At 41.1% G+C, this 70,014-nt stretch overlaps 2 protein-coding genes across 2 annotated transcripts; one reads left to right on the forward strand and one right to left on the reverse strand.

The window, feature by feature from the left end:
• Nucleotides 1-15,456: 15,456 nt before the first annotated feature.
• On the forward strand, nt 15,457-29,011 carry COA1 (cytochrome c oxidase assembly factor 1; the record flags this gene model as incomplete). Its single annotated transcript, XM_079538466.1, is given in 8 exon segments — nt 15,457-15,462; nt 20,295-20,371; nt 20,373-20,395; nt 24,298-24,369; nt 24,372-24,391; nt 24,395-24,436; nt 26,392-26,468; nt 28,915-29,011. Coding segments are annotated over 8 exon segments (414 nt in total).
• An 8,364-nt stretch (nt 29,012-37,375) lies between these two features.
• On the reverse strand, nt 37,376-59,348 carry STK17A (serine/threonine kinase 17a; the record flags this gene model as incomplete). Its single annotated transcript, XM_079538499.1, has 7 exons — nt 37,376-37,709; nt 38,508-38,687; nt 38,803-38,851; nt 39,550-39,676; nt 44,613-44,757; nt 51,831-52,043; nt 59,176-59,348. 7 exons carry the CDS (start codon nt 59,346-59,348, stop codon nt 37,376-37,378), a joined length of 1,221 nt encoding a protein of 406 aa, XP_079394625.1.
• Between the last annotated feature and the right edge of the window lie 10,666 nt (nt 59,349-70,014).

Raw genomic sequence — 70,014 nt, forward strand, 5'->3', positions numbered from 1 at the left:
GAGCACAGTAGCTGTCCAGCAGTTACTGCAACTGTTGCCCACCTTATCATGCATCTAAACGATTTTTTCTCTCTCTTTTCTGTGTAGTTAAAGACTTTTACTGAATGTTTAGAAATGTACTTCAACACCTCCCCAAAAGCCCCAAAAACAAGGCAACTCTCTGTTAAGTTTCGAATTTAATGTTAAGAACAACAAATACTGCTGTTAGTCATTTGTACCAACCTGCAATTAAAACACTCAGCATTTGTTCTCATCTCTTTCCGAAATTACATTTTCCACTTCCTAGGCCCTGGCCTCAGGCTGTGGATTTTTGAAGCAATCATGCCTTGATAATTAATGTTCAAAGATGAATGTTTCAACTTTCAACACAGTGCGTCGCTAAGTAAACATCCAGCAATCCCTTGTAGCAAAAAAGGAGTATGAAAATGTGTATGGCTTTTACTGAAAGCTGTAGACTTTGCAGACATTATCCTCAGAGCTGCCAGCTGCAATATGTTTGATTACTGCTCCCCCTATGCTTGTGGATGTGATTAATGCCACACTTTAAAAAAAAAAAAAAAAAAAAAAGCAGAAGAAAATAAATACCACATTCAGTCTGTCAATTCTTTGTGCCACTGACTCATCACCCCAGGGGCTTGCTGGGAAGTATGAGCTCATACGAAGAGGGAGGAGTCAAGAAAGGATCAGTAGGCAGTAACGTGATCGGTGCTGCTTTGGCTTTTTACAAAAGAGCAAAAAGACAAGGGAGGAGAGAGAGAATAAGAAGGTTGGGCCTGTATGCTCAGTATGCTCAGAAATTCCTTTTCTATTTCATGTCATTTTGTTTTTCCCAAATCCACCTTTTCACCTTCCAGCCTCTTACTAATCCAGTTGGTATAACCTGTGATAGCAACCCTTCATTCAGTGAGGCTTTTGGATGTGACATATACTCCTCAGTGGCATTACCAAAGCAGTCCTTGTGGAATTTTTAGCACTTTAGAAATTAAGTAACTTTACGTCTTTTTACAACATAAATCTGTTTCAGCTGAAAACAAATAGGAAAACTTGCAATTTTGGCATTTAAAAAAAGGGAACGGGTGGCCTGGATTGACAACCTACTTACTTCAGGCATCTGAGTTGGGCATTGTGATCCTGATTTAGATCTTTTGGTAGACACACCTCATGCCTAACATTTCCCAATCAGTTGGCATGAGGCAGCTGTCTATTCGTCTAAGATTCCCATCGAAGTACTCACACGAACCCACAGGTGGTTTCAGTAAAAAAGGACAAGGCTGGGGGGGGGAATATCACTGTGTGACCATGGGATCAGGACATGCCAGGGACCTCTTATTGCATCAACTAGTTCTGATATGCTCCCTTCCAATCTGATCTCCACCTGTTCTCCTGTGACTGTTTTATGTACTCACTGAAGCCTTTCCTGGTCCAGCAGAAGTCAGTGATTAAATTCTGTACAATTTCTTGAAACAAATCAATTGGAACAGGAGCAGAATACTTTGAGCTGATTTGCCTCCCGCCTCCCCCTCTCTTTTTTTTTTTCCTTCTTTTCCTTTTTTTCTCTACATCCCAGAAAAGAGAAGGAAGTTCCCAACCCAACGCTCTACTGGCAGTTCAGCAAACCAAGTTCAGAGCTGGTGCTCAGGGCTTTAATATTCTTTGATGTTCTTTTTGGACAAAATAAATGAAAACCCAAATTGCTCCTGGAAGAGCTCCACATGTCTGATTCTGCAATTAAGGGTGAAAATGGAACCTCCCATTCTGCAGTGAAGTTTGGGCTCTAAGATTAGTAAGAGAAACATTCAGCACTAGTCATACTCCTTTGGGTAACAAACATGTTTCTGCCTGCACTCTCTTCTAAGTATTCATTGTGAGTGTGCGTTAGTGACTTCCTAAACAGAAATCCCAGATGAATAATAAATGAAATATTGCCCTCCGCTTTAATAATTTCCTATTCTTTTAGCATTCCTTATATACCATCAACTGGATATCCCGGATTGGCTATTTTATTATCCATTGCTTTAGCTATCTTCTCTGTTCAGTGACCCTACAGAGAGTTTATAGATTAGAAATTATGATAATACAGCTTCACTGCTGTAGTGCAGTGCTTTTTAATCTTTTTTTTTCTTTTTTTTTAAATTTACAACTCCCCCTCCCCATCACTTAGATGTCTTCCGGGAAAGTTGTAGGCCTATTTGTGCCAAATTTAAGCCTGCACAAAATAGCTTGCTTTTTTCATCTGTTTTTCACAGATCCCTTAACAAACAGAAACCCAGGGAACACTTCTGCGGGATGCAGGGTGCTTCAGTTACCCTTTTTGTTAAACATGACACAGATTGTTTAGCATTTTGCTGAGCTGAATTGTTATTGAGTCCCCTGGCATGGAAAATGCTTCAGGACTAAAAGCAATGCTTAATCCTAAGCAGATCATGCTAATAGTGTGTAATAGAGACTCCACTGCAGTTAATGAAAAGATTTTGTTTGACCTCAGTGGGCTCTCAGATAGGCCAAGAACATATGCTTGCCATTGGTAGTAGCACTTATTTGAGTTTCTCTTCCTAGGCTGTGAAGTAGTTTTCCTTCTCTTCTTTATACAGAAAGACTGGAACTACTGAAGGAAATCATGTGGAACCACTGTGTCTAGAATAGTGGAGCCACTTTTCAGTAGATGATATCTCCCAACTCTACATTCAGCCATTTAGCTTTAGACCAAATAAGCATCCTCAACAAGCTTCTCAGCTGATTCACCGTAACAGCCCACATCAGTCGATTGCTCACACTGCCCTGCTGGAATGAGGGCCTGTAAGAGAACCCGCATAAACAAACAGAAACAGCCAGCTCACATGCTGTCTGAACTTGTATATTAAGGCCTTCCAAGCATATACACCTAAGGTTGGAAGTGTCTATATATGGGTATTTTTTTTTTGTAGGCTGCATTTGCAGATTATTCCAAATCTTATCGCCAAACTTAATGTACTTCATTCTTAAATTGCCTGTAAACTGGAATCACGCAGACTCCCAGCAGCTTCAGTTGGCTCTGGTACATACTCTCCAGAGGACATTTAGGACAAATGCCTGTTGACTTACAAGGCCATTTCATAAGGACTGAACTTGTGAAGAAGAAAGCAAAGAGACAAAACAATTTGGCCAGGGGCACACTTGCCTAAAGACTGGGTATGAGGGCATAATTTAGGCATCTGCCTTTTTACTTGCTCCAGAGTATGTTGAATTTACTGTCCTTGTTTTGCTTTTTCTTTTATTCTTTTTCCTCCTTACGTCTTTACTTATTAGAATTAAAATGGCTAATGTAATTTATGCTCCAAATTCCTTTTCTTGTTCTGAAACCAGCAACAAAGGCTGTAGGTTTTTCTAAAGGACTTTTCTCCAAAGGTGCCTTGCAGTTTTCTCTCTAGGAGCATGGGATGAGGCACAAAAACTCTCCAGTAGTGACCTTTTTGCTGTGTAACCTTTCCTTAAAATGTCAGCAACTGTGCTTCCACGGAAAGGAACAACAAATATTGAAAGAGAAACGTGAAGGACATTATGAAAGACTAAGGCAAGAAAAAGGATCTGCTCAGACATGTTTCTCAGGGAAGGTGATGTAATATGCACCGTGGAAAATACAAGTAGTTGACATAACTCACTGTTTTTCTAAGCAGCTGTGACTTCCAGCAGGCGAGGAGAAACAAAACATACAGCTGGGAATACAGCTGATCAGATTTTTTTTCTGTCCAAAAGAAATACAGTAGATATAAAACTTGTTTTCAAAAGATGTCATTGAAGCTCAGTGCAATAGTGTCCTGTTAATAAAGACTAATGTCCAATGGATGGAAGTCCCACTTCTGTTGGAGCAATCTGTGGTGACAGTGTAACATTAAATTGTGCATACAGGGATTACTCAAGAAGGTGCTGTTGAGATGCCATAGAATACAACCCTGTTAAAAGCTCACAGTTAAGTTCAACTAAACTGATTCTCTGCTTAAGGCTGGTTTCTTAAAGAAGTGAGACTTGAAAGACTGCTCTTGGCGTGTGTGTTGTGTACGTGTACATATATATCATTTGGGAGCTTTCTTTCTTATTATAACCAGATCTGACAGAGAGGCACAGAGTCGCCAAGTGATTGAAGGAATTAAGAATTTTATGAGAGCAGGTGGCTGGATAATGAAGATAGTCTTGATCTGCTCCATAAAGGAGGGCCTTCAGGGAAACGTGGTCTCAGTTGGCTCTAAGGAATCTGAGGAGCCCAAATCTGGAAGACTCCTAGCTTTCTTGTTCCACTTCTCACAGAACTTACTAGTTTAAAGATCTTGACTACAGCATGAAATGTTTTATCTTTAAAAATGGTAGCTCTACTGTGTTCCTCCTGCTACATGTACAGAGCAAACATCCTGCATGCATTGGAGACTGGTAAATGTGAAGTGTCACTAGAAGAATTAATGTATCTTTCAGGCTACTTGAAAAAATTGGATGAACTGCCAAACAAGAGGTCATGGTACATGAGCTAAGATGGATTGTTCTTTGTTCCCACAGAAGAAGAGTTACACAGGAGAAGTGTCTATTATGAACACTATGATTGTAGAACTTAAATCCTTGGTGTATTACCTGCTTTTACAAGTACTGCTATCACTGTTCAGACAACCTATAGAGTAGTTGTGGTATCATGCACGTGTGATAACTTTCATGCTTTTTTGTGAATGAGGCTGGATAAAGCTGCAGGAGATCCCTCATGGGTTTGAGGAGACTAATTTCATCTCAAAACAACTTGTTTTACTGTAAATTGATTATAAGGAAAACACAGGCAGTTGGTCTGACAGTACTAGATCTCGCCTTAAGGTAAGAAGGCAAATGGATGCTAGATCTTAGGAACTGACTAAATATTCTTCCTGTTCCTTTATTAAATACCCAGTCACTTGCATTTTCCCTTTTCTTCTAGGTGGGGTCTGAATAAGAATCACCATGATAGGTTTTTAGCTGGATTGGGGCTGTAGGAGTGGCACTAAGAAGTAGTTGTTATGCAGAGCGTTGCACAGGTCAAAAAACACTCTGCTTCCTCAGCTGCCTGAAAATTTAGCTTTAAGGCATTGAGCTTCTATCTGAGTATGGCAAGTTAGGCCTCGGATATCTGCATCCAAAGCACAACCGAGCTTAAAATAATTAGTTATAGCCTATCATACAATTATTTTAGATAAAACCAGGGGAAAAATCTGTAGAACACAATGCTGTACAGCCAACACTTATATTGCCAGATCTCTCTCTGTTGCACTAAAAGTACAGTAAATGAGGTCTTCTTAGAGCATTCCAACATTGCACTGATGTTGGGTTGTATTTCAAGAACTCCCTTTGTTCCAGCAGTGCTGAGTCCAGAAAACCACCAGTGGATCACTAGAAAAGCCCTGCCCACAACCCAAAACTGTCTTGCTTCTTGGAGATGACAAAAAGTTTCTTTTAGCAACTTCAGTTTACTTCCTAAGCTAGAAAGTACAGAAACATCTATGTTGATCAGTTATTGCAATGAACAGTGAGTCTCTTGTTTTGACAAGGAAAGAAAAGGATCAGAAAGAGATACTAGATATCAAAGTGAAAATTCTCAGTCCCTGGAGATGTGGGAATGTTTCAAAAACTTCATCTGTAGTTTTCCTTGGAATTTACTAGACTTCCTGTAAGAGAAAGCTTCCCCCAACTAAAATCCTGGTGGCTGTAGTCTTAGGGGAGGAGGGGCAGTGAAAGTGACTGCTTCCATTTTGCAGGGAGATGAAAATCAGCTGGTTGTTCCAGTTGGCCTTTAGGCCAAGATTTGGTAAAACTTTTTTCCTTTGCTGTTCCCACCAAATCCTTTCTGGTGTCACACTTACATACATAGCCCTTTCCCACTCCTGCATAATCTCAGTGCATACTACTGCTTCTTTTTATGGAACTCCATTTGTGGCTTGAAAAGCCCATACCAGAAACAAAGCTGTTTAAAATCTCACATGATTTTCTAATGTTTCAACTTCTTTCAAGTTCTGAGTACAGAGTGCTAAAAATCTGACAATAGTTGCTGCTCTGATCTGAATTTCTTCCCCTCCTTGTTGGTAAGCCAGGTGACATTTTCAGGTTCAAACTTTGTAAGAGAAAGCACATTAACCATCACAGCTGAGAAAAAGTGTAAACTGTGGGAATGCTGTGTTACGAGCTGCAAACAACCCAACTCTTCATATTCAAAAACAACATTGTTTTTTGTTTGTTTTGTTTTGTTTAGGGCAGGATGAGTCCATCAAAAAGCTACATGAGAGCTATTTTCTGGGTGATGGAATGTATGCCTGCCTAGTTTGCTTCCTATTAGGTTATTAACACTTACTGCATCTGTAACTGCTGGTTGTTGAAGGAAGGGCTAAGCTTTCTTCCAGAACCCTGGGACTAATTAAAACATTGCTATTAATGTTTAATGAGCAAGTTGTTACTTTCACCAGTAAACTGCCTTAGACTCTCAGTCCTGTAAATCACGAATTGCACATAACTGAATTGTAGTTAACAAGCTGATTTGAGGAAGAAAGGCAGTCTGGAGCACAGCTTGCTGCAGATGTTAGAAATGATTGGTTGTTTTCTTCTTGCTTTCCCCACTAGGACTGGGTATTATATATGGCAAATAGTATTCATCTCTCAACAAGGTACCCAGACCTTGTAATGTCAGTTCTTTCTTTCAGTAAGACCTTTGCATCATAAAAAGACCCAGACAAAACATCCCCAGGGGAAAATCCTATGCTTATAGGAACTTCCAAGCCAGAATATAGCACCAATTGCTTGCCTAGCTGCTGGGTGGAGGAGAATGTCTTTTAGAAAGGAGTGCCCAACTCAAATGAAGAATAAATAAGACACTCGAGAATGTATCACAATGTAGGGAACACGAAGAGATGGCTTTTTTTCTCCTTTTCTGTGCCAGCCTAGGGCAGAGGAATGGATCTGGTAAGTTTTAGCTCTGTATAACTATCAGCCAATTTTGCTCTCTTATTGTTTGTGTATCCACAGAATAAGCAGTCCCATCCTATCTTCTCAGATAGCTATACCTCATTTAAAATGATTGGATGTATACTGGAGAAATGGAGTGTGGATCCTTGTTACTAAAGTTATAAGTGTTAAAAAATTGCATCAGGCTGTTTCACAAAGTCAGCAAAGTCATTGTGCTGTGTAAAACTCAAGAAAAGAGTGCATCTTGCTATCTCATTCAATTCCATACAAATACAGCAGTACATTTAAGAGCAGTGCAAAACCAGGGCAGAATGGTAAACCTGTGCCCTAAATTTGGTGTAGATTTTTTGAGCTAAATTTCCGTCTAAGTACCCTGAATACTGCAGCATTAAATCATCTTTTCCTGTGGTATAAGGTGTAGTCCAGGTTTGTATTTTTTATTCTGTTTTGTTCTGTTTTCCCAGAAATAATTTTATATATATGTGTATATATATATATAAACATATATATAAAGTATAACAGACCACATAAATATATAAACAGACCACATGAATCACATGGTTGACTTCTGAGAATAAAATTTCGATGGCCATATATTTTATATATATTAAAAAAAAAACAATCCACAAGCTTCAGTTTTGAAACTAAATTTTTAGGTCTATCAGCATTTTTTCTTCTTTACCATTTTTCTGCATAGTAGAAAACACGTGGCCTTAAGAGGTTAACATTAAAAACAAATTACCTGGGAAAATAATTTATTCCCTTATGAAAATTGCCTGTCCTATATTTGTGAAATGAGTTAGTCACATAACACACCTTTCACAATCTCAAAAGACTTGGATTATGAGCTATACTTTCCCATGTATAACAGGAGCTCCTCTGGATGTTCTTCTCAAGGGAAGACTATCCACTGTTCTTTGTACATGCACCACTATCACTCCACAGTTTCTGATTATGTTTTATTTGGATGTAATCATAAATCACTTGCAAACCAGTCCAAGGCATAAAACTAACCATACCAGTTCATATTTCTGAAGTGAGCTATTCTATTTGCATTACTCTCCAGATTAAAGCATTTCTTGTGATATGGAAAGATTCCAGGTATGTGGTGTTCAAAAGGGAAAGGTGACAGAATGGCATTTTAGGACATATGTGTGGGGAAGGGAGGAAAACCAGCAGGGAAAGAAACGTCCATTTGATTTTGACTCACTCCATAGAAGTAAGTCAGCTGAACAATAGCTACAAAATTCATCCTTGCTTTTAGCATTCTACTTTCTGGGACTGTTCAGCCTGGAGGGAAGAAGGCTCAGGAGAAAAATTAGAATCCTAGAATGGTTTGAAGGAACCTTTAAGATCATCTGGGTCCAACTCCCCTGCTATAAACAGGGTCACTTCCCTCTAGACCAGGGTGCTCAGAGCCCCATCCAGCCTGGCCTTGAATGCTTCCAGGGAGGGGGAATCCCCAACCTCACTGGCTAACCTATCAATCTATATACGTACCTGAAGGGAGGGTGTGAAAAAGATGGAGCCAGGCTGTTTTCAGTAGTGCCAAGTGCCGAGACAAGAGTTGGTGGTCACAAACCAGAACACAGAAGGTTCCCTCTGAACACCAGGCAGCACTTCTATGCAGTGTGGGTGATGAGCTCCTCCTTCCTGGACATGGGCCCAGGCACCCAGCTGTGGATGTCTCTGCTGGAACAGGGGTTGGAGCAGATGGACCCAGAGATCCCTGCCAATCTCAGCCATTCTTGGATTCTGCTTTGAGCTCTGTTTGTCACGAGAATGTGAGACACCTTCTCCCCTCAACAAGGAACAGAAAACTCTGAAAACTAGCTTGTCTTTGAAGGTTGGCTCTCTGATATGCTAAGAAATAGATAATGTGGACTTGGTGTAGTGGTGGGCAATAGCACAAGTGGGCAGTTTCTTTTTCTTCCTTAAGTGCATTTAGCGAAAGGACGGGATAGAGCTTTCATAAGCATGAAGTCTGTAATGCTAAGTAGAGGTCGAGCAAAGGTGCAGTGCTTTCTAACCATGCCTGGCACCTTAGGGCAATAATGATAAACAAGAAACAAAGGTGTAATTGCAGCTTTAATGTGAAGTGGCAAGTTTCTCTACATCATATTGAAAATACAATGTTTTGACAGGTTACATGCTTTCATATTCTGCAGTAGACAGTACTATGATGAAATAATAATGCCTTCACTTTTTTATGGTGCAGTTGAAAAAAAACTAAGAAGGAAGTCATTGCGCATCATGCTCTGTTCTGCCTCCACTTAGAATAATACGAAGTGCTTGCAGCTTGAACACTCACAGCTGGGTCTGGGTTTTGCTGACAGAGACCTCAGAGAAGCACTGTTGGGGTTAACATATTACTCTGCCCAAGAATATGCAAGTGTATTGCAGGAAGGCACTATGCAAATAATGTTCACAGAATTTATAATTTCCTGTTGGAACAGCACAGAAAATAAGGTCATTGATTTAAATCAGAGAACACAAATGTTTTCCTGCCCACAAAGCTGCCAAATGCTTGCAGTTATTGATTTTTTTTCTTCCCTGCTGCTAACCAAACACTCTGGTCCTGTCACGGGCATCATCAGTTTCTTGACTAAGTAAACATAATCCAGTAAGCTGAACATTTTAAGAATAATGGAAAATTATAATGGCTACAGAAACAAAACGTTTAGATTCTGAAATAAGAATAAAAACAAAAATAAAAAGGAAAAGAAAAACAATTTCTGAAATCAATTATCTTTTACGTAAATTCAAGTTTCTGGAATTTAACTTTGCATCCAAAAGAGAGAGAAAGCAGCAAACTGAAAAAACCAAACAAACAAAACAAAACAAAAAACCAAAACAACACTTTCCTTAAGGAGCCAGAAAGGGGAGAGTACAGGGAAGTATTTGAAAATTTGAAATCCTGATTTAAAAATGTAAATAAATTACAAAATAGACATGGAAATAGTAAAAAGATGTAGCAGCAGAATGGTAAAAGCATATGTTTGCTTACTTATTTATCTATTTACTTGTTAGTAGCAGGAGGTCTGTGCTGTTGTCTGAATATTTTTTTTCAAGCCAGAGCTGAACACAGCTGATGCTTGGCTTTGAAACAAGTCACTTTGAAGATGACGTGTTGGGTATTAATAAATGTGGAACAATACTTGCTGTCAAGTTGGTTTCAAGGCAGAAGTTCACCGGAGAGGGTCTGACAATGTCAAAAAGCATTAGACCAGAGCCAGCAAATGCTTTATATATGCTACAGCTGAACCCAAAAGATGAATTAATGTGATTTTAAGGCATCTGTCTGCTCTGCAGAGCATGTGCTTGTTGGAAGAAGCAAGGAAACAAGTTACTTTTCTCTTCTTCAACCATCTGCCTAAGCACAGAAGGCGAGGGGCAAGACAAGACAGAACAAATTGCTATGTGGTGTAAAAGCAGAGACGCCTTGCAGGCAAAATAATCTTGAAAAGGAGGAGAGCATGCTGGCAAGCTATCAGGGATGAAAGTAGTTGTCCCAGGGCAGGGTCATGGCCCCATCAGGGGCATCTCCTAGGTTGGGACACCAAGAGCAGGCTTTCAGTGCAGACACTTGCTGGCTTCTCTTCACAAAGGTCCTTACCATCCTTGACTGGAAAGCTGTGTGAAGCAGCAGTTAGAGAAGATCCAGTCAGAAGAGCCACCAGAAGGAAGTAAACAGGCAGATTACAAAGCGATGAAGAAGAAAGGTATCGGCCTTCCATGGTGACTTGGGAGAAGGTGTGACCCATTTCCTCCACCCCCTTACTCTCATGCCTGTTGACTGAAGAGTACTATTAAAGCAGGTAGTCACAGATTATTAATGACCTGTTAACAGCTTTTTAAATTTTACAATAAATGCCAGCTGTGGCTGCTATAATTATTCTGCTAGTCCTACAACACACCCTGCGCTAGGCTTCAAAATGCATTTTTTTTCTGGAGCACGTTGTCATGCTTCATCACATGTGTGTATTGCAGCTGGGGAATTTCATGCCTAAGTAACATTACATCTTAGGCCGTCAGAGCATTTTGCAGTCATTAAATGTCACTCTCTTCCAGTAAAGTAGGAAGCAGGAAGTATGAAGCCACTTATTTTTGCAAGTGTGAATTGAGACACCTGAAGCTTATGGTGTTTGCCACAGTGACACAGTGAGTCAGTTCCTGAGCAGCTTGTGCAACCTAGGAGTGCTGTCTTCTGCTTTGTCTGCACTGGTGTTGTATGAACTGCAAAATGCAGTAGTAAATACAGTCAGAGTCGCACCAAGTTGAGGCTTCCTCCGTCTAGGCAGAGATCTCTGGGAGCAACATATACAAGTGATGGCATCTCTTTATCTTTCCTCCTGATTTCCACAAAGGGAGAGCTGAGTAGCATGCAATGAGAACAGAAAACAAGAACAAACGGAAGCAATATTGTGTTGTGGTCAAAGACAAAGTCTTTCCTGTACAGCCTTCAATTTAGGAAGTCTGTGGGCATGGATTCCTGCCAGCTAGCTGATCCTGTTTTCCAATGGGTCACAGCACATCTAGGAGTTTCATGTATGCTGTATTTGTCAGATTTCAAAAATTAAAAAATAAAAAGTGTTTGAGCAATAGCAGTAAGCTTATCAGGAAATAATGAACGTTATCAGCAACCCTCTCTGAAAAGTACCACTGAGGGTGTGTCAGAGAGCAGCCTAATTTTCAAAGAGGAACCCAGCACTTGCAGGAAACAGTGGTCCTGTAAAGGTACCAGCTGTTGAGCATGGACAAGGCACTCTGTGTTGTGAAAAATCTCATCCATCAACAGTATGTAGCGGGGTAGTTTGTGCTTCTGTCCAACTCCCACACTGCGACACCTGCTCCATGTTGTAGCTCAGTAGGAACAGCTTGTCTCCATACACCTTAAGGTACTTTGGTGACAGGAAACAGTTCTGTGTGGAGTTTTGTCGGACCTGTTCAGCCTGGGGTATTTCAGTCTAAGAGAGAAGATGGTGCAGGCATCAGATAGACTGATAGAGGCTTCCTGTGAAGCCATTTCATGTTTTACTGCCACATTTCTGCAAAACTAAAAAGTCTTGCCTTTCCTAACAGGAGCTATAAGAGGACTGCCAATTTAACGAATAAAATAAAGACGTCATTTAAACCATTAAATAAAAGTGACATTTTTCCCTCAAACGTTGTCCCATGTGTTCAGAGGAGGAAAATATGGATTTCAGTCAGCTGTTATCTCAGGTTCCTCTTGCCTGGACTCACTGGAAGAGAAGCTGATTCACACTCAACTGATTTGTGAGCATCCAGCATGCCACGTGTGGATGGATTAATCAGAAACTCTTCTTTGATCACGTTAGAGATCTCACTGTAGATGCAGTATGTACAAAGTGCCAGACTCCACCGCTTTCTTTGTCACTTTGCTCTCTCCATCTTTATTCCACACAGCTCTGTGCACAAGTTAACTGAATTGACACCTTCAAGTGCATTAAGAGATTCTTTTTGCTCTTTTTTTTTTTTTAAACGGTTTCCATCATAACTTTTATTTTCTTCATCTCAGAACACAGTGTTTTTAGGTCAGAATCCCTGTTGGTCTTTTGCTGTTTCTGCTGTTCAACACTTATTAAAATGTCCTGAGTATTTGAAGCTATTTTTTCCCAGATAACTTTTCTAATGGGTTTGGCTGATACTGAACTAGTTCTACTCATAAACGTAAGGACCAACTTCTGGAAACAATCTAGTTGTCCAGGATGTTTGAAAACAATTCACTTTTTTTCCTCAAAGCTTTAGGCTTTAAACGTTGATCTGATGTATTTCAAAGGGACTTTCAGAAGAAGAGTAGGGCCCTTCTGGATGAGTGCTTGAAATAAACATACAACTTCTGAGAACCTAGGGGGATATAGGGTAGCATTTTTTTGTTGTTGTTGTTCTCAGTAGGAAATATAAATAAAAGCAAACTCTTTGTGATGTGCCAAAAATATGTATTGCTATAATACCATGTAATAAAAGACATTGTATCAGCAGTATGTCTGGCCTTAAGAATGAAGCAGTTGTTCAGATTCCTTATTCACTCTATTGACTGCTTTCACTTTCCGTGTTAATTTTTAAAGGCTTTGTAAATCAGGCTTCATGCTGGTCACAGCAGAGCTTGTTCACATCGTTTACCCCCTCCTTTCAGGAAGCAGGCACATTTCACTGGAGCAGACACCGTATGATTTACACCATGTTCCTGAGTGAAACATTTTTTTCCTCTGACAGCCTCCCTTGGCATCCAGTTCCTTTAGGTCACTATTTACTGCATGCATGTGGATCATATTGTTGAAGTTAGTAAGACTGCAGGTAACATAAGTCTTGTAAGGATGGCAGTTAGGGACTGCACATATCCAGTGACTAACGTCTAATGGAGCCGCGTGCGGTCCCTAGCCCAGTGACCATTGGAGTACTTCTAGGGACTTCTGTGACAATTTTATTTTCTTTTTACAAGGTGAAGTGTGACCTTTTTGCCAGGAAAGTTATTCCAAGCTCCTTGTATTTGAATGCTTTTTCCTGCCTCAGGATTTAGTAAGCTTAGTTACAGCTAGATAGGCTTTGGGAACTTGTCTGTCTTTGTCGTAATTAATGTACTGGGTGCAGAAAAATGGCTGTAGACTGGCATGAAAGTTAAGTAGCTGCCACTGCATGCAAGGCATTGCAAGCTCTTTGATCTTGCCATGAGAAATGCTACTCTCCACTGATCAGCTTGCAGGTTCAGTGAACATATTCTAGGAAATTAGGTACAGAAAACATACGTCACAATATGAAAAGCTCTCTGGCTTGAAAGTCCACTTCTGCTAAGCTTGTGCTAAGCATGCTGTTATTCCTGATACAGTCAATGGGATATATTTGCTGTTTCTTTGTGAGATTATTTTGTTTTATTGTGGCCATTTGGAAGCCAGGCTGTGACGCAGGCTGTAGGGATGTGCTGGTGCAGAGTGGAGCAGTTCTTTTGAACCTTGGATTGCTGCTCCGGTGACCTCACTCCCTGTGGCAGGGAAGCCAAGAAGCTGTCCTATAGTTTTCCCAGGTAAGGCACTCACTGTTGAAAGGGTAAACACCACCAATTTTCTTTTCCTGAACTTTGGGTGCAAGTTTTTCATTTACCCTACTTACGAGTTCTTACTCTGAAATCCGTGACAATTCACCTTGGAAATACAAAAGGTGAACATTCCTCCCCCCCATGATATCCAATTACAGAAACGTACAATTAGGGATGTTAATGACAGATTATTAGGCATTAACCTATAATGCCATGCTCTAAAAAAAAAAGAGAAAAAAAAAAAAAGGGTCACACTGTAGGATAATTATCTTGCTTTTCCAATAACATGCCCTAGTCATACCTCCGTGATATCTCTTGACTTTCAATGCAAAGCATAAGCAGCTGCAGTTGTCAGTCAGGATGGTCTAGTATGGGTCGTTTGAACTCACTAGCACATATGCCTACCCTTTGAAAGCTCTGAAGATACCAGGCTGTAGGGTCATTGCAACTTGGCAGGAAAACAAAAAGGTTCCAGGCATCTGCCTTCATTATTCACAGACAGGAAGACAGAAACATTTTACAGAGGGATAAACTGAAGGATGGCAAGAGAAGGCTCCGTGAACACTGGGAACAATGGTCCTGCTGTTTCTGCTTGAACAGCACTGAAGTAGTGCAATAGTCTGAAGAGGAAAAGGACAGGTGGAGGAGTGAAGGAAGGTAAACATAAAGAAATGTAGTACAAGTGACTGTAGCTTGAGAGCACATGGGGAAGTGGTCTGTGACAGAATATGTACAAAGATATATAAAGATACAAAACTGTGCGAATGAGAGCACCCGGGAGGAAAAAGGAAATGAAAATAAGCATCTACAGGCACCACCTTAGACTTTGTAATAACTGAACAGAGCCACCTGCATTGTAGTATGCGGCCCCAGGAGATGTGATACAGCTGAAAAAGTAAGGTGTTAGTTTTTTTAGTCACTCTGTTGACCACTTTTACTTTCCTTTTTAATTTGATAGCAGCAAAGGCAGAAATAAACTTGCCACAGACTTGTGGTTTGTCAGTAATCTTTCTCATACATGCAGTTGTCCTTACAAAGCATTTTAACCAGGGTAAGTTACACATTTCAAAGAGCCATCCCCACAAAGACCCCTCAAGGCAACATTTCAAAGCTGCCTGAAGAATAGTTTATTTCTTAAATATTATTATATCACTTTTCAGTGCAGCTGGAGAAAAACAACAGAGAAAAAAAAGCATTGCAGCTACTTTCAGTTTGACTCTGAAATAAGCAGACTTCCTTTCTACAAGTTCCTGAGCTTTTGGTGAAGGCAGATACTCCCTGGAAAGTTGTCAGTATTTCTGAACATGCTGGTAGGAGGCACAGCTTGTAATGTCATTTTTCAGAGATGTGATAAACAGTAGGTTGAGACTATTTTCTTGAAAAAGGAGGCAATAACATGCTGAAATGACAGTCTTGTTAAAATACTTCTACTTTATTGTCCTGTCTTTGGTAACGTTACCACGATGAAGGTATTTGCTAGACAGTGTCAAGAAGCTGTCTCTAAAATTATGTCCTGGTGGTTATTAATACAGAAATTGGCTCAAATTCAGATGCCTTATGTATCTTAGGAGATCAGTGGAGGGGTTGTATCTATCCACCTGAGCAAATCCCAAAGAGCAAGAATGCTCAGTACAAGTGCATGCTTGTGTGTGGTTTATCAGACATTTCCCTCAACTGCCAGGGTGGTTTTCTCAAGAGCTGAAGTTGGAGCCAACTCAAATCCTATAAGCCTGAGCTGCAGAAGGACTTCTGGGAGATCCCAAGGTAACAGATCCTTGAGTTTAGATGCTGAGGTCTAAGTTCAAATCGCATGATAAGTTTTACTTTAATTTATTTGTAGTCTTTTGCAGCACATATTTAACGTGTCAAGATGATAACTCAGGACTGCAGTGGTTTACAGTGGTTTCAAGGCTCCCAGGTGCCTGTGTTAGTGGCTATTGGTATATTGTCTTAGCCAGGTAAGCAATCAGTGGCCAAAATTGAGGTAACCAGCAGCGATCACACCAAGTGTGCATAGATCAAGTAGCTTCTCTCTGAATTCACAGCAATATTACTGTTTACTGTTCAGACTGTGATAGCAACTGGAAGCCAGACATGCTGGTGGAACTTGGTGGGGCCAGGAGGAGGAGGAGGAGGTGCCTTCCCCAGAGAACCTGTGTCCCAGCCTTCTTGCTTCAGCCAGAAACAAATAAAAAGAACAGCTATAGCTTTGTGAAATAGTGTTTAGTTTCACTGACCCCCTGCCTTTGGTGGAGGTGCCTGAGATCAACCTCTAACACGAGTGGAAATCGAATGACCTGCATGAATTGCAGAAACCAGAACAGAAGATATGAATTTGCTGAAAATAGGGAGAATCTCTTAAGTCCAGTCTATATTTAGAAGATCCTCCATGGAGAAAACAAAAGTCTAATTAAAAACAGACCTGATTGTTGCAATAACCCACCATTTCACGTGTGAGCCTGGAAGTCTTCCACCTCTCTGTGTTTGCTTTATCTCACTGTTAACTCTGAGTCCTTCTTACCTTCAGTGTCAGGCCTGAAGACTACCTACTCCACCAGATTTTACCATTTTCAAGGCATTAGATGAACATTGCCCTTATTAGGAAGTTCTACTCTTTAATACTTATTTTTAGACAACAGTACTTATAATGATTTAATACCTCTTTTGGTAACAGTGAGCTTGGTGTTTTTGTGTACACTAATCTCCACTTAATCTTTCTCACTGCTGTGAATAGCAAGAGGGAAGATATCTTTATGCAGAACACTATAACTTGGAAATTGTACTTTTTTTAATTAGCAGGTGAGAAGAAATCTGCTTTTCCACAAGTTGACTTACATACTTTTTAGTGGTATAACAGGTTCTGAGGAGAGATCTCTGTCACAGATAGCAATTTGAGCTTCCCTCATGATGAGGCAACTGCATATTGTATTCATTTATAAGATTCTCTAACTGCACTGTCGTACAATTGCTCCCATTGTGTTGAATGAACTCTAGATTTTTTCCTTCCCTTTAATACCCTAAGTGCTTTGCAAGCTCTAAATAATTTTTAGAAAGTCTCAGAACAAGAGGCATGGATCTCAGCATGTCTGCTTCCCTTCCCTTATGTGCCACCTCTGTGGCATTTCAGCAAAGCAGCTCATAGGAGCAACAAACAGTTGGCCAGAGATCTTAATGATGAATCCTTGCAGGCAACAATTCCATACTGAGTTCTGATCTTCCACAAGCTGGCTTTATTGGTATCTTCTGTGTCATCACTCCAAAGTCATCAGCAGCTGCATGCTGAGGGTTGTTCAAGGATGTGAATACAACATCTAGGCATCCATCCCACAAGTGACCAAGATGGCAGGGAAGGGGAATGGCTGCACCTGTGAGGGATCCTCTGCGTTCCAGGGACACCTTAGTCCTCGCTTTTGGAAGCTAACTGACAACTGCTGGATTAAAAAGAAGGTCTACAGTATCTCTGAAGACTTGTTAAAATGTGTAGCTCTTAACCTCTTTATGCAACATGCTGTCATAGCACTGGGCCAGAGAACAGCTGAGAAACAAGTGGGAGGAGAACAGAGGAGTCATCAAGGCCCAGCCTGAAAGGGGAGAGGTCTGAGCAGCTGGCTGCCTGTGTGACAGCAAGCAGACAGCGGGGATACTCTCCTTGCTGGGGCAGTGGGGAGCTTGGCAGAGCTGCAGCAGGCTAGGGGCCTAACGCCTGCAGGGTGCTGGGTGTCTCCTCAGATTTGCTTTGTCAGGGCTTATGACGGGCCATGGCTTTGAGGGAAGTGCAGCGCAGAGTAGCAGTACTTGCTGGTCTCCACATTTCTCAGCTGCCAAATTACATTCCTGGATGGCACCATCCTGACATACCATCGTCAGGGCGCCCGCAGCTCTTGGTTCTCTGCTCTGCCCCATTCACAAAGCCAGTTTGTGCTTCAGCAGGCTGTGACCTGGCAGACCAAGATGCACAGTGAGTAGAGACGGAAATGAGAACAGTCACGAGCACATGGTTGATTGTCAAGAAGTTCCTCTTATTTTCCATCTTGCTTGTTTGGGTGCAGTCAGACCATGAGACCAGCTGAACCTCAAACCTGCTGACAGCAGATTGCAGACCATTTCATTTTAGCCATTTGTTAGCGAGGTTCCTTCAGTCTCGGTCAAAACCTCCTTGCTGATGCAAGAGCTCCATGTCTTTCTACTTCTACTCATGCAAACAGTCAGCAGCGCCCCCCCAGGCCCAGACATTTGTATTCAATTACCTTGAATTTCATCATAAAAGGCAAATTTTGCCTGGCAGTTTCAGACTGCAACTTTGAAAGGGGCAAAACAAATGCCTTAAGTCACAGTCTGTTATATCTGATCAGCTCTCCAAATTTACAACCTTTTTTCTGTTATGTGGTGTTGGCATCAAGCACGTTCCTCACTTTATTCTGCATCCAGCAGAACAATCAGTGTGCCAGGCTCTGAGAACAACAGCTGGTCATGTCCTGCTCCTTGCAGGACAAATCTTAGAAGAAACATAGACATGAATCAGATTGTCCATTTGAGGAAAAAACTAATGTTCCAAACTGTGATTTAAGGACAGCAGAAAACACTAGCCAGCAAGCAAAAAGTTCTTGATGTCCTGTCCTTGTGAGCTGACTGTCACCATTTCTCTAACAAAACATAGTTACTTCCTCTGCTGCAACTTCTCACGCTGCTCAAGTTCCTCAAGGGAAGTGAAGAAAGCCCAGCAGAGGAGCAGATCAGTAGGGAGAGAGATGAGTGATTGTACAAATGTCACAACTTGGGGATTTGGGGCATAAGATTGTTATGGCATTAATATATTCTTGGTGGTTTTTTTGGGGGGGGGGAGGGGTTGCTACCAGTACTAGTTATCAACAAATGCTCAGTGAAAAAAGCTGTAAACATGAATATTAAGACCTCTTAAAACCAAATTAACTAGTTAACAAAGTAAGCCTTTGAATGAGTAATAACATGCTTTAAAACTGAATTCTAGAAACAACAAAAGTTATACCTAGGTTTTCCTTGGGCTGGAGCATGTACACATGTGGGCATCTCAGCAGAGAAGCGAGCTGAGGAAGTTTACCCTGAAGTTTGCCTCTCCACCCTCTTTAAACTGTGGTTGTCAGCTGTGTAATACCTGACTAATGCATACTTGAGGGATGCAAGAGGTGATTTTCACAACAGGACTCAAATGGCATTGCCTAGGTCATATTTCTGTAACTGGGTTTGTCCTTTGGTTTACTAAACAGCTCTCACTACATTCAGTGCTTGCATTTCACCATCCTGGCACAAGAATTTAGGTGTCAAATCTGGGTTTAGAAATCCCATACAACTTCCGTATGCATTCAGATGTCTATGCTTTTACATCAAAAGGATGTAGCAGCCCTTTATTAATTTTTCAATTCTTTTAATTGCTGTGAAGGCCATTCCTCCCTTTCCCCCAGCTGAGAAGAAAGAGCATAAGCTGGTACTCAGGTGCTTGGTCAGGTCCTGTGCTCCACAGGCAGGCCTGAAGCAACATGGTGCACTCCCACTGACAGCTCCTCTAGTTTCCTACCGACCTGCTGTGGGCAATAGCATTAGATCAAGGCTCCTTAGGCTGCACAGTCTCACTCTTACACAGAGAGATGGAAGAATGGATCAGCTTTCTTGGAGGTATTCCCTCTGCTGTGTCATTCAGTTGGGATGCCACAACCAGGACTCATGAAAAGGGCAAACTGTACGATGGTGGGAAGGGGCATACAGGAAGGAAGAAAAATAGGCTTGCAAGAAACTTCCTGTTTACCTCATGGCTCAGGGAAAAAAAGAAAAAAGAAAAGAAAAAAAAAACCACAACGCACACACACCCTGGCTACACTACATTTGCTGGCATAGCTGAACCAAACTCACCCCTGCTGCAAGTGTGTTTACTTTACAGGAGTTTACTCGAGAGAGAGATCTGGCCCCTGCAGTCTGAATGCTTTGCTGTGCTATGAGCGTGCACGGGAAGCGCCAGAACAGTGTGCTGGGCCCTGGCTCCATGCCTCACCCAGGAGGTCATTTTCTTCTCGGCAATCAGTGAAGTGGTGGCATCACTAAAAGGAGTGAATAAACACATTCAGCCCAGCTTGGTCCCCAGCTTGCTCTGTTCTCACCATGATGCCTTCTGGGTGTGCTGTGGGGCCCTGGTGAGATTGAGCCCAGCCACTGTGTGCTGTGCTTTTATTCAGGCCTGCTTGGCTGGGCAGTTGGAAAGGGCTTTTAGAAAAGAGGGGAAATGACCCTTTAGTTTTCTTCTTTCACAACAAATATCTGTCCTTCTTTTCAGGGAGGAAAGATGCCAGCTTTTCTAAGAGAACTGCAGCAAGTGGCTATTTTTATGGGACTGTTCAGCAGTGGGGGATGTGGTTATGTATAGTCTTATGCAAAGTAAGCCTTGGTGCTGTTAGCAACCTTATTTCACCTCTGGCCCTTCCATTTGCTTTTGTGTAGAGGGAAAAGCAGCAGCATGTAAGATCTGAAAAGCACATGAAGTTAAGGGAAGTGTGGCTGAAACTTCTGGGTTCTACCTCTGCTTCATTTAATGCCAGGGTTGATTCTAAAGCACTGCTGTACCCATTTCCGAAGGTGGGAGTTATGCAGACAGCAGGCTGCTGTGGTCACTAGGAAGGCTGGTTTCTGGGAGGCTTCTTGAGAGTTGGGATGAAATGAAAGGTTGGTCAGTAATGTTTCACTTATAACTGAGATTTTACATCTGGGCAGGAAAAAGAGAGCTACTTAAAGGAGGATTTGTGAGAATGTATATTTAAGTCTAGCAATTTTACTGGTAAATCTCTTTTTGGTGCTGTCCCATAAAGCACCACAAGCCTGTGAGATGCTAAAGATTTTATTAATTTCTCCTGAAGACCATGAAGGCAGTTAAAAGCGACCAGCACTGAGGAGAACTGGACAAGAAGAGAAAAGCTGGGCATTTAGCCATCACTGCTCACAGACCTAATTGCCACACGTCTTTTGTTGAGAATTCAAATGATTAGTCCAAGTGTATGTTGGGTTTTTTTTGTTCTCTTGCTTTGTTTTTATATTGTTTATTTAGCATCGAAACAGAAACAGGTTTTGCCTGTCTGAGGGGGTTCCATGGGCTTCTTGATCCTCTTCCTCTCCCTTGCTGCTTCTACCAAATGCTTTTCAGCTACTGCCTTATCATATAGCACTGTCAGAAAAGTGTAGCTAAGCCTGCTCCTCAAGCCCTCACACAAGTTGTGAAGCCTCCCCTTCATTTTACACATATTAATAACAAATCAGACAAGGCTGGAAAGCAGGCTTTAATTTTAGGCAATCATGCCCTTGAGCTCAGCGGTATATGATAGATATTCGATCCCCTGATGCTTTAAAATATTGAAGTTGGCTTTAATAAGGACATTAGCATTTATTTTTTAATTTCAGCTTCAGCACTGCTATTCAGAAATCTCAGAAAAAGTTTCTCCCTCTACTGAAAGTAACACAGCTCGTTCCCTGCATCACTGAGCCGTGTAATCGAATGGCTCAATGCAATGGCTACTTCTTGGTCTGCTACAATACTGAGAGATCCTGAATGTGCCTGATTACTCAGTGGCAAGCCAGCTGATCTTCTGAAATGAGACTTTCTGTACTGAGTGGTATGTCACTGTGTAGCCTCCACACCGGGAACCTGCCTCCCTTTGCCCACACTCAGGGCTGTTCCAGTTTCTTTTGTCTAGTGTACAGAATTAGCCTGTACTGGGATCTGTGAGGAGCAAGCAGTTTCCATAATGGAAGGAGGAGGGGGGAGAGGAGTACTTCCCCCCAGTTCCTTTAGGCTGAAATAGTTTGCATGCACGTGGTCTCTTTGAAAGCTTGTACAAACATTCAGGTGATCATATTTCTACTCTCTGTCTTCACGCCCACTCTCTCCCTAATGGGAGCAGTTTCCCAAGCCAACCCCAGCATGCTTTCAGCTTTTCTACAGAAAACATGCAGACAAACAGTAGCTGGGTATTTCACATTCAGTGCTCAAAGTGAGACACTGATGGGAGAAAATCAAACCACTTTTCCCTCCAAACTGGAGGATGAACACTATGTACATTTAACAGGGTATGAGTGGCTTCTTGCCATGGTCCACAGGCACTAAGGGCCAGTATGTTGAGGTCCCTTTTGCTGGAGCTCCCCAGGATAGCCCAGGGGGGCAAGAGAACCACTACAGCCTAACAGTGCTGTTTCTATGCCACCTGGATACTGTCTGCTCGTATGAGATGACTCTAATTAGGGAGAGCAGGCAACACCCCTCATTCTCATGCTCAGAGAGTGATATAGATGGGGAGGGACCAGGAAACAAATCATACACCTTATTTTAAACTCTTTGGAAGGTGAGAGCAAAGTTGCCAGAGCAGGATGTTAATGTGTGCACACTCTGAGCTTGAAACTACTCTTCTTGATGTCAGCAGAATGAAGTTGGGCTTGTGTGAAACATATCTAGAAATCTCATCTGGTAAGCCTTAAAACTGTCTTTAGCCAAATCACTTCTTCCATAAGGAAGGTTGGCATGTATCCAGCCTCACATTCTGCTTTACGCAGTGGTCATCAATGAACAGCACTTTCTAGCTATACGTAGCAGCCAGATATTGACAAATAGCAGCTTACCACAATTATTCTCCACATCCAGTCATCTGTGCAACTATTGTTGACCATTACGTTTAATGGCACCGCTTTGTGCCTTGCTTTTAATATAGCCTTTGGTAAAGCTGCAGTTTCTTGGCTGCCACTAGAAAAGCTGTATCAGAAGTATAGCAGGAGTTACGTAGCTGCAGCAGCTGTTGCTGCCCAACATCAATGTATGTGAAATAAATATTCCCTATCCCTGAACTATTTTCTGTACTCCATTAAAAAAACCCTGAATTACTTTCAGAGCACCTTCAAAAACTCATCCTTATGCCTTTTTTTCCTTCTTTTTTTCCATCTGTTACAAAATATACAAATATGACTAACAGGGACACTTGGTCATAAGCTGTACGTCAGCGCGGAACAGGCTATACTCACAGCTCTTCTCATTTAAATGTGCTGAGTAATGTTGCAGTCAGCATTGCTTCTCTGAAGAAGGATTCCTGTCTTCCTTTAGCTAGATTTCTCCTCATAAATAGTTCTGAACTATTTTTCAGGTGGATGGGTGTCTGAAGGAATTATCTTTTTCATAGAATCACAGAATGGCCTGGGTTGAAAAGGACCACAACGCTCATCCAGTTCCAACCCCTGCTGTGTGCAGGTCGCCAACCAGCAGCCCAGGCTGCCCAGAGCCACATCCAGCCTGGCCTTGAATGCCTGCAGGGATGGGGCATCCACAGCCTCCTTGGGCAACCTGTTCCAGTGCCTCACCACCCTCTCATGAAAAACTTCCTCCTCATATCCAACCTAAACCTCCCCTGTCTCACTGTAAAACCATTCCCCTTGTCCCATCACCATCCACCCTCACAAACCGCCATTCCCCCTCCTGTTTATCCACTCCCTCCAAGCACTGAAGGCCACCATGAGGTCTCCCTGCAGCCTTCTCTTCTCCAAGCTGAACAAGCCCAGTTCCCTCAACCTTTCCTCACAGCAGAGCTGCTCCAGCCCTCTGCTCATCTCAGTGCCTCCTCTGGACCCGCTCCCAGAGCTCCACGTCCTTCCTGTGCTGGGGGTCCCAGGCCTGGACGCAGCGCTGCAGATGGGGCCTCACAAGAGCCGAGCAGAGGGGGACGATCACCTCCCTCTCCTGCTGGCCGCCCCTTTTTCATGCAGCCCAGAACACAGCTGGCCTTCCGGGCTGCAGGCGCACACTGCTGCCTCATGGCCAGCTTCTTGTCCACCAGGACCCCAAGTCCTTCTGCGCAGGGCTGCTCTCAAGGAGATCTTCCCCCAGTCTGTATCAATACCTGGGATTGCCCCGGCCCAAGTGCAGCACCTTGCACTTGTCCTTATTGAAGCTCATTGGGTTCACACAGGCCCACTTCTCCAGCTTGTCCAGGTCCCTCTGGATGCTTCCCTTCCTTCCATTGTATCGACTGCACTGCTCAGCTTGGTGCCATCTGCAAACTTGCTGAGGCTGCACTCGATGCCATCATCTGTGTCATTGATGAAGATGCTGAAGAGCACCGGCCCCAAGACCGACCCCTGAGGGACACTGCTTGTGACCGGCCTGCACCCTGACATAGGACTGTTGATCCTATACAACCCTTTTGCTGTGACCAGTGAACCAGTTCTTAATCCATTGATTCATTTATTTATATTTTTGTTTATTTATTTAAAGTGGACAATCTCCTCTCTAGCCTATTTCTCCTGCGTAGAAAGTTTTGCCATAATGCAGTATTATCAGCAGGACTTGGAGCATCTGAACAACACTCCTGCTGCCCTGGAAACTCTCTGAAGGTGCACAACATCTAACAGACAGATAGGAAGAATCGTGTGGATACAGAAAGAGCACAACTAATGTTGGAGAGACTGTGTCACAGAATGGCTTCCCCAGTAGTTTGCCAACATGAAAAGAGATCAACACTGGGCTTTTCAGCAAGTCTCAAGTGATCCGGGAGCAAGAGTGCCACTGCAAAGCAATAGAGTGGGATGCCAGTTGATCTGGAGAAGGAATGGATTTCCAGGCTTAAATCTGTAGCTCTGATGAGAAGAACTAGAAAGAGCAAGAAAGGCGTCCTCATTTTGTGACGTATTGGGTACACTGCAGAATGCTAAGGGACCTTCCAAGTCAGCGAATCCTTCCCTTACTGTAATCATTTTCAGAAATGTATCAAGATCTATCTTTCAAATAGCAGTTGCCTCCCTTCCCCCCAGGTATGTTCCACGTTAGTTTTCAAAACTTTGTTCAGAGGAGTTTTATAGCTACTCACAAACTGCACAGTGGAGCCTACAGCACAAATGGCATGGCTTTTAAAGCTCCTGTAGGCCTCTGCAATGGGGGATATCAGCCTGACATGGGGCTGAGCACTCACATCACATAGGCACTGGAGAACGCTGTGCTGGGTGATGAAGTATTGCACAAGGCTGATTTGCATCATCCTGGGGCTGGGCTGAGACAAACCTCACAAATACAGATAACTTCCTCTCTGGGTTGCTGTCTGAGAAGAACTTTGCATCAGTGTGTTCACCCAGAAACTGAGGTCCTTTAGAAAAGGACCAGCTGTTCTTTCCTGGTTTTTCTAGAGACCCAGGACATCCTCAGAGACCTCTTCGGGCAACTCACTGAGGGATTGTGTCCCTTTCAAATCATTTTATTTGTTATGATTTTTCTGTTTTTGACTAAACAAAGGAGTAGGGAATGGACTAGATGCTGCAGGTGAAGGAGGAGGTTGTCGGGGCAAGAAAATTAACCTTTAATCAACTCACATAAAATTCCACTTTACATCTCACTCCAGCCAGTTTTTACCTACATGATACCCTGGGCAAAAACATTTCCCAGGTTTTAGAAATTTTACCAGGCACTTTATCTAAGGCCAAATACTCAGGGCAAGCACACAACCTCTTATGTTGATTGAAAAACAGAGAAGAACTTTAGAACTATTCTCACTAATATTTTTCTATGTCACCTTTTAAGAATGCTAGTCACTTGAGTGACTCAGGGTGAAATCAAAATCCAGCCTTCTACAGACCTCACCCAAGACATAAACCACCAACTTTCTTTCCCACTTTTTCATGCTTTCAATCTCGGTGAACATCCATGTTTTCTTGAAATAAACTAGTTAAGCATCTTCGATGATTGTATCACAGATCAGTCTACTGACTCCACAGCATTCCTAGCTCCTGCCTGCTGGTTCTGTTTCAGAACTCCTGGCATTTTCCATTTGTGATCCCAAGCATTATACATGAAACATTTTTGTTATTCAAATATCAGACTGAGTGCAGTTAGTTAAGATCTTCAGCTCTAAGCACAGCTTTGTTTATTAACTAACCTGAATAGCAGAATTTGCGGCACTGATAGAATAATTGAATGTCTTGTTACCTTGATGCGTCTTAATGGACCGAGTGATCTGTAGATAGACAACCTACATGCTTGTTATGGTTATGGGATGCTCTAACACAATACAGGTCACTTCTGGATCACCATGCATTCTGGTGAGGAAAGGTGTTTACTCATAAATATTTCAGTGACTGAGTGGTTTTCCCTGGGGGTTGCAGCTGTAACACCATATATTCTTTCAGCAGAGATTAATGTGTGCCAGAACAGGCATACTTGTATAACCATTTACACATCAGCCATTAGAAAAGCTTAATGAAATGCTTGAAATACATTAAAATAACGATGACGACAACAAAGTGAGCATTTAAGCTAAAGGAGAGATAGTTTTGTTGTGTTTTTGACTTCAGAAGGAATAAGTGTCCACTTCACTAACATGCTTCACTGAATCTCTAACATATTTTTACATCTGCAGATAAAGTTACCAGAATCTGGAACAAAGTCAATGGGGTACCTTTTAATTCACTCAGAAATTGATCACTTCTGTCAATGGTGTGTACTAGGGGAAGTACTGGAAGATATGCAGGGATAGAAGTGGAAGGAGAAAACGTTGGAGCAGGATGCGTGGTTTAGTCATCTGTGTTGCTGAGATCATCACACAAAGGAAGAGGAAATTCATGTCTGAAGATCTTGTGAAAGGTTATCATCATTATCATGACAGAAATTAGTTGAGAAACGTGTTGAATACGTCTCTATGAATACAAATTTAAGAAGAGTGTGAGCCTTTCATTTGTGTGAGATGTCTTCTGCAAACTGTAACACGTAGCTATTGTGAGCCAATGGAGCAGATTGTTCCCCTCACCTCTCCTCCAAAGGAATTGCTGAGGTGGTTGTGCAGCAAGCCCAACTTCAGTCTGGTGTTATGTGTTGAGGTAAGGGAGTTATCTTCCATGTTGTATCAGAGTGAATCAAGGTAAGCTAAATATCATGGTAGATAACAGTTATGTTACTCAAGTTGGTAGGATGCTCTGACTCCACGTCACACAATAGTGATTTTACATTCTTGTAGTACTGATGCCTTGATTTTCAAGGTGAAGTTGATTTCTGGAACTGAGCATTCAAACTCCATCTTCCACTGCAAAAGAGGAAATTATATTTGATGAAAATCTCCTTGCAGGTTTTTGAGAATTTCTGCTAGCTGTATTCACAAACACAGAGCTGCAACATTTTTGCTCAGTTTCCACCAGCCATATGATATTGTTTTCTTTTCATAATTAGATAAATGCAACTTGATGGATTTGTGTTTAGAACGGCGGTAGGAATCAAAGCTCAAACGTATGGGAAGAAGGCACAAAACTGGGACTTCAGAGATCCAGGGCCAGACCTGGCCTCCTTCCTAGTGACCAGAGGTACCCTTGAGGTCCGCAGACATTATTTAGGCACATCTGTGCTTCCCTGGGGATCTGTACCCTGGCACTCTCGCTCCTCACTATCCTTTCCTCACAGATGGAGGAGGAGGCTCCCTACTTCACAGAGTGAGCATGAGGATGACTGAAGATTGCAAGGTATTAAAATACAGTAGTAAGTGAAGTGTATCAGTTTTATTTTAAAAACAACTCTCCACACGTTTCCATCTGCAACCTGAAAAGAGAATGCATCTTCTGCAAAATGATTTGTGGCAGACAAATCTGTCAACTTAGTATGGGGCCCACATATAGATCAGCTTGGAGCTTGACAGCACTTAGTGTCCTTGCACCTGTCTGAGGAGCTAAAATCATTTCTTCTTGTTCGCTCCTGAAACCCCTGGGAGGAATAATAAATGGGTAAGTGGGCCATTCTGGTGTGGTCCCACACAGCACGCACACATGAGGCCCAAGAGGCAACAAGACACAGTTAAGTGACATGGGGAGAGAAGCTCCAAAGCAAGGCAGTCTGTCAATCAGATTTTTAAATTTAATTCTTTTTTAAAAGAGGCCAGCTGGAAAAAAAGGAAAATGTGGAGTGTGTGAGCCAGTTTGAAGCTGAGGAGGGGGTGTTTGCTCGCAGGCAGGGATGGGAGGCTGCAGGGTTTCCTGCCTGGAGCTGAGGGAGGCCCAGGGGCTGTGAGGAGAGGCAGGTGAGGCTCTGATCTTGACAAGGGACACCTGCATCCTTGGCCAAAGCGAGAAGAGAGCTGAGGCCCCAAGCCATGCCAAGGGAGCAGCGCTGTGCCTGCTGACTGCCAGCAGCAAGTGGTCAGATCGAGCCAGAGGGCTGGCTGGGATGAGCCCTGCTGTAGATTCATCACACAGAGGTGCAGCAGTCTCATTACCTAATTGTACGTACTTGGCATTGACTCCAGTAAAAGCAGAGCTGGGTGCCTGCCTGAAGCTTGAAAACTCCTATCTTGGTGTGCTGAAATAATAGCACTTCCCAGCTGGAAAACCCATGTGAGCAGGCTCTTAGAAGTGGGTTCATAGCAGAGATTTGGGAAAGCAAAAGACTCCCCTCCTGTAACCAACAAATGCAGTTTTCCTTTGAGTAACCACTTTTGTACCCTGTTGATTTTTCAGCAATCACAGGGAGTGATCAGAGAGTGTTCAAACTTTCCCAAGCTAGGATAATTCCTTAGCAACACAGTATGGCTCCAAGGAGGGAGAAGAGCTAAGCATGGAATGCACTGGCAGGATGAGGTGAAAGAAAGGCATGGGGTTGGCAGTGAGAGAGGAGCGACCCAGCTGAAAATAGCTGCTGGGCTTTTATTCAGGTTGCAACAAATAGGAGCATATATCCTGGATCTGCTGTGCTGAGCTATGATATTGGGAAGCTAGCCTTTGAAAACTGAGTTTTAAATTAACTGTGACAATTTTGTGTTGGTTTTTTTTTTTTTTTTTTTTTTTTTTCTGTTTTTTAAGAATAATGAAGTGGTTTGCATCCCATGCCTGCTGTTTTTGCACCCATGGTACCACTAGACTGAAAGTGATTGAAGGAAGTTAAAAGTTGCCTTGGTTTGTGTCAGTTGGTGCCTGCAGGATGTCACCTTGAAGCTGTGGGATGGTCAGAATATTCTGGTCTATTGCTCCCCCGTGGAAAGCGTCAGCGCGCACGGAGGCTGAAAGTCCAAGGCAGCTGCGTCCCCACCTGCCATCAAACTGGGGGAGCCATTAATTGATCGCCTCACGCTGTGTTCAGGGTTGTACTCAGTTGTCGGAGAGGACAATTTCACATAAGTGGGTGCTTTGAAGGCGGTTTTGTTTCTACCATTGAGCTCTGTCACCGCTGTCACCATTGTCGTTTCTTTCATTTGTTGGCTTGTGCGTTCAGCAAATGCCTAACATAAGGATGGTGCAACAAGAGGTCGTGTGTTGTGTCCTGCAAGTGCTGGTATTATGAATGTGAGTTTGAAATAAACAAAATGGCAGGAAATGGGGCTCTTTTCTTACACTCTCAGACCTGAATGTGGATGTTTGGGTTGCTCTTTCATACGGCTCAAGGACTAAGTCATCTCAAAGTGATTTTTTCTCTGTTTGTTTTCCCCCCACTTCTCAAGAAGGCCTAGAGTAGCCAAGATGCAAGTCAGGCAGCAACTCCCTGCACCATGGAATATGACCTGCAGCAGGGAGATTTGCACCCTCACCACTGTCATCAAAAAGCTCACAAGATAGCGAAGGCCACAGATCATAACTTAGAGGTTCCAGGAGGAGGCTCACTGCATGCACCTGCTCATGCTGAAGATTGCTATGAATAATCACTGATATCAGCAGTGTCAGAGACAAAGTTGGGGTAAGCACATTCAATCTTTTAGTTCTGTTTAGAGAAGAAAACACTCAGGAGGTGTGGAACAAGTAAATTACTGCCATAGCACAGACTACAACAGGAGATTTCAATTTTGCCTCAATTTGTCTTAAGTGGAAGAAAGGAGATCAGCAAAAGCACATCTGAAATGAACTGTTTTAGGAGGAAAAAACATGAGCTTTAGTTTGGGCCTTACAGTTGGCTGCCCAGGATGAATAGTGTCTTGCAGTGAATTCACCTGGGTAAATTCCCAAATACACCAGTAGGATTAGGAAAAACAAAGGGTGATAAGGTGTGTCCCAGCTTTAGGACTGAAGTCACTGCTGTGCAATTTCAACAAATAATCCGAAATGTGCAATTTGAAAACATCAACCTTGCACTGCTGCAGCCCACACAGCAAGGTGGTCCCATGCAGGGACAGGAGATCTCCGGCCATCTGATGCCTTGTGGCAGCTCCAGCTTTCAAGTAACTGCTGGGCTGGTAGGGATCAAACAGCTGACAAAGAGAAGTCAAGTCGAGCACTTTATGTCCATCAATTATCACTTCCCTGGGTGCTGCTTTCACTCTTTACCTACCATCAAAGGAGATGTGGCTGTGGAGAGCGGCTCCCTGTTTCTGTGCTCTGAGTATTTGCTGTGTGCTGCCATCACTGCATATTGCTGCTATGTGCTGAGCAAGCTGGGGCTTGCAGTTCTGCAAGGTGTACAAATGCCCAAGGAACTTGGCAACAGTCACCTTGGCCAGTGGGATCACACCTCTCTGCCCTGACTCCCCTGCTGGCACTTGCAGCATCCCCCCTCTAGCCTCACGTGGCTGTGCCATTGCACCACTGCCTGGCCCAGCCCTAACCCCTGGCAGGAGCAAAATGTTCCAACACAAACCTTACTGGCAAAACTGGAAATTCTATTGCTTTACTTCGGGGAAGCAGAGTTTCTGAACAGATTGTGTCTGCCACTTCTCCAGAGAGCCAGCGGGGCACCCTTTTAACTGGAGGCTCCTAGGCATCCTAACAAGTCTGTGAGATCATCAAAGCTGAGAGAACAGGCAGTATCATCATATTTCACCATTTTTCTTCTCTAATTCAAATCTTTAAGCCAGATATGGGAGAAAACAGCGAGCAGAACTGGAAGCCAGCAAGTCAGGGGACTGGGACAAGAGGGAAGTCACATTCAAATTCCTGCTTTTGTTATATGGCATACAGTCAGCAAACATACAATTTCTAACATCTTGACCTTGAAGAACCTCAGAAGCTACTTCCTCTGTGTTTGAGCTATTTTAGGATGCAATTATAGAAAGGAAAAAAAGCATCAAGTCACCATGCTGGGCTCTGAGCCATGTGGCTCCCATTAAGCATCCTGCAGCCCACGGCTGCTCCTCACAGAAGATGCAGGTGCAGTGGGAGCAGCCAGGAGCTGCAGTAGCCATGAAAAGGACAGCAAAGGTCTCAAAACCACCAGCAGCTGCTAGAAGCCCAAATAACATGCGTGGTTTAGTGGGAAATGGTGATGGTAGATGGACGGTAGGACAGGATGATCTTGGAGATCTTTTCCAACCTTGGTGATTCTATGAGCTTCAAGAGTGCTCATAGGCACCTCTCTCCCTTATCATCTTTTCCTAAAGAACACTGGAGCAAATTAGATTGCTTTTTTTTTTTTTTGGTAGATCACTGGCGCTCTAAACATTATAGTTACATTATGTTGCGTGTCACTGATCACCAATGTAGACAATTGCTTCATTTTTAACCCAGAAAACATTCATCTTTTGATAAAAACCCTAAAAAAGTAGTTAAATTCCATGTAGAAAACCATTCTTTTCCAATCACAGAGCTGTTAAGGCAAGAAGCCTCAAGAGATCTCTTTGTTCAATTGCCTCATGCTCAGCGGCTGGAACAGATTCCCTGAGAACAGGTTCCAGCTGGGTTTTGAAGATCTCCAGAGGAAAATCCACAGCCTCTGGACAGCCTGTTTCAAAGCTCAACCATTCTCACAGTAAAAAGGACTTTGCCTCTATTTAAATAGAATTGCCTGCACTTCTACCTGTGCCCACTGCCTCTCGTCCTGTCATTAAGCACCACATCTGGCTCCGCCTTACTTACAGGCATTTATGTACGTGGTAAGGTCCCCCCCCAAGCCATCTCTTCTCCAGGGTGACAATGGCAGCTCTTGGTCTCATTGAAAGCTGCTGCAATCCTTTAATCATCTTAGTCATTTTAAGTATGCAAAATAATTTCTTTGGCCTTGAATTGGCTTGAAAATTTCCATAGTTTCTTTTCTGTTTGTTTGCTTGGCTAAAATGCCCATCTTCCTTATGGCCTTTGTTGGATTACATTTGTTTCTTACTCTCTTGTTTGATTTTAATAGCTTCTGGCAGGCAGTCATCACTCTGAAGTCAAGCTGCTCAGGGGGAGGACCTATTTACAACTGAAGAACAAGAAACAAGCGCTGTTTAGCAGAGTTACAACACTGGCACCTAGCTGAGTTGGAGTTGACGAGTACAAAGGGGCTGTATGAACCCACGCGTTTTAAAAACAGTAGTCTGTCTCAGAGAGAAAGCAGGCCAACACATTCTTTTTCATGCATGCTCCTCCACTGTGGCCAGCTCACGGGCCTACCGTTTCACTCTAGCTTGGGCAGGTATGTTGCATTGCACAGGGAATATGAGTCATTTTGATTCACGTTCCTTGCAGAAACAAGGATGTAACCAGTTCTTTCCCACCATTTGACTGCATTTATCCACTTGCCAAAGCAAAAAACATTTTCCTACATGTTTTCTGCAAAGAATCAATGCAGTTAAGTTCTCTGCGTTTACAGGAATAAAAATGTAATCCCTTGAAGTAATTTAGATTGTTCTCCCCATAATTTTTCAGTAGCTGCTTTGGGCCTAAATGCTGCATTTCACTTTGAAAAATCCTAACCTATTCTTTACTAAGAGAGATTTTAATCGCACCCTTTTGGACTTAGCTTCCCCTCCCCCCCTTCCTATTTTATAGAACTTTCAGGTTGTATTTTTATGAAAACAAAAGATTTTAATGTTACAGAGCAGTCTGTAGTTGCCAGTTGTCCTATAACAGGAATGATTAATGAAATTACATATCATAGAACCATAAAGGTTGGAAAGCAGCTCTAAGATCACCTAGTCCAACTGTCCACCTACCAACAATACTGCCCACAAACCATGTCCTTAAGTACTGCATCGACCCTTTCCTTACACACCCCCAGGGCCTACCACTTCCCTGGGCAACCTGTTCCAATGCCCAACCACTCTTTTAGAGAAGAAAGCCTTCCTAAAAACCAACCTGAACAGAGTGGAAGAAAAGGAAATAATTTTTTCACCCAACCTCTAGAAGATGTTCTGACTTTCCCCACAGGGAGCAAGTCAGCCAAGTAACCTAGTTCTGGACCCCCACTTTGAAGGCCATGTTAGTGTAAAAAATAAAAATCAAGGTGGTCTGCATGGGTGATGTAGCTATTTATTGATCCCAATGACTGATTAATTCAACATCTGTAAACAAGGCATCATGAAGATGTCTACAATGCAAGCATATTGCTTTAGAGTGGAAATCACTGGATTACTGTATGGACCAAATAAAAATTGAACAAATACTTAATACAGAAAACTGAAATATCCCATATGCGGATGCCAAGAAAAATAATTTCACAAAAGTTCTTAGAGAACAATAGGGCATGTATTTGAACAGGAGACTCCATATGACATACTGCAATCCAGTTCCAGCAATGTCATGTACTTTTGCTTCTTAGCTAAAGCCAAGCACAAGCACCAAACACAGAAGAGTTTAAGTTGTAGTAGCTTGTAATGCAGTACCATACTTGAGCTTTCATATTGATTCCAGTAATATTCCAGTTCTGCAGCAGAGGCTTGCACACCTTTTGGAAGTCCACTGGAAATCAGTAGACGCTGACTTGCTGGGGAATCCAGTAGTGTGAGGCCCATCTTTCTCCCCGTCTCCTGCCAGCACCACTAACGGAGAATGGAGATGGGCATTTCCTGACAGCTGTCAAGATTCACCTGGTAGATTACAGGTTGGAATTTGTGTTTTGTGTACTCGATCCCCCAATTGAAGAGTGAAAGAAATGGCAAAAAATTCTACTCCGGACAAAAAAAAAGAAAAAAAGAAAAAAAGGTTTTATAGAAGATTTATGACAATAAATTATAGTCTCTTTCTTAGTGGTGAACAAAGCAATGACTAAAGACAAAAAGCTCTGCTTTCAACCCAACATTCAGCGTTCATCCAACAGTGGCAATGGGACAGATCTGCACACTTCAGCCCACTCCTGCCAAAGGTAGACACTTCACACCTCTCACATCCTAACGACAGAAATGACAGTTCTCCAGTCACGTACAAGAGCAGCTCTTTCACTTCTCCCACCTTCCTGCATCCAAACACACAGCAGTCATGCTCCCAGCATCACTATAGCCCTCACTCTGCTGCCCAGAAACGACATCTGGAGATGCAGAGAGCAGACTGGAACAAAGACCAAGGGGCAAGGAGCTGACTCCTTCCCCCATCTCTCCCACCAGTACTTCACAGCACAAGCAGCTTTTTTCCTGAGGAACCACACACATGTGCAGCCATCCAGTTCCAGGATCTGCAGAGTATCTGCTCTTCTGAACAAGCACTCGATTGGCTCTGTCTGAACATGCTGCCTCACCAGTACCTAAGTTTCTCAAAAAAAATTAGCCTCAGTACCCCACTTGTACACTGTAGGGAAGGAGTGCCTCGCTCACAGCTTTATCCAGCTTAGAGAGGAAAGGAAATCACTTCAAATGTGTGGGAGTGGCTGGCAGTCTTGCATTATACGTTAGAGAAACGTTCCTATTGCAGGGCTATGCTTTGCTTGTACTATTAAACTCTCTCCACTTCATACAAATTCTTAAGGATGCTAAAAACACTGTACAAAACCACATTAAGGCACAAAATGATAAACAAAAAATGCAGCCCACTGGAGGTCTCAAAGGAGCCAATTCAAAAGAAGCTGGCCTTGTAAAACTACATACTTCATTTATAGATGTACATATATTATATATACATATATATATATAAACTATATATATTTATGTATATATAAAGCTTCTTTGTCAATAACAGCAAGTATAGGGCAAATGAATGTGGCTTAACATCAGTTCTTATTCCCGGCTGAGACAGGATCTGAGGTCACAAGAGAAATTGAAATAGCTTAGAGGGCCCTTAAACAATTTGCTGTGAGCAATCATAAATTATTACACATTTAGGTACGCAGACATGGCAGCATAGGTTAGCTTTCTAAGGGTGGAACATGACCATGCTTCGCTCTCAGTGCCTTACTCAAGCTTTATAAAAGCAAGGAAATACGGATGTGAAGAAAATCAAAGTTGGACTGAAGGACACTGGAAGATTCACGGGTGAACTGCAGAAGTTAATGTCCCCCAGACAAGCAGCCTTGGGCAAATGGCTGAGCTGTAAAAGAAATGAAGAGCACTTTTTGTCTTAAAGATCAGCATTGCAGGGAGGATCAGCAACACACAACAGCGCAGCTGCCATTCTCTACCAGAGATGCCCAGATAACATAAGTGCTCCATTAGCCTAAAGATTCGTATTCAACTTCTGCTAATTGCCAGCCCCAGAAATCAAAGAAAATCGTGGTGGTAGCTTTTCAACACAAGGAGAAAAATAAAAAAGCAAGTGTCTGATTTCTACAGAGTATGAAAGGCATCTCTGCATTACAACACACCCTACCTTGATTACTCAAGGACTACTGCTTGCTTCCCTACATAGAGGTCTTAAAGGAGCAGGATGGTGCGGCTCCACAGAAGATGAAGCCTGATAAGACAGTTTAACCCAGGTGCTATTTTTCCAATGTGCCTTCAAGTGGTGGCAAGCAGACCCCTGCCAGTGAAACGTGATGGAAAAATTCACACTGCCCCATTCAGTGTCACACTGCTTCTCGTTCAGATTTCTTCTTTCCGAGTGCTTTCTGCCCTCCATCCTTACAAGCAGTGCTAACCACATCACAGCACCACTGTCTGCGCTACTAATAAGCTGCTTCACTTTCGTGTGATGAACAAATGCTAATGACAAAATGCTGAATCTCCTGCTCCCTACAGTTAGAACATTCCCAGTACATCTGAAACAAGAAAGTTTGCAGCAACAAGGAAGAAAAACAAAACAAAAACAAAAAAAGAACCCAAACACTATCTTAAGAGTTTCTATTCATTGTTTTACAGCAAGAAAACTTTTGTCAGAGTTTATTATAAAGGAATGGCACATGGAAACCAAATAAATAGTTGAATGGTTAACAGTATGCAATATAATACCACTAAATTTCAATTACATAAAAATTAAACTTTGGAACAGCATCAATATGAAAGATTTCTAAGACAACCAGGACTCAGTCCAAGATCCTCAGATATCCATACATTGCAAAAACCAGTCAATTCTGATGCCCGGTTAGTCCTGGTTTTATTCTGTGAGGGACTGTGTCCACTGAGAACTGTGACCCATCCATACTGCTCCTAACCCAACTCCGCCCCATCGTGTACATACGGTTCTTCCAAGTGTCTAAGGGGGAGTGATTAGGAAGCACGAGGTATGAGTTGTGCTTCATTGTTGCAGAGGTTATAGCATTTTCTTCCTCATCTGATAGCTATGCCGAAAAAGGTTATGCAATTTAGCCTAAGGATGCTTCTTTCTTCCTAAAGCAGCACTTAGAACAGAACAAAAGGAAGGCAGCGATGACCTCCGGCTCCCAGTAAAACCTCAGTTGGGTTTGGGAGGGCAGGGAAGCGGGGGCAGAAATTAAGGGCTGGTTTACCATAGATGGACAAACTGCCTGAACTAAAAGGTTGAAGCAAGGAGTGAGAACTTCAATAACTGCTGCAAATGACTTGGTCATTTTCTTTGTCGCCCACTCATCAGCAGTGTGCAAACACACTGAGCTGGGTTCTGTTGGTGCACCTGGCCCAAAACAGGAGACAGAGGGAGCAGCAGCCTGTGGGCTCTCAAGAGACTGCCTGGGGAGACTCACCGCTCTCCAGAGCAGAACCTTACTGCGCTCCCAAAGACACTACTGTTTCTGGAATCGTCTACTGATGAGATGGTCTTTACCTGTGGGACATCTGCATTCTTGCTAGAGAAACCTAGCTCGCTGTTTGACTACATGCTAAATCCAAGTCTTCGGATGGGATGAAAGTGTAAATACATACGTACTGTAGTTTTGAAATCTGTCAAACCAGTCGAATTATCTCATGTATTTTTTAGATCAGCAGATACATCCACTGAAGTCAGGAGTGCTAAGAAATATGTGAGGAAAACCCAGCATTTAATATTTGCATTGTGTGAGAAAACATATCCTAAAATATACTTCTCTTGACATCTGCCACTGAAACTCTTCAACTTCTCCAGAGCATCAGAGCAATTAACAGAATTTGTCTTCTATCCAGAGGCAAAAAGAAAAACAAAAACAGAAATAAAAATTACAAACAAAAATAAGCTTTCATCTTTGTTAAATTCCTGCCAGCCACTTGAAATCTTGTTTACTTCTTCCATGAAATTAAAAACTTGGCACATTCTCCTTAGATGCCACCTATCAATGTTTCCTTTTATCTAGAACATTCATTGCATATCAGAGATTCCCTTGGCTAGGATATTTTGCTTAGTAGAAAACACTGCTATGAAGTAACACACAGTTCAATAAATGAATTCTCCTGGTATTTCTTGCAGCAATGGTTCCTCAAACTTAAATCGTTTGGAAATGGCTTTCTGCTCAGTTGCTTTTTCTTTTTCTGACTGCCTACATTGTCCCAGCGTATATGAAGCTACTACAATTAGCTCTTCTGTCATCATCGATTCTTCCTCTTCAGCTTTCTCAACATCTGCAGGTTTTTCAGAGGCAGAATCTGCATTTTTCTGGACGACATCACCGTTCTCCCCTCCTGTGCTCTTATTCCAGGCCCTGCAAGTAGGTTCCTCACTTTGTTCTAACCATGGGTGCTGGAGACATTCCTCAGCAGTTGCTCGTTCCCTGCAAAGGAACAAAGAAATGTCCCCGTGAACTTAAAATTTAGTAAGATACTCGTAGTTTTCTTCTAAGGAAATGAATGTACTGGACTGAAAGAATTACTAAAAATGTTCTGATAGCTACTTTTTACCCCAAAAGACCAACAGTCCAAGAAGATAAACTGTTAATATTTGAAATAAAGGAGTTCATAGAATCTTAAATAGCACAGTTTACCATACTTCTGAGCAACTGTCTTTTTCCGTAAGTTTATGAAAATCATGCCATATTTACATTCAAGTATTTCCACAAACAAACAAACAAACACCAACAAAACTCAACCAATTAAACCACCAAGATACAGTAGGCAACTCTGGTGGTTGAGATGCCACAAGAAGAATTCTGGAACTTGCACAGAAAGTACAACTTCTGTTTTGAGAGCTGGAACTTCCAATTTGCCCCCCCTAAGAAAAGCATACTACTGAACGACTAAGAGTAAGGCGCTCTACTAATACATCAGACACAGAAGACTCAAAGCACAGCTCATATAAGAGACACCAGCAGGGCACACACATCGAAAGCCAGAATACTGCACCACACTACACTGCATTTCCAATCTTCTGAATCTTCTGAAATCTTCAATTCTAATTGCTGTAGTTGGATACATTCAGAACATGCAAGTCAGGAGGGATATGGAGAACTCTTTTAATGTGTACGAAAAGTAATATTGCCTAAAGTTGCCTCGTACTTGAAAAACAAAAATTCAAGTATTTGCATTAAAATGTCTATGCATAGGGCGGCTGAATAGCTGTGTGTTATACTTACTCAGGTTTCTTCACCAGCAAAGTTTTCATGAAATCCACAGCAGACTCTGATATGAGGTCAAAGTCTTCTCCAGAGTAACTTACATTCATTTGAGATATATTTAAGAATGTTTCTTGTTTGTCATCCCCTAAGAAGGGTGATATCCCTGTTAGCATAATATATGCCAGTACTCCAATGCTCCTGAATTGAAAGCAAAATACAAAAAAACAGTTGTTCTGGGTTTGGCTTTTCCTGTCTTGGTTGTTTTCTTTTTAAGCTTTCCAACAGTGTTATGGTGATCATTTGTTCAACTCACCACATGTCGGTCGCTGTACTGATTGGGTCATAACTCAGAATTTCAGGAGCTGTTTAGGGAAAAAAAAAGTTATATTTTTTCTCATACCCAGACACGATACTGTATTTAAGAGTGCAGAAGCAGGCACATGGAAGAATTTTTAATAAAAGACTGTCATGCTTCAAGTGGCTTATAAATAGGTATTTATATTCAAGTTCTTTAAATTATTACTGTCATTGGTTAGTTTCAGGTAAAAAGAAAACTGCCTTTTACTGTCATCTTCAGAAGCAACAATCATCTCTTTACCAATTAAGAATGCTTTACACAAACCTCCTACTGAAAAACTATTTCACTATCCAACATGCCACACTGCAGCATGAAAACCCACACCCACAAAGGATATGCTATATAACAATGTTTTTCAAAGCCTGAAACAATTTTACTTCTTAGTGAAATGGACACAAAGCCCACCAGGCTAAAATACCATGCTCAGTAAGAGCATGCATTTTTCAACCTCTCAGCCAAGTAATACTTGTCGTCACTGCTCAGATTTGTCTGAAGTGTGTACTCATCTTCAGCACAAGCACAGAATTGTCAGTTACTAGTCTAGTGATTCCAGCTTCTACAGCAGTATTACTTTTAATGACTTGATCTTCTGACACAGGAACTACACAGCCAGGGTGGCATTCATCAAGTTTTGAGACAATTCTCCATTGCTGACAGTACCCTCCTCCTTAAGGCTACACCACCATTGTACCAACAACTTACCCACATATTCTGGAGTTCCCATAATTTCTCTTAATTCCTCACTGCTCTTCACTATCCTGGAAAGGCCAAAATCCACTATCTTTATGTCTCCCAGTGGAGACTTACTGGTTAGCAGAATGTTTTGTGGCTGAAAAGCAAAGCAAGCAGATGTTCGAGATCACCAAAATCTTAAGTCTGCGGCACCATAAAATTGCATAATTCTTTTAGAATAACAACGATACGTTCCGTAACACATACTGTACCCAGGACTTTTATTTTCTCATTTTTAAATCACAGGTGGACTTGAAGAGACAAACTGGCTCAAAGCAGCAGCAGGATTTTCAGTTAAGAACTGAAAATTAAGCATCTGCCTTTCTTAGCTTAGAACTCATACAAAAGACACACCAGTAACTACCATTTAGCAAAAGGATATGAAGATCTTCACATTTGTACCTTTAGTCCTTCATGCCACCTTTCTTCCCTCCTTGTTCTATCCAACGTTCCCTCCTTGTTTCTTCCTGGTATAAGATATCTCCTGTTTAAGTGTCCAAAAACACTCAAGTTCATGTTTTTTAAACTGTTACGAAACTTTTTTGCCTATACCTGCTTAAAGAAACTCTGATGCAACTGACCTCAATCTTGTTCAAACAATTGTGTTACAGAATACTAACTGAAGAACAGTAAAAAGAAAAATACAGCAGCCTGAAAAACAGGTTTTTAAGAGCATCACGTTGGATAAGCTTGTTTGCTCTGATGTCACTAGATCTTGGCTGCCATTCCTCAACACAAACTCTGCAGTCATTCAGAAGTCCCTTGCCTTCTATTTTGAATGGCAGCTGCTGGGTTTAAAAAAATATTAAAAAAAAAAAATCTTAAAACTTTAGACAGGGGGTCTTAGTTTCGAGCAACTGAAGCATATCATTGCCAGACCAAGTCCCTGTCTCCCCACGCTGGGCCAGTAGTTACACTGTGCTGTCATTAACTTCCGCAAGCAGGAACACTGACAGTTCACACTATGTTCACGCTTCTGGTAAGCCTGACTTCCATGAAGGCTTTATTTCCTGAGAACTTGGATTGAAAAGGGAGGAGGACAAGTGAGTATGAACAGAGAAGCAACCACTGAGGGATACAGTCCAACTGGAATAACACCAATATCTATAGTTTTCTCCTATTCACATTTTTTCATTCCCATGAATGTGACGGTGCGATCTCACATTAACATCCTTCCTCTTGATAACAGAAATAAAGCTGTACAAGAACATATTAAAATCGTGGCCTGGCTCTTCTTGCTAAAAGAAGCAATAAATTCAAGTTCTTTCATTCCTGTAAAGTTAAGCCACATTATTTAAAAGGAACTCCAAGATGTCTATTTTCTGTTTCTAAGTGTATGCATTAACAATAGCTTACTTTTGCTTATAAACTGGTGGCCATACAAAGGATTTTGGAGCTGTATATTACCATACTCACATTTTCTATTCTGTATTTGTATTAGAAAAGCAAACATCTGAAAAAAAAAAAAAAAAAAAAAAAGAAAAAGGTGGCAATGCCTCCCTAATAAGCCTCTCAGATGTTCTTCTTCAGTGGGAAATTTAGTCATGTTCTAAAAGGGCAAAGAGAACGCATGAGAAAAGCATTTGCTCTCTTTATTTAAATGAGGAAAAGTTTTTAATGGCAAGAAATTGTCTGCAGTGCAAACCAACCCTAAATCTAATTGTACTGAAATAACACCAGGATTCTTCTTTTAAGGAACTACTACAAGGTTCAAATGAGCAACAGTGCAGACCCAGCTTTAAATCCAAAAGATGCTGTAGCTTTAGAACTGCTATCAGCACTCAATTACTCTAAAACTTAAGGAAGAGGAAGATCATTTTCTTACACCTATACAGTGATTTCTCCTTTTTATTTATTCATTTTTTACACTGCTCTAATATATCTAGGCCTGACTGTACACTGATCTCCAGCAAAAACCAGAGATACCCCGCCAGGCCAGAGTCTTGCTTACCAGCTATTTTGCAAAGGGCCTTACACCCAAACAGCAATGACATGGCTAATGTAAACTGGCAGATAGCAACATTTATCAGCCTTCCTCCCTGCTGCAGAGAGGCTTACAGGTTCCAGTTCAGATCCTTGTATGACATATACTGAACAAAAAACAGACTGAATGGACCACTTTACAGGATCAGACAGAGTTCATGTTATATGGCCACACAAGTCTACCCTAATGCCACGTTAGCACCACTAGAAACATGTACCTTAGGAAAGATGGTAAAAAGAAAATGAACAGAGCTGAATTTTTCTAGACATACTATCAGCATCAAATTCTTGGCCTTTAGGAATCTGAGACATTGGTTGTGCCTCTAGCATCATGTACAAGTGAAAAGCATAAGTTGTTATTGTAAACATTGGCCAATCTTACATCCGTCAGTAAGCTAGATTACTACTGTCACATGAAAGAGAGCACAGCTCTCCTGATGTTCTGAACTTCAGTGTAAGGACAAAATAAGACGATACATACAAAGATCTGTTCTCTTCTAGCTTTTCAGATAAGTTGCACAGATCATTTATAACAAGTGCACTTAGTAAAATGGACACCCTTCAAACCTACCTTGCAAGTAGGTTTTGAAGTCTTATAAACTGATGATATAACAGCAAAGTCCATATACTGCATATTTTCCATTATTCTAGAAGTCTCTATCAGAGTTCGGCCATAGTATTTCTTGTAAATTTTGGCTTTCAAAAGAGTAACACTAAAGATGTATAATTAAAGTAACCTGAAAAATTAATGAAGTTAACCATCTAATCCTACACAGAACAAATGATATGATTTTTTTGGCAGATAGTTCTTAAATGAGGAAATTTTTTCATGAAATCCTTGAGTACTGCAGTACATTTTGGCAGCTAATAGTTGTCAGAAGTTTTATCATCTGTTTCTACACGTCTATGCAGAGAAAATTGTGGCCAAGCTTCCTGAAAACAGGAATTACACAACGAATTATAAGAACAAATTGGGAAAGTAGACTGGTTGGAATATCCTGACTACATTGTGTGTAAAAATAGTTAAGCATTCAATCTTAATCCGCTTGGAATACTGATTAAAAAAAAGCATGATGCAGTTGAAATGTCCTCAACAAGACACTGCCTCCATCATTCAATTATCCTACCTTCTGAACATTAGTATAAAGTGACACCCAAGGCTTTTTCAAATTACAACTCTGCTAATTCCTCACAGCACACAACATCTTGGGAACCATGCAGAAGGAAAAAGGTGGCTGTTGGATAAGCAGAGTAACACACACGACAGGACTGCACTGCTTGAAGCAGTTAATTGGCCATGTGCAGCTTTATCTGTCTCAGACAAGCAGTAGCCAGTCCTTCCCCAACTTACCTACTTTTTTATTGTAATTTACATTCTTTTCCATTCCTAACTAAGTTTTACCAAACACAATCAAGTCAAACAGCTGATGAAAAAAAGAAGCTTCCCTTTCTCTGCAGCTTTTATGTGCCATTAAGAGGAGATGAAAGACTCCCAACTACGCTCTATGCACACCCTGCAAATTAAATAAAATCAAAACAATGTTGCTGAATGATTTTTAATTTACAATCAGCAGCATTATATTTGCTCTTCTCTGAGACAAAACTGGATTATACGTTATTGTATTTTGCTATTAAAAACACATGAAGTTTCAGCCATGTTTCACAAGAGACACACTTTTGGAAAGAAATAATTGGGCATCAACCCTGCTAAGCCACATCAAAATACTCAGTTTTTCTCATATGAAAGTTTTGCAGCTAGCAAAAAGGCAGACAGAAGCAACAGCAAGCTGTCAGCCTCACAGATCCAGTTGATCAGCTTTATAATACAAGACTAAGACAACAAGCTTACAGTTTCATCTTCACAGCCATTTTAACAAATTCTTCTTCTGGGGGTAGAACCAATGGGATAATAAGCAATCACAAAGACCAGCACCCAACTAATTATGTTTTATTTACACCCAACTATTTATGTTTTAAAGCTAGCAAAGCAATATTGGGTCTTTTAGCCTCCGACAACTGGACATGTTTGATTTTACAACATCAGCTTTTCTGCTCAGTTGGAGTTGTTTGAGCAAGCTTTCTTCTAAGCTTTGAGAAAGCAACTTGTTTGCAAGCTGGAATCAACTCTCCAGTGTACTTTCACAATTAAGTACTGCAATAACATAAAAACACAGCAATTTCTTATTAGATACCCAGATGCCAGGGCTAAGGAACACCACAGCTTTAACTTCAAAAATGCACAAACATAGATTGTCCACAAAAGACACGTTCTAATTTCACATACGTTGCTTCAAGGAAATTCAGTGGAAATACTTTTGGCCAGCACAGTCAATGTACAGACACAGCAGAGACCTGAGTACCTTCTATAAACATACCAGAACTTCAGTCCTTTTGGACACTTGCCTCTTGCTAGGAGATCCTCATTAAATATTAATACACTTATTTGATATGTGTGACTAAATCAATGGGTCACAAAGTTTTAAAGCACTCTAGGGTGATTTAAATAAATGGTAACACAAACAGATGAGATATTTGTGTACAAATGTTACACATTTTCTGCTCCAGCTGATGAATGGTTCATGATTTTCTGTTAAATGTAAGGTACGTAGAGCTTGATATAGGAATCTACTGGTAGCTTTGTACGAAAATGCAATGAAGTATAAATAAGGATTCTGGCAACAGAAAACATGTGTGCCTTACTACTGAATAAAAAAATAGAGGAATTAGACATGTAGGAGTATTAGACAATTTTAACACAAATGCTTTTAATACTGGTTTGCTTAGAAAAGTAGTTCAACCTCAGAATAAAATTGCTTTGATTAATAAGAACATACGGATGAAAGCTGTATAAAATTAGTTTTAGCATACTAAAAATGGAAAATAATTTTCTGGAGCCCTGGGTTACAACTTACATCTAAACTATATGCAATACTCTGGATTTCTTATGACAAAGAAACCCATTTCTTAGCATAAAATTATGTCCTTAGTATGATGTGACCAGTAAGGAAGCCAGCAGTTAAGAAGTATGAAAAGTACTGCAACAAGTTTACCTTTAAGTCAAGATGAACAACATTGTTTCTGTGCAAGAATGAAACTCCTTCTAAGATCTGCTTCATAAGTCGTTTCACATCTTTCTCTTTGAAGGCCTCCTCTCCTTCAGCAACACACTGGTCAAAGATCTCACCTCCAGCAGCACTACAGAACAGCATGAATGTTATTATTTCAAACACTAAGCTAGAGCACCCATTTTATTACACCAGCACAGAAAAGATCAGCAGGTGGTATCATCCAATGGTGATATTTTCAGTTATTAAACATTTTGCAAGCTCTAATGGCCTAGGAAGACTGCCATGCCAGTATGACAGCCTTCAAAAGAAGCAAAGATTAATATTCCATGACTTAAGTAAAGTAGATTCTACAGAAACCGTTGAGACTATTTTGGAAATGTTACTGACTGTGCTCAAGAGATGAATGCCACATTTGTTTAAAGGCAGCGCTTACCAAAGATGTGTCTTTTGCTATTTCTATTAAGCTATATGGAAATTTGGCCAAAGTAAGCTTTCATAAACTCAATGCAAAACAATTCTGCTCCTAACTCTCCTCGAAACACTTTGTACAGACTCAGAAAAGCCTAAAGTTTATAATGGAGTTGTTTGTGAAAAATCTGGTGTACTGGGACACGTTAAGTTTCTACACGGCTTTCATCTCAAAATACTGAAAGTTTTAGCTCTCAGAGCTTGATAAGATAAGCTTCCTTATCTTTTGCCTATATGTGCTTAAATAAATAACAAAAAAATAAGAAAATAACTACAGATGAGCGAATGTTTTTCAAGTACTCCAAAGCAACAAGCAAGATCATCTCTGTAGCATCAGAAATAAGCATAACAGAGGTTCCATCTTAGGACAAGAATGGGCAAAAAACCATGAGAATGGGGTGCTTGCACACATGGATTGCTGAATTGCTACTGCTCAGCGTGTAGATGAAATCAACTTGTGTGTGAAATCCCATAATCAGCTGAGTGACAGACAGTGAAACCCCCCGAGGACAGCTGTCTTCATTACCTCACAAGGACTTCGCCCAAGTGTTGATCTTTACTGGGACATAACAACAACTGCTACCCCGGCTTGCTTTCTTATAGTAAGTTATAATACCTGAGCCACCCAGAAGGGAAAAGCATTTTCAAACAGGGACCAGACAAACAAACAAGGCAGTTCTATAAAATGGTAAATCTGGATTACAGACTCTGAGAGGAAAAAAAAAAAAAAAAAAAAAAAAAAAAATCACTTAAATATGTTCAATTTTTTAGTTTTATGAATACTAACTTGGTTGATGTGGCCCTTGTGCCTTTATTTCTTTTTATTTTACCTTCCCAGATAGCCCCACGTTACTTAAAACTCTCCTGGAGATTGTCTTGCAAGAAAAAGATAAATTTAGAAGATGGTTACAACTCAACTTTTCACACAGAGCTTTGTATTTCTGCTCATTACATCGGCTAACTGACACAGCAGTACAATTTGCTTTATTAAAATAAGATTTTTTTTTCCCTTCAAACAAGCCTATTAAAAAAAGCCTATTTTCTTAATCCTGTACCAAAGATGGTGTAACTACAGAATGAAAGCAGTTTTCATGAAGTGAGTGTTAATACAATTCTTGAAAAACGCATGCCCTCCTGACACTGGTCAGTATATTTCTTCAGCATGTTTTTATTTAATTCAAGGAAAAGGCAGCTGTATTCTAGCTTTGGGCAGACTCAGATACTAATTACCTGTTTAAAATGGAGGCAAGATCATTCATTCTAACATTTTAAATCACATTCCTTTTTTAAAAAAGCAACATCACTTGGACCTTCAAGATAAATACATAAACACGCCTTCTGTAACCAATGAAAGAAACAAATTCCCTTTTAAGAATGTCGCTCTTAGGTTACTTGGAAGACTGATCTAATTCCTTGTAGCATTTTGTTTTAACGTACATTTAGTGATAAACCCTACTACCAAAACTACTGATCTGTTTTACAGCAGAAAGGCTGGGGTTTTGCTGCAATTCGCTGCCACTTGCAACAAGAAAAGCATCAATTCTGCCATTTCTATCTGTGTGACATAGGACTCATTCCCCAAAACAGCTGCCAAACAGGATCACACTTCTTTCTTTAATAAGCTTTTATAAACTCAGCTGAGAATCAGCATGAGGTAGGCCTCTTAAGGCCCTATTTGCTGTATGCCCATTTAATACACATATGCTTACAAATTAGAACACTAGAAGTAGACACCAAGCTAAACCACAAGCTACCCAGAATTTTAATATTACACTTAAGTAACTTGGAATTAATTTTCTTAGAAATCAAAGCAAGAAAAAGTTGAAACAAAATATCCCATTACTGAAATGAAAAAACCAAGATAATGAGAGTAGCAAACACTAGATACAAAAAAATACTTTTATTTCTGAACGGTTCTAAGTAATCTGCAGTCATTTTACAAAGATGATGAACCTAGGCATCTTCAAAAGTGAGCCAAACAAATAAAGCCTTTGGACATGCACATCTACTTCATGACTTAAACATGGCTGTACCAGCCACCATACAACAGTATTTTGCTTTACAAAGAAGTTTCACATGGCAAAAAAAAAAAAAGTTTTAAACACGCAGTGTTTTTTTGTTTGTTTTTAAAATAAATCAACCTCTCTACTTAGGATGTAGATAGAAAAACTGCTTCCAGACAATTCACTTCATCTCAAAATCGCCACATTTGAACCTATAATTAGTGATTCTTTAGAAGAACATGGGAAATTTGCAAACTTCCTTACTGAGAGCAGCTCTGTGTATTGTTGCTGTGAAGCCAGCTTAACCGCCTCCTTTAGGGAAACAGTCTGCTGACTGGGAGCCTCTCAGTCACAGCTGTTGAAAGCACAATGTCAAAATGAACTCCTAGAAGATTCTCCTACACACCTGTGCCAAATTTTGTAATGCTGCTTAGCAATATTTTCAATTTAGTTATTCAGGATTCCTGATCTAGAGAAGAGATGAAAATACCTGTAAGTATTTCAAGCACAACATTGCTATGATCTCAGCATTCCTGCAGACCAAGAGTTCCCAGGTGCTGACCATGTACTCATTTTTTCCCTCCAAGAAATCATCTTGAATAAGTTTTGCTTCATAGTGCTAATTATAAAATAACTGCCCTGCAAGTTACTGGGTACCCTGACCCTTCTCCACAGAAGGCAATAAAGAAAAGAATTGTCTTTAGGACAATAAATTATTTAGGTGAACAAGTCACCTTACTCTGGAAAAGATGGGTAAGGAAACATCTAGGGGCACAACTTCTTCAAACTCAAGAATCGTTTAGAATACGTTATTTCTCTAGTACACATTCCCTTAGCAAGGTGTAGAAATAAGATGTGATTCATTTCCAAGCTTAAAAGCTGCACTGACCAGCACTCCTTAGAAATTCACGTATTTGTGACAGTACTGTTGTTGTACCTCTAACTTCTATTTAGTCTCAAGCTAAATCCAAGTGCTTTTCATCACTGAAACCATGCTAACATTTTGTTATTCTTATCAGAATAACTGAAAAGCTGAAAGTCAGCTGAAGTCTAGAACATTAATCACGGTTACAACTACGCTGACTTTAAATTCAGTGGAGACTGAGCCTTTTCCTTTGGACGTTTTCATGCACTGTACAAAATTCTACATCCTGCTTCTTTCAAGTGCATTCACAACGCATTAACACTGTGCTGCTCCTCAGCGAGGTGTGCCATTAGATGGCAACTATGAGAGCAAAAGTACTGACAATTTCTGCAGTGCAGGGCTACCCTAACTTACCACTGCGCCCAAAGACAGACATGACTGAAAATCCATATCTGATGAGCACATATGAGTAGAAAAGCATTCTTGCACATTAAACTGCATGGTCTGTTTTCTTTCTGTTCTCAGTTCCCAGACACATGCATACTTCCCCTGCCCCCATGGTCTTTCCTATCAAGGAGCCTAAGAGCTGAATGAAATACAGAGAGCAAGGTTACCAACAAAGTTTCTCCCTAAAACACCACTGCTGATCTGAGATAGCCATTAGGTACTAAACCTTTGTTAACTGTTCTAACAGGTAGACAAGGTGCAAATATTGGAGCAGCACAGTTATTATCACCACAGAACAAGCAGTAACATTACACAGGTCCAATAGGTGGAAAAAGTACTTCATGCACACATCAAATAAACCCCAACCAACTCCTCAAGATGACGGAGGTAACTTTCCTCTTGCTTGAAGCAAGCAAGATGGAAGTCTACTCTACATATATATATATATATATATATATATATATATGTATATGTAGAGTGTGTGTACATATATATACATATATATACATATATATATACAAGATTCCAGCAGGTAGCTATCCGACTCACATCCTGTTCTGTGCATCCAACAGTACTTCCCTAGATTTTGAACTTACACACAAGTTTGCTTAAAATGTGACCTGCTAACAAGCTAACATCTATTCCTAACATAGATGTATAAGCATATAGTGATGAACACTTACAAAAGTGCCTGCTCTGAAGCACCAGATGCTCTGTTTTTCTTTCAAAAGAAAGGTCATAGTTTTTACATAATTACTGAACTCAGAAGTTGCAAGGAAAAAGCAATTTTGAAATCTGAATATGTCAGGTTTTCTGGACTATTATGTTTTTCACTAAACACCCTGGTTTTTATTAATTCAATTTTCACTAAAATAGAAAAATGTCACTGTTCCATAGGATAATTCCAGGCTTTACACACCACCCCTTCAGACTAGCTCTTCAATTCTCTGCAGTTCATTTGCACATAACCTCAAGAAGTCAGTGTTTGCATGGATACAGAGTTCTGCCATCCTGCAGTTTAAACTAATGCTAAAGCCCCATTGCTTTCCATCGCTCAGAACTTACATTAACACTATGTGGGCAATTTTAAGTATGCTATCTGTCAAAGCTGGTAGTATTTTAAAGACAATCCTCCATGTGATTAAGATTGCTCCCCGCAAAGGTGAAACAGCTGGCCTCCCTTACAACAGATCCAACCTCAAGAGAGGAAACTTCTAAATCGTAGCAGATAAAGTTACTGGGCAACGATTAAGCATTTTTCTCCTTCCCATGATAAGGATCTGCCACACAGACCATGAAGCTTAATAGAAACCAAAATGCCCCAGAAAAGCTTACAGCCCAGGTACGTTCCTTAATCCTTTGCACACAGAATGTCAGAAATGTACCAGCGTTCATACCTGTGCTGTTGCAACACGCCTCTGGAACATGCTGACATTAAAGAAGCATCCAGATGTATTTGCTGAAGTCAGTGAAAGAGTGTTGTTTTTTTTTAATTTACAACTCCAACACAGCTATTTATCTCTAACAAGGTATGACTGGTGCATGCAAAAATAATCACCATGCTAACTACTGAACAACGTAGTTAATACTTTGTATTAAAAATGTTTCGTAGGAGAACTGAGTTCTAAATGAAAGCCAGCAATTATACATAACAATTATCACAACTTCCATCGCTTGTTTCAAGCTTTGAATTCTACTGCTTGTGTTGTATCTCTATGGGAACCAGAAATTTAAGCTGTATTCTCATTAAATCTGTATTACCAGTGTTTAAAATATATATTTTTTCATCTCCAGTAATGGTAATCAGACTCTAGAAGCCTGCTATGCTTTTTGTATTCTAACAAAAACTGGAACATTTTATAAATCACTAACAGCATAACTGCACAAGATGGAAAAAATACATTTAAGAAAGAAGCTTGCCTTCATAAAAAAACCACACAGAATCTAATTCCATTTCACTGAACTTCAAAAGATGAAATTTCCTTTGACTTCTGAAAAACATCAGATTAGGGCACAAGATTTCTCACCATTCACTTCTGATAACAGAAAAGGGAACAGCTGTACAAACCAGACTGACTTAGCAGGTAGGTCAAGTCACTGCTCAACTACAAGCCCCATGTTACTCTCGCAGTCATTTTATATCTGTAGAGTCTGAACACGATCCCAACTGAGCTGTTCAACAGCAAAAAGCATTTGCCTAACTCTTAGAATCAACATGAGGAAAAACTAAGGCTCTGGAGCATCAGATGAGCATTCACTGCTGCAGAAACCCCCATCTGGACAAACTCGATGCAGGGAAGAAAAATATTTAAGTGTAGAGTCACAAGCTAAATGTCATTATTCAAGGTAATGCAGAATACGAGAGATTCAGACTTAAAATAGTTTCACAAGTCTTATTTTCTATATTTGGGACATGCCTTGAGTGCATGCATGCTCAAAAGGTCTTCCAGTAAATGCTGATACAGCTCTCTTGCCTTTTTCCATCAAGTGGAAGACAAGTTCTTGTCCGTATCACATTAAGAAAAAAGCAGCTAGTCAGTCTGCAAGCAGTAGTATGGGAGTGCTTGCAATTCTAAGCTTGCGTACTTCCTGAAAGAGCTTGCAGTAGAAATACTTATTAGCTTAACCAGACAGAGCAGCCAAGAGAAGGAAAATTCCTATGCTAACTTCCCTAAAAGTATCCTATCCCAGTTAACACTAAGTAAACTTCTGTTTACTTACATGTTTACCTTGAGAAGTGTTACACTGAGAAAAGTTAGAAATTCTGATGGTGATCATCTTTGTCTATAAATAATTCCAACTCTCACTCCTCAAAAAACCTTAACAAGCCAACAACAAAAACAAACCCCAACAAAACATCTTCAAAACTAACAAACATTCTATTTAGGTCAATTTTGAAGATATTCACAGATTTTCATTGAGGGTAGAAACGAGCTGTCAACTACAAAGTTCTTCACTCTTGGTTGCAGCAGGTTTCAATGCTTTCATTTAAATATACGACGTTAAGTTTTAATGCCTTTTTCAACACTGGTAAAATGAACAGACTTCATTCTGTCACTGCAATAACAGAAACTTCAGTGGCTGTGCAGGTACTCACTGCTTCTCTCTGCACCTTCTATTAGTGTGGAGCATGCACAGTTCAGATTTCACTAAAAATTTCTTCATTAAGTACTTAGTTTATATTTCAGCTTTGAAAGATACTATACAACGGGAAAATTTCTTACATTCTGCTGTATTACAAGACTGCAATAACTTCCTGCAATACTGATTTTCTTGGCAATTCTTTGAGCTCAAGCAGGTGACAAGCAAGCAATAAGATTGTTTTTCACATTATCCATATGGGTGGAAAAGATTTTTATACTACAGTTTTTAACAAATACTACTGAAGGTTATTCAGAAGTTATTACTAGTACTTACTATTCCAGGACTAAAATCATCTCCGTTGCAGTTTCATAAACTTCATGCAAGTTAATGACCCAAAGGTTGCATTGTGCCAATTCAAGGACTGCAATTTCATGGATTATCTCCATCCGACAGTCTTGGCCCTTTCTTCTTTTTCTCATGAATTTTGCTGCAAACTCTCTTTCGGTGTCTTTTTGGATACATTTCTTCACCACTGCAAATTTTCCTCTGAAATTAAAGAAGAATTTTAGGTTAGAACTAAGTCCTTTATTGACAACTCAGTATAATCCTTGTAAATCAATATTTCAGAAAACCTGAGCTAAATCCCTCTTAAGGGATACCTTTACCACGTGCTCTAAAATTAGAAAGATGCCTTGCTGAGTGATAGCCTCTATTCTAAAGAGGTAATGTTACATCTCCATTCAAAATAACGATTTTAAAACAGAGAACTACAACAGCAAAGCATCAGTTCAAGTAACTCCAAATCTTCAAACATACAGCAGAAATGAACTGTGCTAGTTAGGGAGATTAAGACACCCTTGAGCCTTTCATAAAAAGCTAGTAAAATGGTATACAAGCAAGAAAATTATGCTTTCTGTGACTATACTTAAGCAATCTATCTGTCCAGTTACTATTTCCACCGCTATATTCAAGGCAACAGCAGGCAGCAGCTTCACTGTGCTCAAGATCCCAGTCTAATTATGCTGTGAATATCCATCCTCTTCTCTGTGTTTTCCAAAACAGCACCTCATGCTCTCACTATGACGCACCTGCAAAGACAACAGCCATAGTTTTGATTGCTTCACAGTTCTCAAGAACTCCACTTGTCTCATTGTTCAAGAAACACAAAACATTTCAAAAAGTAGAGAAGCGGGGCCAACACAAAACATTCTAACAGCTCTTGCAGCAGTGACAGAGTGAATGCAAACACACTGCAGAACTGAGCACAGTGCTGGACCCATGCTAATGGGTATCATTTCTGACAAAACACAGTGGATGAGTTACACTAAGCCAGCAGGTCCAGCTGAACACACGCCGCAGCACTTTCAGAAGTCTTCCCCCGCAGCGTTTTGGGCTCTTGACTTCCCAAGCCACTCAATTCCATTCATACAGTACTGATTTTTAGAATGAAAAGGTCTATGAATTAGTGCATCACCTAATGTGATGATGAACCCCCATCTCTGTAAGTATAGCCATCTTTTGGAATTCTCACCATACAGGTACAACGTTAGACAAAATGACCATTTTTACTTTCGTGTCATCATTTTCTTATAAAGCTGCAGGAATAGCTTGGAGAGCCTTTACTCTGTTTCCTTACTTAACTTACTGCAGGGTAGCTGAAACCAATAAAATTAGAGTCCTCATCTCATTTGAAATACAATTACTTGAGTCTTGCCTTTCCTATGGCACAAACTGAAATGTACAGAATTAACTAATTCAGCTCATGTCAAATTTCTCACTCTCCCAGCTCCTAACCTAGTGACAGACTGCTTTCCACAGAGTAACTGCTGACAGAATTTGTGGTCACCCTGCTCACAACAGAAATTTGTTTCAAAACTGCCCAGCTGGAATTAAGTAATAAGCATCTACAAAGTGGCTATCTGCTAGTCGTCTGCTAAAACAATCTAATTTATAACTACTGATACAGTCACAGTCATTCAGGAAGGACATTTTGCATAAGCACCCATTATCTGCAAAAAAACAGGAATAAGAAAATAGACCAGAGCACACCCATACATGAAGGCTGACAAACAGCAAGAAAACGCTTTAAAAAAGCTTTGCAAATGCATGAAAATACAATGGGATTTTGTAGCACTAGGAAGGTGCAGTCAAAAGGTCACTAGAAAATGGTTTAAATAATACAGATGTAACTGCAGAATGCTATGGGAAGAATGGCCACTCAAAGCCTAACAGCTATGTGCCTGCTGCAGATCTAGCAAAAAACACCAGGCATCTGTAGCATGTACAGCTCATCGAGAACACTGAAACATTCCAGAGACCATGCACTCCTGATTCCCAAAATGCTGCAAGGATGCTGTTTCTTTTAAGCAGAGTTCTAGGAAGGCTGTGATCATGCATAACAGTAAACATCCCTCCAGTACTGCCATCCTAACCACAATCAAGAGCAACCATCCTGATGTAGCCAGGGAAAAGGCTTTTAAGTTATTCCAAATGAAGATGCGAGTCCTTATTACTTGTGTACAATATAAAGCTACACATTTATCAAAAGCACTCAAATTGCTACTGCAGCTGTGTTTCAGCACCAAATCCAAATAGTGCTCATGGAGAAAAGTAGCAGAAAGAAAAGTAATTAAAAAAAAAAAAAAAAAAAACAGAGATAAAAGAACAGAACTTGCTGTTAAAGGGTCTTATTTTAAAGACTAGTAGATATGCAGATACTGTGCTGTAGAGGTCTCTGTTCATTGCAGGAGAGTTGGAATAGATGGATCTTTAAGGATCTCTTACAACTCAAAGGATTCTGATTCTGTGACTGACCCCACTATTCAGGTCATTGATAAGGACGTTGAAGAACATCCGTCCCAAGACTGACCCCAGGGAACAAATGTCATCACCAGCCTCTACCCAGACACACAGCTATTGACCACAACACTATGGCTGCAACCACCCAACCGATTCCTTACCCACTGAGTAGTCCACCTTTCAAATCCATATATGTCCAATCTAGAGACTAGCATGTGGCATGGGACCAAATAACAGTCCTTGCAGAGGTCCAGGCAGATGACATCAATTACCCTTCCTCTGTCCACCGATGCAGTCACACCATTGTAGAAGGCCACCAGATTGGTGAAACATGATCTGCCACTGGTGAAGCCCTGCTGGCTGTTTCAGATAACCCCCTCATCTTGTACATGCCTTACATAGCTTCTAGGACAATCTGTTCTATGATCTTCCCAGGCTCAGATGTGAGGCTCACCAGCCTGTAGCTCCCTGAGCGTTGCCTTTTTAGCCTCCAAAGGTACATTTTCCTTCTGAAAGAACGTCTCTCCAGTGCAGAGTCAAAAGCTTTTAATTCTAGCACCACCAAAGCATCTAGTAAGAGTAGTTCAGAAACGTTTAAAACCTTCCAATTGGCAGAGCATTGTTTTTGCATTACGTACAAAACCTATCTGGAAGCAAGTTAATCAGCTAAATGTTGCCAATTTATCACACAGTAGTCACTAAGGAAATAAAACAAAGTTCAGGTAAAAGGAAGAAACAGCGAGAGACCCCGGTGTGCGGCCACACTCATGCTGCTGACTGCACTGGACAGAAGCTGGCTAGGCAATGGAATTGAAAGGACACAGCCAGCACAGGAGTTCTGCTGGCTGACAAGTATTTATTACAAGTTGTTCAAGGCTTAAAAAAAAAAAAAAAAAAAAAAAAAAAAAAAAAAAAAAAAAAAAATCAAGAACACCTTGACATAATACCTATAGCTATTGTAATACTATAAAGCTGTTATAAAACCTAACCACTGTCTGTAAAACTCACCTTTTCTTAATACAATCCCAGAAAAATCTGACTTGACAAACGTGATACTTCTAACTGACAGAACTAATCACTATGCACCTATCTAGGTTCACATCTGAGACTACTTCAGAACCAAAGATGCCATCCACTGGAAAAATAAAAAATCAAAGTAAGAAGTTAAGCCAAGAGATAAATTTGTAAGTATTTCCCTTTCGACACAGACTGTGTAGTAGGCAGAAATAAAAACAGGTATGAAAAAGCTTTCCCATAGAGTACACCCAGATGGTGCATCTTTGTGTTTCTTAAGATGTTGCTTATCAAAATTCCTTTCAAGAAACAGATCTGCTATTAAATTGTGAAGACAGCATTACCAGTTTAGCTACGTTAAGAGGAGCTACCAGGGAAGAAGGAAGCTATGGTAAGAAGGAGCTACACTGAAGGAAGAACAGTTTTGAGAGGTAGTATTTCATGTTCCTCTCCAAAGTTAAAAAGTGACTATCAGTTATCCAAACAAACAAAAACGCTTTTAAGGGTGACTTAAATAGGAAACAAGTTGTTCTCAGTCTTCACAAGAGCCTCAGTCAAGAATTATGATTTAAGATATCATATCTGATCATAAAGAAGCTTAATGCCATCTTTCAAGACTGCCAACAGAATTAGCATTATTTTATCTGGCACATAGTATGGCTGAAAGGAAAAGCCTCGCATCGCACATCAAATGTCAAATCAGATACACAAGAGCATTTATGTCACACCAACTAATTCTGGTTCTCATAGGCTCAGGGAAACAGAGAACTAACCTTACAGTAATAGTTTCCAGTTGAGCTAAAAAGCACTGTCACCATTACAGATAGTAGCAACTACTTTAATATGTTTATTTTACAGAAAGATTAGAAAAATTTTCTGAGCTCCATAACACTATATACAATTTATTACACAATTCATGTCAAACTTTTTTTTCCTGGGGGTGATTTTTTAGTACAATTTTCGATTTCCAAAGAGCCAGGTGAGGGAGGTTCCATTTCTGATGTTCGTGAATATGTCCTCACAAAATTTTATTCTCAAATGGTGGAGTCAGCTGCTTGCAAGCCTTGCCTTCACCTTCTCACTTCCCCAACAGTTTCACCTAAGCCAGCAGCTGCTTAGAAATGTGACAGCATACCTCTGCATTCTTACTGATACAGCCAACTGCACAAGACTCACATATGACTAAGATCTGAACTCCTGAAAGCTACCTGAGAAGCAAGTTTATGCCAGAAATTCTGGAAAACCAATTCAAGAGCTGGGCTACTTTTCCATGAAACCACAGTAAAAAATGAAGAACACATGATTATTTTGTTCAGTTTTCCTCAGCTGATTAAAATAGTTACTCGTGGTCTGGGTGGAGAACATGCTAAGGTAGAATGAGGAAAATCAACTGAATTGAACTTGATACACCTTTACAGGCATGCACTACACACATTTCACTGGCAGAAGACTGCTTGGTTTAGAGCAGTCACTTAAGAATACTCTTATGTTCCAGAGAAAACGCAGTGCCAACTGTTCAGGCTTTTTTCCAACTCACCCCTAGAACCAGGAGTTTTATTTTTAGTACAGAAATTATGGCTACCAACATGTGCCTAGCTTGTTTGACATTAAAAGAGTGCAATGCCACATCAATAAGCTGAGGAATTAATAGCCTAGTAGTATTTTGTGTGCAATTATCTAGGGGGTATTTTGTTGAGGAAAAAGAGCAAAATATCTGAACACAATTATACTGGACACTTCAAAGAAGCTGTAGGTAATGTGAATCAGCGACAAGAAATTTTGATTGAGGCCGTGTTTCTGAAATATGGAGCTCAGACATCCAGAGGGTGTATCGTACGCATACTCAGAAATATGCATCAAGGCTGCCACCACAAAAATAAAATACCGTTCCTGATTTTACAGTAAAATTAGGCAGCGTACAGATGATAAGGGTAAAGGTCAAGCAACTGTTGCCTTGTCCTGCACAAAGAGCACAATGCTTTGGATTAGCTCATCTCAAATGAGTACTGCTGAAATGGTTTAAGAGCGTGCTGACCAGAAGTGGCATCCTTACAACATTAAACAGAAAGTTCAACATTAAACACCATACAATGTCAAATGAAGATGTATCTGTGAACGCTCTGATTTGGGGACAATAAAATTAATACGGCTGAAATGTCAGCAACTTAAGTTTCCCATCCAGAATAGCCATGCTTTTGGCATTTCCCCTGAATTTACTGCTAGAAAAAGCAGGTTCTATTTGGTTACACTTGCAAAGGCCTGTTCAACATCCAAGCCAGGCCTATTTGAGTACATAAGCTTTACATCCCCAAAGCCATTTTTTCCTGCAAGCAGAAATAACAAAGCCTGCTTTCCTGTGGTCTCGTACCAAAGTTGTTTCAGTGACATCACAACCAGGTTCCTCCCCTGCTAGCCTGCAGTTCTTCCAGCAGTGCTTGTCCAGAACTGCCACCCCTGCCAGCCACCAGGCCCTGCATCTCTCCATTCTCTGATCACCACATGGCCCCAGCTGTGCGCTGTGCTCTCGGCCCCTGCCCACCACCTGCACATGCAGGAATGGGAAGCAGAGCACGAGGCTCTTTCAGCAGAGCCACACTGACAGCCGGGCTGGAGGCCAGCGAGCAGCGTCCCGATGAGCTCATACACCCAGCTTGTGCCGCATCTGCTGCCTGCTCTCTCCTCCAAACCCAACGTACACAGTTCACGTTCTCTTCAGAATCCCCATCTCAAGTTCAGCTTTTAAGCAGTTCCCTCGTTACGGGAAAAGAGATGGACACAGAGTGTATGAACGTTCTTTTCCATAGCTGTTTCCTGAGCAAATTCAGCTGCCAAATAAAATGAGCTCTGTGAGCAAGGACTGCCTTTTGTCTTATGCAAAACCTTGTCCTATTTGGTTGCTAATTTGCCCAAGCCCTTTGCAAAGACAGACCTACTCAAATGTAAATGTTTGCACACTCTGCAAGCAGATAAAAGCAAAATAATTTCTGCTAAGTGTACGTTATCAACAAAATGCCATACAAAGAGATATGAGTGCCAGAGAGACTTTCTAGGTGCCTTTTTAGCTTGTCACAGCGGATTAGTAAAAGTTTCTCTTTAATGGAAGTACTCTCACTTCACACACTTCATGTGTGAAGTACTCATTGGTTTTTAGACAAACCTAGCAAAAAAGGTATTTGAAACTGAAGCAAAAGCAAACACACACAGTCAGAAGTATGGACTTCTGTACTGGAAGGGAAGTTGAAAACCTTTGTGGAGGTAAAGAGAGGGAAGGCAGTTGGAACTGAAACTCATCCTGCTACTGCAGAAAGGCAATGCCACCCTCGGAACAGACACATAACTCATCCCGACACAAGTACAGGTGCAGAATCAGCCTTTACATAAAGATCACCTACAGCTCCGGCCGCCGGTGACCGCACGCAAACATCCCGAGAACTCTTCGCTCAGGCTGCGCCGTCTGCATCCTTGCCCGCAGCACAGAAGCACTCACTCCAGTAGTGCCCGCGTGCGCTAGAAGGAACCCTCACCAATTCTTCAGTTAGGCCAACGGCCGCCCAGCTCCCAGTCAAGCCTTTACTTGGGGGCAGAGCGGCAGAACTCCTGAGAGCCGCTGAGCTTTGAATCTAACCGAGCTCAGCCTCCCGCGCCACCTGCGCCGAGCCGCGGGGCCGAGCGCCGTAAGGCAGCAGGGCGGTGTGCCACGGTCAGCCCAGCCGCGCGGCTGGGCGCCCAGGAGCGCAGAACGAGAGCTCGTCTCGCAGCACGTCCTACCGGACGTTCCATCTTCGCGAACGGAAAACCGCCTCTTCCCCATCGCGGTGCCCGGCCCGGCGCCCTGCAGCTGCCCTGGCGGCGGCCGCACACCCACCTGCCGAGCTCCCTGCCGGGGCTGAGGCTGTAGCGCTGCTGGAAGGGCTCGGTGCGGATAGGCGTGCGGATCTCCGTCAGCAAACCGCCTCGCCTTCGGCCGCGGCCGGCGGCGGGCTGAGGCGGGCACTCGTCGCGAGAGCGGCCGGGCGGCGGCTTCTCCTCGGGGCTCATAGCTTCTCCCGTGACGGCGGGACGCCTCTTCCCGCCGCGCTGCGCCCCGACTCGGCGCGGCTTCCACCCGCCCGACGCCCGTCAGGGGAAGGAGGGGCGCGGCGCGCACGGCACCGCGCGGCCGGCGGGGGGTGTGGTCACGGGGCCCCGCCCTGCCGCCCTCACCTTGGAGCGCGGGGGAGGGGAGCGCGGGGCGGCGCGGCGGCGGGGCAGCGCCCCCTGCTGAGGGCGGGCGTGGGGAGCGCGGTCACACCAGGGCTGCCCCGAAAGTGGTGCGCTGTTACGCTGGCCCGTGGCGACAGGGGCGGGTGTCGGAGGTGTGGCGGTAGGGGTTGAGCCTTCCCACCGTGATGCTGCTATACCGTGTGGCAGATGCAGCAGAAGGGCAGTCCGACAAATTGGCATCTGGCATGGGAGTGCGTATGAAGCAAAGCTTTCTCCATGAGGGAAAAATGGCAGCCGTTGACATTCATCGACGCTTGCTGGACGCTTATGGGGACCAGAGAGTGGATATGAGCAGCAGTGGCGACAGTGGGTCACCATGTGCAGGCTCTTGTTCATCACTGGCAAAAATGCAAAGCTAATGTTGGTGGCAGTGCTGAAAAGCAGTGTTCTGTAGCTGACAATTTGCTGTATCAAGCAGGGCTGTTGTGCTCTTTGTATCTGTTGTGGTTTCTGTGGAAATGAATAGGAGGCATTACTTTCAGAGCAACCTACGTATATCGCTGTATGTGTAGTCCATAGTTACAATTTTATTCTGTGTGCTTGTGAAGCTTCTTGTTTTTTGCCACTGCACAGGTGGCGAAAATAATAAATAATAATAATATAATAAAAATAAAAATATTTAAAAGTATAAATATATGGTATTTAAAACTAATAATATAATGGAGAAGATATGGGAAGGGGAGAAGATACAGGATTGATCTAGCGTGAGAGCTTTCGTGCTACTGGCACACTGGCAGGGCAGACCTGTGTTCCTTAACCAAGGATGGAGTTTGTTTCTGTGGCTGTTTGATGGACAGAACTGGGAGAGGCTTGGGAAGCAGCCTTTGGTGACCCTTCACTGCTTGGCTTCCCTAGCGTCCTGACCTGCTAAAGAGAACAGCTCTGTGTGGCAGCTGCCCGCCCAGGCAGTCCTGCTGAATTTGTCTCCATTCAGCGCACAGCATCTCTCACAGCCTGCCAGTGTGTAGAGCACGCAGGAGGAGAGGCTCGTGAGGAAGCAGGCCAGCATGCGAGGAAGGATCCAGGCCAAACCCCAGTCGTTAATTGGTGAAGATTCAAATGGGAGAACAACTGCTGACAAGGTGTTTCTCTGAAATTCCCTCATTCTCTTAATGCCAAACCTGCTTTGCAGGATTAAATAGCTGAAGAATAACTTCCAGAACCAGAATAATGGAGAGTTTGAGACTTATGGTACTGATGTGCTTTCCACTCTGAATGTTGTTTAGATTGTAGCAGGGCCAGACTGCTCCTGCCAAACAATAACACTTGGATTATATGGTGGTTAAAAATTGTGACATCTGAAAGTACGTTCAGAGGCATCCGCTATGGAAAAGGTACTGTTTTCTGAAAAAATGTTCTTATCTTAAAAGCATTTTAATCATAAATAAAGCTTTCAGATACTTAATTCTTGTAATCTTTTCTACTTCTTTACACAAGGAAAAAAAAAATCTGCTAACACAATTAATGGAAAGAAGCACAATTACTGGTTCTGAAATACAAACAGAACATCCTTAAAATGTTTGGGGATGTTTAAGATTCTCTGGCCAAATTTATAGTAAATCATGTCTTTTAGATAATTGAATTCCTTTAAAAATTTAGCAATTGATTCTGTATGCAACAAATCACAGGCTTTCATGTTTAGGGCATATGTTTATTCAGACAAATTTGAAATATGTTTGTATCTAAATTATGGAGAATTCTGAATGTATTGTTTCCCTTTATGTGGAAGAACTTTTATTCCATGTTGCACATCAGTTTATCTGTTTTTCTTCCATAGGATAGAAAATACCAGTGACATCAGAAGCCCGGTGTCTTGGTATAACAGAAAGATGGATCTGTTGCACTTTTAGACAGAATTATCCAGAGGATATGACAATGACAGAAAAAAATGTGCTTTGCTATCTTTAAAACAGACAAAAATAAAATCATCTCCTTCTTTTCTATGCACTAGCCATAGAACAGACTGTGATTTGCTCAGCAGTGCCAGAATATTATGGAGTTGATACATGGAAATATAGTTTTCCCTATAGAAAGAATAAACATCCTCTTTATGACTCGCTGTAGGTTTACCTGTGTATTAAAATAGCACTTACAGTTTTAAATACTGCAGCACAAGCTTACACGCAGGGTCCAAAGAAGGAGAAATGTGTGTGTGTGTGGATAGTGTTTGATTTATTTGGAGATAAGCAAACGGATGTAGGTAGGCTGGTTACTCTCGTGTATTACCTCATGTATGAAAAAAATATGAATTCTTTTTGTTTGGGTGTTTGGCTTCAATCACTGCAACATTGCCTGTGGTTTGATCAATTGTACAAGGATGGCAGAACATTGGTTTCAGTGTACACAGATAACTGTTTAATATTTCAATATATTTTTCCTTTTCTGCCAACAGCATCCTAGGAGTTTGTTCTCATGGCAGTGTTTGGCTTGCAGGCTGATGAGCAGGAGGTAAGGTGGAAGACACCACTACTACTCTGTTTAAAAGAATGCTCTTTTCCACTGAAGTCTGTATGCACTGGAATGAAGGAGAGATCTCATTTCTGCTCCAGAGATGTGTTACATAGGAACATTTTGCTTAGCAGTATTATCTGACTTCAGCTTGGTCTTCACAGAGCCTTTCCCTTTCCAGTATGAAAGTGTTTAGGCAACTTGTACCCGATCATCCTAAATGAGTGTCATCATCATCGTGATCCATTTGTAACAGAAACATGGAATCTGTGTATCCATAGCTTACCATGCAAAAATTGCTTAAGGTTGTTTTTCAGGTGCTAAATTCGACCTTTCAACTTATGTAGTCACAGAGAAATATGATCTTCTGTGGCTGGAATTTCTACAGGCTGCCTGTGCTCTGTATGAGGTCATTTATTTTGCACTGATGAACCCCTTATTTCTCCATGTGATTGTTTTACACGTGAGCCAGCAGGAAGAGCTCATCACCTGAATTGTTTCACTCCTGTATTCATCAAGTTCTTTTTGACATCATTTAAAGGCACTTGCACAAGAGCTCTGAGTACCCAACAGCACTGAAAAACAGTCCTACGCTATGTCTGTGCAAAATGAAAGTTTTTACTAGCTACAACAAAAAAAGTGTTACTAATTTTCACTTCTCCAACCTGAGGATGGAAAGCAGAGCTCCACTAAGCGGCAACACTATGCATCATTATTGCTAGATTTGTGGAATTATTTTTACATTTGTGAAGGTTTTAATATAAACTGCTGCTCCTGTGGCAGTAATTTTTCATTTTGCTCCTAGGGTTTTATTTCGTTATTTCCAAGACAGATAAATTAAGTTTGCACTAGGAAGATCTTAGGATAACCTTCCCAAATGCTTTCGCAGGTTCATACTTTGCAGAGTTTTCCATTTGAACAGGAGATTTATATATATTATAATAGCACTCATTTACCAGTTGGAAAACACATCAAATGGGTCCCCAGTCAGATTGGGTGCTCCTCAGGTCACTTCCACTGCTCTGCAGCATCAAGTCAGTCCCAGAGATCTCCCACAAATAAGGTAGACTTTATATTTTACAAAATTAAGGGTGCAATTATATTTACTTCATGTCTATGCCCTGTGCATGAAGATAATGTATTTCAGTTTGTACTTTAAAATACTGAAATACTTTAAATTGAAGCACAATTGTGATGTTTGAAAGCCATGTTGTGTGCTTTACACACCATGGTAGTAAGGGTGACATTTTGATATCCCAGTTCTGTTAATCAACTCCTGAATCACAACAGCTGTTCCAGGCCAAAAACAGGGCAGTTTGTATTCACTTGCCAAGGATACCAAAGCTGTCATCAAATACATCCTCACACATTGCAAGTATAATCTTATATAGTAATCTGTATTACTACTTCCAGTTCTTCTAAAAAATTCACCAGTTGGATTTAATATTAAGAAATAACACGGAGATACTGAAGTCAAACCACAGCTTGTAACAACGTTCCTGAGCAGATTCCAGTGCTGCCCTAGCTGCATTCCTGAAAAGCTGTTATCTAAATATGATGACTCTGTGAGGCACATATACTGCTTTGCCTACTGGCTGAAGCATACATTTTAATTCTGCAAACAGAGAAATACAAATGTGTGCAATTTATTTTTGTATGCTATTTTGATTCTGGAAAACCAACATTAGGAAATCACAGCAACAGTTCCTAAACTTCTGTCTGTTGAAATTGTCTTTTATTTTGATACTGAAACATGTTAAAGGTAAAGGTATGTTCCTAAAGTGTACTGATCTTCACAGAAGGGAACACGGGTGACCTCAGTATTACTCTTGTTTATCACCGACATGGAAAACTTTCCAATGCAGCTCTGCTATTTTCTTATACTGCGGAGGTTTATTAAACGAAATCCTACATGCTAGTGAGTTAGGAAAAATACCATTGGGTATAGCGTTCAGGCATTCTCCAGCTAGAGTGGCTCTGTGGGAATGAACTTCGTTTACAGTAGAGTTATGACAATATAAACCTGCTTTGCAGCAAAGCCTCATACAAATAAGAATCAGGCTTATGTATATAGATATATATACAGAATAATAAATCATCTTTTTTCTCCAACATTCCAAGAAGATGGGAACTAAATAAAACCACACACTTCATTTTGGTAAACCCATGAGAAGAATTTTCAGGCAAAATCATTTTTGAAGAATTAAATAAAAAAATAATAGAGAGTAGTTTTGCAGCTCATGGAGGATTCATGATTAGAGGAGACACGATGGATCCTTTGTAGTGTTGTTCTCTCTTCTTTGTTCTCCATCGTTCTGCAGAAATGACAATTATTGTCCAACTGATGTCTTACATGAGAACAACAGTCAGGATCTGAGCTGACTTCTTGTGTATTTGAAACAAAACCTGTGACTTTGCTACCAGAGGATGGGATGGGACTATTATTGATGTGTCCTATAGGCTGACAGAGTTTTATTGCCAGAAGGACATCTCTGGAGGCTTCAGGTGGAACATTGCTGTATTTTAGCAAAAATTCAGCTTCACAAAATGAGTTATTGTAAGAGACATAGTTCCAGCCACATAAACAGGTCACTGTTGCAGAAACCAAGGTCTCCGATTCACCCTAATGATTAGTAGCTCATCTCACTGCTTTTTACTGATGTTGCTTACCATTTTCCTCAAAGTCTTCCAATTGTTTCTATTTTTCCCTGTAAAAACTTTTCATATTTGATGTAAGCTTCCCAGCAGTCCTTTTCTACCATTATCCCTCATGAGGTGCCATTTATGTAAGAAAACAGGTATGGTCAGCAAGGCGTCATGTATGGTTAGCTGACTGTGTATCTGAGATGTGTTAATCTAACCTGGAATGTGCTAATGAAACATGCCTGAGATATTACAGTGATGAGCAGCAAAGAAATGGGTGTGACATACTGAGAATTCCACAGCATCTGGTACTTAGTTGCTGTCAACACTTAATGCAGACTTAGCATACTCTATTAAGAAATCATCTTTGCACTTGCTTTTCATACCTGTAATACAGTAATTAGATGTGGAAGTGAGGTAAGTGCCTCTTTTGTCCCTGTTTGTCCAGATGTTTTCTGTAACAACGAATAACCTCACATGCTTTCAAGGCATGTCTTAGGTTTGGTCTTAGCTTTGTCTAGGAGAGTACAAGGGCTTTGGTTATGTGCACTTTTGGGGAAAACCTCAGGTTTTAGACATGTACCCTGGGAAACTGAACAACAGCAGCGGAAAGGCCTAAATGCAATGAATGGATAAGATCTTGTCCTGGCAGAGGAAGAGCAACTCAAGTCAGTGGACTTTCACCTATGCCAATTTCCCCCCACTCTAGTGAAATATATCCTCTACAGAAGAAATTATTTGAAAGAGACAGCCCACACAATACCATAACAAAGTGATTTTATTGACATTCCTCTATGGTGATATGGTTGAATAGAAAGCACAGCCTATCATGTGAAATTTTTCTGTCAATATAAGCAAAATCAGTCCAACAAGGAGGACCTTTCCTGCCATTGACTTTATGTAGTCTTTAACAAAAACCGTAACAGACGTATCCTTTATTTTAGAGAAATTGGAAGCTGCAGGGAATTTGGCTAATGGTACAATACTTATTCTATCTAGTAACTACTATGTACAGGCATCTGTTTTTCTACTAGAACAAAGGAACTACTTGACTCACTGGAGAGAAAGTAACAATCCAATCTGTTGGACCTTGTCGTGACTGGAAATCCTATCACAGAGTTAGTATATTGCAGCAGTTTTTTGTGGTTTTTGTTTGTTTGTTTGTTTTTATAATGAGCACTGAGGTACAGCAAGAATTATAATAGAAAAAGCACCGCATTTATTATAGAAAGGTCTGTTGGTCTGCATTTGACTGAAAGTGTTCAATCTTGACTGGGAAGCTCTATTTATAGAGACAGGGCAAAAAAATACTATTTCAACAGAAATTAAACAAATCTCATCACATTCATCCTTCTGGATTTCCATAGACTGTCACAGGATTAATAGCAAAGTTTAACTCCTCTGCTGTGAGTGTGTATTTTAGTTCATTAGTTAGTCAATTTCCATGTCAAAATTCAGTACCCTGCTTTTTTTGAGCTAGAAATGTATCAGCTATTTGTTACTGTGAAACAAGAATAACAAAGTACAAAGCCAACCCCCTCCACAGGCTGTCTCAGACTAGAATACCAACTCCAACCTCATCTACATCTCACTAAAAACTTCATGGGCACTTGAGCAAACTTGGTGAAAAAAGTTCTGTGTCAGACTGTACAAAACTCATAATCTCTCCATTAGATGTTAGGTGTAATTTGGACCACTTACTCCTTGCCTTGTCATAGCCACAGAACTCCCTAGAACATAAAACTGAGTTCCAAATATGCACAGCCACATGTTTGAGACTGGATGCTCACAGAATGTCCTGCAGACTGAAATGATGTTTGTAAGGTTTAGACCTGATGCAGACAACAGTAAGGTACAGCTGTGACTGTACTGGATCAAATGCTACATAGCTTTTGTGCTTGAACAGTCAGTGTGACTTCTTCAAGGCAGAGGGCCTTCAAATTCTCTTATATTCAGCATAAGGCTACTATAGCACCAGGATTTCATCAACAGCAATACTGTTTCTTCCTTCTACCATCCAGCACATACCATCACAGCAATCGCTTTGAGAAAAGTAAAACCTCTGAACCCAAACTACTACAAACTACCATCATCCGTTCCTCCTGTCAGAGACTGCATTTCAAAAAAGCTGTCAGATTGCCTATCCCACTTTTAATTTGCATTTTTAGATCTGCTGATGTTCTTCTCATATCTTATATAGCCAACACCATGTGCAGTGTGAGGAGAAGGAGCTGAACAGATTTTTTGAAAGCTCATTGTTCACGTATTTCATTGTAAGTCTGCATGACACAAAATTTGAAAGTCTTTCCTATGAGAAACTGAAACCAGAAATTCTGTAGTTAACAGTTATATTTTACAAATGAAAATGCAGACCTGGGAAGAGAGCACATATACTAACAACAGCACTGAACCATACGATGAAGAGGGAAGGCTGTATGTCTTGCATAATAATACAGAAAATCAAGTTATTACGTAATGGACAGCTTTAATAAGAGGGCAAAGGAGATGTGTTCTTCCCCTCACTCGTTAGCACCATTCTCTCCCTCACTCCGACATACAAGGACACCAAGGTGCACAGCTTCCCCTTCACTTCAGATTGCATCCAGACTCAGGCTGTGGTATGAATGGAAAAATGCCTTGTGAGGTGCAGATCTGGATACCCCAGAGATGATATCAGTGTTTGAAAACATATCAGAGTAGGGCATCTGGGGAGATAGAGGGATAGAGATGAAATGTGAAAGAAAAGCAAGAGTAGCATGGTGTTTATCTTTATGAAAATATTTGTCTGCTTTCCTCTATTTCTGACTTTAGACTAAAACAAACAAGCAAGCAAAAACTAAGGACCCCAAACAAAAATCCTTCAACAAAATTTGCATGATTTTGTCCTTTATGTCATCACAAACACCTACGAATAACAACTTTTAAAAATACTCCTAGTTTGTGCACTTGAAAGCTAGCTTGGACTAAGGATTTTGATGGCAAGAAGCAGGCTGTGCTGTATATTTTCTAGAGCAGGAACACACAAGCTGCTTGAGATGGCATTTGTCAAACATGGAGATGCACGGCACCTTATTTAGAGCTCAGTCAGTGTACGGTGAGGGCCAGAATATGTTGTGAAGAAGAACCTCAAGAGCTTTTGTTCTTTCAGTCAGTGGGTTTTGACGCTGCCTCTGAAATACAAATATCTTTTATTATGCTACAAAAAATAGTTTCACCTTTTCTTAATAAAATAGAGTTTTAAATACTAAAAAAAATAACTATACAGCATTGTAAAGAATTTTTTTTTTTTTTTTTTTTTTTTTTTTTTTACTTCTTTTGCTATGTCAATGAGACAGCTCTGCATGCACTGTTCTCTTTTGCCAAACCAATTGGATACTTATCTGCCTTTTCTTCTATTGTTGGAAGACACCCAACGTTTGACGAAGTACAGATAGCTCTGTTACATTAATATGAGCAGGAATAACTCAGGACCTCACTGAATTTCGGAGCGCAGTGGTGAAGAGGCAGAAATAATGTGCACTGGAAAATTATGTTTGGTCTCTTATGCTTTGACTCACCCTTCTGTAGATCATGTGCATGTGACAGATGTTCTCAGAAAAAAAGACTCCATCTTTACTCTGCAGTGGGGCTGAGCATGTGCAGTAGATGCTTGAGTTTTGTGGAAATGACAGGCATAATTTCTGGTGTCTGTATAAGAAAGGTGGCGTGTAGTTAAGGCATCCTATGCAACTGTACTCAATATGAATAACATGTATTTTAAAATACATTCTCAGTAAAAGCCATGCAATAAATTACTAGAAAAGAGGCTGAAGGGTTACAGAAATAGAATGAATGGGGCAACTTAAATATCCCAAGTACTTTCTATATCACTGATAAGACCCACTGCCTAGAAACATACTTTGGGTTCCCTCACCTTTCAGATGTCTCCTAACCTAAGAATCAAAGCAGAATGGTTCAAAACTAAGAATGCAGTTTTTAAAGTGTGATGAGTTTGTGCAGCCACCATTAAATTACGTGAGAAAGCAGGGTTCAGTTCTTTTGTCTGGAGATAAAAATGGGAATAAGATGTGTCAGACATCGAAGTAATCTGGTTTTAATTACCCTGAAGCACAGCTAGCACATAACTGTAACAATTTTTCATGTGAACTGCTAGATACTATGAGGTTTCCTTCTTACTTACCTCCACTCACCCTTCACAAGTCTTTCACTTCCTATTTCATTCATCCTTTCACATGTTTAGCATCAGAAGTAATGATACCTATTGTCTTTTCCCAGTTAAGACAAACACTTTCAATTTGAGATCAGTCTTGGAAAACAAGGGCAGCAAATCTTAATAAGTAGAACTCAATAGAGCAGTGATGTTTCCTGTAACAGCCTCAGCAAAATCCTTCCAAAAACAAGCCTACTGCTGTTTTCCTTTTCTTCCCTGGTTTCAGAGTAGGAATGCAAAGTTCATCAATTTGAAGTGGGTTCTGCCTGAAGTAATAAGGGATTGCTCTTAAGTTTGGTCATACTTAACATAGCTGGAGGATTTTTGGGTTGACTCCAAGAAGAACTACAACAAAATTTTAACCATAACAGAGTTACACCCTTCAACCTCGACTAGCACCACCATTCACTGCAGCTTCTCATTCAATAGGTCCTAGACTAAAACTTTCATTCTACAACCACTCTCAAGGTTACGGAGATTTGCACTGAACAAGAAAAAAAAAAAGACAAGACCAAAACCTGTCCCCAGCAACCATAGATCAGCCCAGTCTGACAGACAATAAATGGCTTCTGACACAGGGGATGGAATTGTCTGAACTTCCATTTGGAAAGGAGCATTTTAAACATCAGAGAACAAAGATCTGGTAAACAGAATCCAAGGGTATTCACAAGAGTAGAACATTCACCTTATTTCCCCTTTTCCTTGCCGCATACAATACTAAGGTAAGGGAGCCTGGTCTTTATGCTACATAATAAGACATCCTTCTTTAGTGTGCACAAACTTGTGCTTCTTGTGTGGTAAACATCACTATCGAGATGCCCCTCCCAATATCTCTGAAGTGCAAGTTCTCTCCAGCACTGGCAAGGAACAATTGTAGCAATCGCTGTTAGGATTTGCATAAAAAACAGGCTGCTTTTTGAGTTTTTGAAGGTCTTATCTGCACCGTGAATCTGGGCCAGGTCCAGCTGATGCAACTGATGTGAGTTCATATATAAAAATTTCAGTTTTGTTCATAAGTGTCTCTGAGATGGACAACATGTACAGAGAAAAGAAGAATGGATGAAGAATATATTTGACCAGCTCCTAGTACCGTATTCAACTGTTAAGAAGTAAGATGGGCTGCAAATTGGTTTAGAAAAT

Source organism: Tetrao urogallus (genome assembly GCF_951394365.1).
Source record: "Tetrao urogallus genome assembly, chromosome: 7".
NCBI lineage: Eukaryota > Metazoa > Chordata > Aves > Galliformes > Phasianidae > Tetrao > Tetrao urogallus.